We start from the raw sequence: 72,089 nt of genomic DNA, 5'->3' as shown, positions 1-72,089 counted from the left end.
GTTCGGTTCCAAACATATTCCTTCGTTTCTACTCCCATTCACTCCAGTGACGTTTGGCCATGTTCTGCGAATATTGCAAAAACAATATTTGCCGTCGATCATAATCATATTCGCTCAACTCTAATCATAAGTAGTGCATAAAAAAGAAAAAAGCGGATGGCACCGCTGTTACCGTGAGAAGATTAAATGTTGCGCGGTAGTCGGATTCCTGGCTTGCCTGCAGCCACGGGTGCACATCCTGGGAAATCACAGTAGTATACAAATCCATGAGGAAACAGATGGACCGCACTCATCGGGCTGGTGGGAAAACATTGCTACTTTATTGGCACATGCAATTCATGTTGGCCGGGGGAGTGGTAGCAGGAGTAAGCAGAAAGCTGACAACGGCCGTTTCGCCCTGTACCAGAGCTTCAACAGTTCTAATCATAAGTAGACTTTTGACTGATAAAACAGATCTCCCTTGGTCAGAGCCAATTGCTTTAACCCCTTAGCGACAGAGTCAGTTTGCAGCTTAATGACCATGCCAATTTTTACAATTCTGACCACTGTCCCTATGAGGTTATAACTCTGGAACGCTTTAATGGATCCCACTGATTCTGAGATTATTTTTTCGTGACCTATTGTACTTCATGTTAGTGGTAAAATTTCTTCGATAAGTCTTGTGTTTATTTATGAAAAAAATGGAAATATGGCAAAAATTTTGAAAATTTTGCAATTTTAAAACTTTAAATTTTTATGCCCTTAAATCAGAGAGATGTGTCACAAAAATTTCGTAATAAATAACATTTCCCACATGTCTACTTTACATCACCACAATTTTGGAGCAAAATTTTTTTTTGTTAGGAAGTTATAAGGGTTAAAAGTTGACAAGTGATTTCTCATTTTTACAACAAAATTAACAAAACCATTATTTTTAGGGACCACATCATATTTAAAGTCATTTTGAGGGGTGTACATGACAGAAAATACATAAAAGTGGCACCATTCTAAAAACTAGACCCCTCAAGGTGCTCAAAACCACATTCAAGAAGTTTATTAACCCTTTAAGTGCTTCACAGGAACTAAAGCAATGTGGAAAGAAAAAATTAACATTTAACTTTTTTTTGCAAAAAATTTACTTCAGATCCAATTTTTTTATATTCACAAGTGTTTAAAGAGAAAATCAACCACAAAGTTTGTTGTACAATTTCTCCTGAATACGCCGATACCCAATATGTGGGGGTAAACCACTTTTTCAGCACACGGCAGAGCTCGCAAGGGATGGAGCGCCGTTTGACTTTTTCAACGCAGAATTGGCTGGAATTGAGATCGGATGCCATGTTGCAGACGGAGACGTTTTATCCCGTCCATGGGACCCGGGCCCCTATGCCCATGGACGGGATAGTACGTCTGCCGCGATCAGCGGCGCCCACCTGGTGAGCGCCGCTGATGGCAGCCGGGTGTCAGCTGATTATCACAGCTGACACCCGGAACAATGTGTCAGGGGCGGTCACGGACCGCCCCCGACACGTTAACCCCTTGCACACCGCGATCAAACATGATCGCGGTGTACTGGGGGTTAAAGGGAAGCATCGGCAGGGAGGGGGCTCCCTCCGTGCTTCCCTGAGCCCCCCACGGCAGCGCAATGTGCAGCGCTGCTGCGGGGGGCTCCTTTCCTGCAGTCCCCCGAATCCAAGATGGCGACGGGGGCCTTCGGGGGCCTGCAGGAAGCTGGCTTCCTCAGTGCTTGCAAAGCGCAGGCAAGAGGAAGTCTTCAATGCCTGTGACAGATTGCTGATCTGTCACAGTGATCTGTGATGTGACAGATCAGCGATCTGTCACAGGACAGTGATGTCCCACCTGGGACTATTTAACAAAAGTTAAAAAAAATAAAAAAAAAGTGTTAAAATAATTAAAAAAAATCGCCAAATAAATTAGAAAAAAAAAAAAATATTCCCCCAAATAAATCCATTTTTTGGAAATAAAAAAAACCAAAAACAATAAAAGTACACATATTAGGTATCGCCGTGTCTGTAACGACCCGCCCTATAAAACTGTCCCATTAGTTAACCCCTTTAGCGAACCCCTTAAAAAATAAAAATAAAAAACGAAGCAAAAAATAATGATTTATTATCATACCGCCAAACAAAAAGTGTAATAACGCGCGATCAAAAAGACGCATATAAATATCCATGGTACCGCTGAAAACGTCATCTTGTCCCACAAAAAACAAGCTGCCACACAGCATCATCAGCGAAAAAATTAAAAATGTATAGCTCGCAGAATAAAGCGATGCAAAAATAATTATTTTTTATATAAAATAGTTTTCATTGCATAAAACCGACAAAACATAAAAAAACGACCTAAATGAGGTATCACTGTAACCGTACTGACCCGAAGAATAAAACCGCTTTATCAATTTTACGGCACGCGGAACGGTGTAAACGCACCCCCTCAAAAGAAATTCATGAAACGCTGGTTTTTGTTCATTCTGCGTCCCCAAAATCGGAATAAAAAGCGATCAAAAAATGTCACGTGCCCGAAAATGGTACCAATAAAAACGTCAACTCGTCCTGCAAAAAATAAGACCTCACATGACTCGGTGGGTCAAAATACGGAAAAATTATAGCTCTCAATATGTGGTGATGCAAAAACTATTTTTACAAAAAAAAGCGTCTTTTAGCGTGCGACAGCTGCCAAACATAAAAACCGCCATAAATCGTAAATCAAACCCCCCAATATCACCCCCTTAGTTAGGGAAAAATAATAAATAAAAAAAATGTATTTATTTCCATTTTTCCATTAGGGTTAGGGTTAGGGCTAGGGTTAGGGTTAGGGTTAGGGTAGGGTTAGGGTTAGGGCTTGGGTTAGAGTTAGGATTAGGGCTGAGATTAGGGTTAGGGGTGTGTTGGGGTTCGGGTTGGAGTTAGAATTGGGGGTTTCCACTGTTTGGGCACATCAGGGGCTCTCCAAATGCAACATTGCGTCTGATCTCAATTCCAGCCAATTCTGAGTTGAAAAAGTCAAATGGTGCTCCTTCCCTTCCAAGCTCTGCCATGCTCCCAAACAGTGTTTTACCCTCACATGTAGGGTATCAGCCTACTCAGGACAAATTGCAAAACAATTTTTGGGGTCCAATTTCTCCTGTTACCCTTAGGAAAATAAAAAATTGGGGGCAAAAATATCATTTTAGTGGAAAAAAATGATTTTTTTATTTTCACGTCCGAGCGTTATAAACTTCTGTGAAGCACTTGGGGGTTCAAAGTGCTCACCACACATCTAGATAAGTTCCGTAGGGGGTCTAGTGTCCAAAATGGGGTCACTTGGGGGGAGTTTCAATAGTTTAGGTACATCAGGGGCTCTCCAAACGCACATAACACCCGCAGACCATTCCATCAAAGTCTGCATTCCAAAACGTCACTGCTTCCCTTCCGAGCCCCGACGTGTGTCCATACAGTAGTTTTCTCCCACATATGGGGTGTCAGCGTACTCATGACAAATTGGACAACAACTTTTGGGGTCCAATTTCTCCTGTTACCTTTGGGAAAATGAAAAAATTGGGGACTAATTGATCATGTTTGTGGAAAAAATACGATTTTTTTATTTTCAAGCCCGGGCATTATAAACTTCTGTGAAGCCCTTGGGGGTTCAAAGTGCTCACCACACATCTAGATAAGTTCCTTAGGGGGTCTCATTTCCAAAATGGTGTCATTTGTGGGGGGTTTCCACTGTTTAGGTACATTAGGGGCTCTCCAAAGGCAACATGACACCCGCAGACCATTCCATCAAAGTCTGCATTCCAAAACGTCACTACTATCCCTTTAGAGCCCTGACGTGTGTCCATACAGTAGTTTTCTCCCACATATGGGGTGTCAGCGTACTCAGGACAAATTGGACAACAACTTTTGGGGTCCAATTTCTCCTGTTACCCTTGGGAAAATAAAAAAATTGGGGACTAATTGATCATGTTTGTGGAAAAAATACGATTTTTTTATTTTCATGCCCTGGCATTATAAACTTCTGTGAAGCCCTTGGGGGTTCAAAGTGCTCACCTCACATCTAGATAAGTTCCTTAGGGGGTCTAGTTTTCAAAATGGGGTCATCTGTGGGGGGTTTCCACTGTTTAGGTACATTAGGGGCTCTCCAAAGGCAACATGACACCCGCAGACCATTCCATCAATGTCTGCATTCCAAAACGTCACTACTTCCCTTCCGAGCCCCGACGTGCCCATACAGTAGTTTTCTCCCACATATGGGGTATCAGCATACTCAGGACAAATTGGACAACAACTTTTGGGGTCCAATTTCTCCTGTTACCCTTGGGAAAATAAAAAAATGGTGACTAAAAAATCATGTTTGTGGAAAAAATACGAATTTTTTATTTTCATGCCCGGGCGTTATAAACTTCTGTGAAGCACTGGGGGGTTCAAAGTGCTCACCACACATCTAGATAAGTTCCTTGGGGGGTCTAGTTCCCCCCAAAAAATCAGGTATCAGCGTACTCAGGACAAATTGCACAAAAGCTTTTGCAGTCCAATTTCTCCTGTTACCCTTGGTAAAATGAAAAAAATTGAACCTGAAGTATTTTTTTGGTGAAAAAAGTTAGTGGTAAAATTTCATTCAAATAACTTGCGTTTATTTGTGAGAAAAATGGAAATTTGGCGAAAATTTTGAAAATTTCGCAATTTTCCAACTTTGAATTTTTATGCCCTTAAATCACAGAGATACGGCACACAAAAAACTTGATAACTAACATTTCCCACATGTTTACTTTACATCAGCACAATTTTGGAACCAAAATTTTTTTTTGTTAGGAAGTTATAAGAGTTAAAAGTTGACCAGCGATTTCTCATTTTTACAACACCATTTTATTTTTAGGACCACATCACATTTGAAGCCACTTTGAGGGGTCTATATGATAGAAAATACCCAAAAGTGACACCATTCTAAAAACTGCACCCCTTAAGGTGCTCAAAACCACATTCAAGAAGTTTATTAACCCTTTAGGTGCGTCACAGGAATTTTTTTGAATATTTAAAAAAAATGAACATCTAACTTGTTTTCATAAAAAAAATAATTCAGGTTCAATTTTTTTTATTTTACCAAGGGTAACAGGAGAAATTGGACTGCAAAAGTTATTGTGCAATTTGTCCTGAGTACGCAGATACCTGATATGTGGGGGGAACGACTGTTTCGGTGCATGGCAGAGCTCAGAATGGAAGGAGCGCCGTTTGACTTTTTCAATGCAAAATTGGTTGGAATTCAGATTGGACGCCATGTCACGTTTGGAGAGTCCCTGATGTACCTAAACAGTGGAAACCCCCTACAAGTGACCCCATTTTGGAAACTAGACCCCCCAAGGAACTTATCTAGATATGTGGTGAGAACTTTGAACCCACAAGGGCTTTACAAAAGTTTATAACGTACAGCGGTACAATTAAAAAATCATATTTTTTCCACAAAAATGATCTTTTCACCCCAATTTTTATTTTCCCAAGGGTAACAGGACCCTAAAAGTTATTGTGCAATTTGTCCTGAATACGCTGATACCCCACATGTGGGGGTAAACCACTATTTGGGCGCATGGCAGAGCTCGGAAGGGAAGCAGCGCCATTTGACGTTTTTGGCTGGAATTGAGATCGGACACCATGTCGCGTTTGGAAAACCCCTGATGTACCAAAACAGTGGAAACCCCCCACAAATTACACCATTTTGGAAACTAGACCCCCTAAGGAACTTATCTAGATGTGTGGTGAGAACTTTGAACCCCCATGGGCTTCACAGAAGTTTATAACATAAAGCCATACAATTAAAAAAATCATATTTTTTCCACAAAAATGATCTTTTCACCCTCAATTCTTATTTTTCCAAGGGTAACAGGACCCTAAAAGTTATTGTGCAATTTGTCCTGAGTACGCTGATACCCCACATGTGGGGGTAAATCACTATTTGGGCGCATGGCAGAGCTCGGAAGGGAAGCAGCGCCATTTGACGTTTTTGGCTGGAATTGAGATCGGACACCATGTCGCGTTTCGAAAACCCCTGATGTACCAAAACAGTGGAAACCCCCCACAAATGACACCATTTTGGAAACTAGACCCCCTAAGGAACTTATCTAGATGTGTGGTGAGAACTTTGAACCCCCATGGGCTTCACAGAAGTTTATAACATAAAGCCATACAATTAAAAAATCATATTTTTTCCACAAAAATGATCTTTTCACCCTCAATTCTTATTTTTCCAAGGGTAACAGGACCCTAAAAGTTATTGTGCAATTTGTCCTGAGTACGCTGATACCCCACATGTGGGGGTAAACGACTATTTGGGCGCATGGCAGAGCTCGGAAGGGAAGCAGCGCCATTTGACGTTTTTGGCTGGAATTGAGATCGGACACCATGTCGCGTTTGGAAAACTCCTGATGTACCAAAACAATGGAAACCCCCACAAATGACACCATTTTGGAAACTAGACCCCCTAAGGAACTTATCTAGATGTGTGGTGAACACTTTGACCCCCCCAGTGCTTCACAGAAGTTTATAACGCCCGGGCGTGAAAATAAAAAATTCGTATTTTTTCCACAAACATGATCTTTTAGTCACCATTTTTTTATTTTCCCAAGGGTACCAGGAGAAATTGGACCCCAAAAGTTGTTGTCCAATTTGTCCTGAGTATGCTGATACCCCATATGTGGGAGAAAACTACTGTATGGGCACACGTCGGGGCTCGGAAGGGAGGTAGTGACGTTTTGGAATGCAGACTTTGATGGAATGGTCTGCGGGTGTCATGTTGCCTTTGGAGAGCCCCTAATGTACCTAAACAGTGGAAACCCCCCACAAATGACACCATTTTGTAAACTAGACCCCCCAAGGAACTTATCTAGATGTGTGGTGAGCACTTTGAACCCCCCAGTGCTTCACAGAAGTTTATAACGCCCGGGCGTGAAAATAAAAAATTCTTATTTTTTTCACAAACATGATCTTTTAGTCACCATTTTTTTATTTTCCCAAGGGTACCAGGAGAAATTGGACCTTAAAAGTTGTTGTCCAATTTGTCCTGAGTATGCTGATACCCCATATGTGGGAGAAAACTACTGTATGGGCACACGTCGGGGCTCGGAAGGGAAGTAGTGACGTTTTGGAATGCAGACTTTGATGGAATGGTCTGTGGGTGTCATGTTGCCTTTGGAGAGCCCCTAATGTACCTAAACAGTGGAGACCCCCCACAAATGACACCATTTTGTAAACTAGACCCCCCAAGGAACTTATCTAGATGTGTGGTGAGCACTTTGAACCCCCCAGTGCTTCACAGAAGTTTATAACGCCCGGGCGTGAAAATAAAAAATTTGTATTTTTTCCACAAACATGATCTTTTAGTCACCATTTTTTTTATTTTCCCAAGGGTACCAGGAGAAATTGGACCCCAAAAGTTGTTGTCCAATTTGTCCTGAGTATGCTGATACCCCATATGTGGGAGAAAACTACTGTATGGGCACACGTCGGGGCTCGGAAGGGAAGTAGTGACGTTTTGGAATGCAGACTTTGATGGAATGGTCTGCGGGTGTCATGTGCGTTTGGAGAGCCCCTGATGTACCTAAACTATTGAAACTCCCCATACGTGACCCCATTTTGGACACTAGACCCCCCACGGAACTTATCTAGATGTGTGGTGAGCACTTTGAACCCCCAAGTGCTTCACAGAAGTTTATAACACTCGGACGTGAAAATAAAAAAATCATTTTTTTCCACAAAAATGATATTTTTGCCCCCAATTTTTTATTTTCCTAAGGGTAACAGGAGAAATTGGACCCCAAAAATTGTTTTGCAATTTGTCCTGAGTAGGCTGATACCCTACATGTGGGGGTAAACCACTGTTTGGGCGCATGGCAGAGCTTGGAAGGGAAGGAGCACCATTTGACTTTTTCAACTCAGAATTGGCTGGAATTGAGATCAGACGCCATGTTGCATTTGGAGAGCCCCTGATGTGCCCAAACAGTGGAAACCCCCAATTCTAACTCCAACCCGAACCCCAACATGCCCCTAGCCCTAACCCTAGCCCTAACCCTAACCCTACCCTAACCCTTGCCCTAACCCTACCCCAACACACCCCTAGCCCTAACCCTAGCCCTAACCCTAATGGAAAAATGGAAATAAATACATTTTTTTTATTTTATTATTTTTCCCTAACTAAGGGGGTGATAATGGGGGGTTTGATTTACTATTTATGGCGGTTTTTATTTTTGGCAGCTGTCGCACGCTAAAAGATGCTTTTTATTGTAAAAATAGTTTTTGCATCACCACATATTGAGAGCTATAATTTTTCCGTATTTTGACTCACTGAGTCATGTGAGGTCTTATTTTTTGCGGGACCAGTTGACGTTTTTATTGGTACCATTTTCGGGCACGTGAAATTTTTTGATCGCTTTTTATTCCGATTTTTGGGACGCAGAATGAAGAAAAACCAGCGTTTCATGAATTTCTTTTGGGGGGGTGCGTTTACACCGTTCTGCGTGCGATAAAATTGATAAAGCGGTTTTATTCTTCGGGTCAGTACGGTTACAGCGATACCTCATTTAGGTTTTTTTTATGTTTTGTCGGTTTTTTGCAATGAAAACTATTTTATATAAAAAATAATTATTTTTGCATCGCTTTATTCTGCGAGCTATAACTTTTTTATTTTTTCGCTGATGATGCTGTGTGGCGGCTCGTTTTTTGCGGGACAAGATGACGTTTTCAGCGGTACCATGGATATTTATATGCGTTTTTTTGATCGCGCGTTGTTACACTTTTTGTTTGGCAGTATGATAATAAATCATTATTTTTTGCTTCGTTTTTTATTTTTATTTTTTAAGGGGTTCGCTAAAGGGGTTAACTGATGGGACAGTTTTATAGGGCGGGTCGTTACGGACGCGGCAATACCTAATATGTGTACTTTTATTGTTTTTTTTTTATTATTTCCAAAAAATGGATTTATTGGGGGAATATTTTTTTTTTTTCTAATTTATTTGGCGATTTTTTTAAAATTATTTTTACATTTTTTTTTTTTTTACTTTATTAAATAGTCCCAGGTGGGACATCACTGTCCTGTGACAGTTCGCTGATCTGTCACATCACAGATCACTGTGACAGATCAGCAATCTGTCACAGGCAGTGCACAAGGCTTCCTCATGCCTGCGCTTTGCAGGCACTGAGGAAGCCAGCTTCCTCAGGCCCCCGAAGGCCCCCGTCGCCATCTTGGATTCGGGGGCCTGGAGGAAAGGAGTCCCCCGCAGCAGCGCTGCACATTGCGCTGCCGTGGGGGGCTCAGGGAAGCACGGAGGGAGCCCCCTCCCTGCCGATGCTTCCCTTTAACTCCCGGTACACCGCGATCATGTTTGATCGCGGTGTGCAAGGGGTTAACGTGTCGGGGCGGTCAATGACCGCCCCTGACACATTGTGCCGGGTGTCAGCTGTGATAATCAGCTGACACCCGGCCGCGATCAGCGGCGCTCACCACGTGGGCGCCGCTGATCGCGCCCGACGTACTATCCCGTCCATGGGCATAGGGGCCCAGGTCCCATGGACGGGATATACCGTCGGATGTCAGGAAGGGGTTAAAGTTCATCACCTTTCATATCTATAACTGCAGAACATTAAAAAACTTGTGAATCGAGCTGGAGGTGTTTTGGCTTTCCAGCTTCGTCAGGAAACAGAAAACTGAATCACAACTGATCAATAAAACATGCCCCTATTACAAATACTTGTGAGGTCATTAACCCCTTTCCTACATTAGACGTACTATTCCGTCCATGTGACCTGGGACCTAAGTCCTAAGGATGGAATAGTACTTCTAGCACGATCAGCGTCACTCACTGATTATCACAGCTGACACCTGGCACTATGTGTCAGGGGTGGTCACGAACCACCCCCAACACATTAACCCCCGGCACACTGCGATCAAACACGATCGTCGTGTACCGGGCTTTAGGGAAGCATCGGCAGGGAGGGGGCTCCCTCCGTGCTTCCCTGAGACTGCTCTGGGGGCCTCCTTCCCTGCAGGTCCCCGGATCCAATATGGCGGAGGGGCCCTTCGGGGGCCTGCAGGGAGCCGGCTTCCTCATGCCTTCAAAGCGCCGGCATGAGGAAGCCTGCAGCACTGCCTGTGACAGATCGCTTATCTGTCACAGCAATCTGTCACATGACAGTAATAAAGTAAAAAAAAGGGTAAAAATCATTTATAAAAAAAAATCGCTAAATAAAAAAAAAAGTTCCCTAATAAATTCATTTTTTGAAAATAAAAAGAAACTAACTAAAAAAGTACACATATTCGCCGCGTCCGTAACGACCCGCCCTATAAAACTGTTCCACTAGTTAACCCCTTTATTGAACGCCTTAAAAAAATAAAAATAAAAAACGAAGCAAAAAATAATGCTTTATCATCATACCGCCGAACAAAAAGTGCAATAACGCGTGATCAAACAGACGCATATAAATATCCATGGTACCGCTGAAAACGTCATCTTGTCCCACAAAAAACAAGCCGCCATACAGCATCATCAGCAAAAAAATAAAAAAGTTATAGCTCACAGAATAAAGTGATGCAAAAATAATTATTTTTTATATAAAATTGTTTTCATTGCATAAAAGCGCCAAAACAAAAAAAATCATAAATGAGGTATCGCTGTAATCGTACTGACCCGAAGAATAAAACCGCTTTATAATTTTTACCGGACGCGGAACGGTGTAAACGCACCCTCCAACAGAAATTCATGAAACGCTGTTTTTTGTTCATTCTGCGTCCCAAAAATTGGAATAAAAAGCGATCAAAAAATGTCACATGCCCGAAAATGGTACCAATAAAAACGTCAACTCGTCCCGCAAAAAATAAGACCTCACATGACTCGGTGGGTTCAAAATACGGAAAAATTATAGCTCTCAATATGTGGTGATGCAAAAACTATTTTTACAATAAAAAGCGTCTTTTAGCGTGCGACAGCTGCCAAACATAAAAACCGCCATAAATAGTAAATCAAACCCCCCGTTATCACCCCCTTAGTTAGGGAAAAATAATAAAATAAAAAAATGTATTTATTTCAATTTTCCCATTAGGGTTTGGGTTAGGGCTGAGATTAGGGTTAGGGGTGTGTTGGGGTTAGGGTTGGAATTAGAATTGGGGGGTTTCCACTGTTTTGGCACATCAGGGGCTTTCCAAACACGACATGGCGTCTGATCTCAGTTCCAGCCGAAAAAGTCAAATGGCGCTGCTTCCCTTCCGAGCTCTGCCATGCGCCCAAATAGTCATTTACACCCACATGTGGGGTATCAGCGTACTCAGGACAAATTGCACAATAACTTTTAGGGTCCTGTTACTCTTGGGAAAATAAAAATTGGGGGTGAAAAGATCATTTTTGTGGAAAAAATATGATTTTTTAATTGTACGGCTGTACGTTATAAACTTCTGTGAAGCCCTTGGGGGTTCAAAGTGCTCACTACATAACTAGATAAGTTCCTTGGGGGGTCTAGTTTCCAAATTGGGGTCTCTTGTTGGGGGTTTCCACTGTTTAGGCACATCAGGGGCTCTCCAAACTTGACATGGCATCCCATCTGAATTCCAGCCAATTTTGCAGTTAAAAAGTCAAATGGCGCTCCTTCCCTTCCGAGCTCTGCCATGCGCCCAAACAGTGGTTTCCCCCACATATCAGGTATCAGCATACTCAGGAGCAATTGCACAATAACTTTTCCTGTCCAATTTCTCCTGTTTCCCTTGGTAAAATAAAAAAATTGAACCTGAAGTATTTTTTTTGTGAAAAAAAGTAAAATGTTCATTTTTTTTAAACATTCAAAAAATTCCTGTGAAGCACCTGAAAGGTTAATAAACTTCTTGAATCTGGTTTTGAGCACCTTAAGTGGTGCAGTTTTTAGAATGGTGTCACTTTTGGGTATTTTCAAATGTGATGTGGTCCCTAAAAATAAAATGGTGTTGTAAAAATGAGAAATCGCTGTTCAACTTTTAACCCTTATAACTTCCTAACAAAAAAAAATTTTGGTTCCCAAATTGTGCTGATGTAAAGTAAACATGTGGGAAATGTTATTTATTAAGTTTTTTGAGTGCCATATCTCTGTGATTTAAGAGCATAAAAATTCAAAGTTGGAAAATTGCAAAATTTTCAAAATTTTCACCAAATTTCCATTTTTTTCATAAATAAACGCAAGTTATATGAATGAAATTTTACCACTAACATGAAGTACAATATGTCACAAGAAAACAATGTCAGAATCACCGGGATCCATGGAAGCGTTCCAGAGTTATTACCTCTTAAAGGGACAGTGGTCAGAATTGTAAAAACTGGCCCGGGCATTAACATGCAAACCACCCTTGGGAGTAAAGGGGTTAATAAAAAAATATATAACATTTTTCTTAATAACTTCCTTCAACTTCCATTTTTTTTATTTTTGCACTTTCATCCCTTTTTCCAAGCCTCCTAACTTTTTTTTATTCTTCCACTGACATAGTCGTACGAGGGCTTGTTTGTTTTTCTTGTAGTTATGAATAATGCTATTCATTTTGCCATACTGTATAAAATATTAGTGCATTGTCCATGGTTGATTGATATCTACTTATACAGTGATATGTAAAGGTTTGGGCACCCCTGGTCAAAATTACTGTTATTGTGAAAAGTTAAGCAAGTTGAAGATGAAATGATCTCTAAAAGGCCTAAAGTTAAAGATAATATGAAAGTTGTAGGGGAACAAAATTCGTATAAGGCCGGGTGATCCCTTTTATGTGCAAAGGAAAGTAAAAGGAAGGTGCTTACCTGATTAGGTTGTGTGCAGGCACAACTCCCATGAGCACCTGATGATATCAGCTGCTGCTACAGACTCTAGGGTTGTGGTACATTGTTCTACTGTTTAGAGACACCTGCACAAATATGGCCTGCATGGAACAGTCATCAGAAGAAAACCTCTTCTGCATTCTAACCATAAAATTCAGTGTCAGAAGTATGCAAAAGTACATCTAAAGAAGCCTGATGCATTTTGGGAACAAGTCATGTGAATCCGATGAGGTTAAAATAGAATTCCTTATGTGGAGATAAAAGACAAAAAATTTCAGGAAAAGAACATCTCGCCAACCGTTAAGCATGGGGGTGGATCAATCATGCTTTGGGGTTGTGTTGCAGCCAATGGTACGGGGAACATTTCATGGGTAGAGGGAAGAATGGATTCAATGAAATTCCAACAGATTGTTAATGCAAACATAACATCTGTAAAAAAAAGCTGAAGATGAAAAGAGGATGACTTCTACAAATGGATAATGATCCTAAACAAATGTTAAAATCCACAATAGACGACCTCGAAAGGTGCCTGCTGAAGGTTTTACAATGACCCTCACAGTCCCCTGACCTCAGCATCATTGAAAATCTGCAGAAAATCTCAAAATAGCAGAGGATGGAAGATGCCCCAGAAATCTCACAGAACTAGGAGAATTTTCCAAGGAAGAATGGATGAAAATCCCTCAAACAATAATTGAAAGACTCTTGTCTGGCTACAGAAAGCGTTTACAAGCTATGATATTTTCAAAAGGGGGTGCTACTAGGTACTAAACATGCAGGGTGCCCAAACTTTTGCATCGGTCCATTTTCCTTTTCATAATTTTTAAAATGTAAAAGATGAAAAAAAATAAATATTTTTGCCTAAAATACAAAGGAAATGAAACATCTTTAACTTTATGCCTTTTAGAGATCATTTCATCTTCAACTTGCTTAACTGTTCACAATAACAGTAATTTTGACCAGGGGTGCCCAAACTTGTACATGCCCACTGTACCTATTGTTTTATTGATGAAGTACAGTCATTATGTGCTCTATTCTATATATAGTTTTTTACTGCGATTTGTAAATATTGACTTTCAACATGATTGTTTTCTTTGATGTCATGTTTTATGTGTTAATGACTGTACCTTTTGATTTTTATACCAATATTAGACTTTCACAATATTAATTATTTGTTGATGTCCAGGTGGACGGTTCTCCGTTTTTAAGTGTTGGTGCTTTTTCCTCAATATTTATATCTCCTTTCTGTGTTATACTGATTGCCCTATGTAGTTTGTTTTTTTAAAAGACCTTGATGAGGGCACGAAATGTGGAAAACTAAAAACTACGAAATTGTTATTCCACTTTGGAACTGCTTCCTTTATACAGCAGCGCAGTCTACTCTGAAAGATTAATCTCCTTTACTAAACAGTCATTTATGGAAATACATGTATGTACATCAGCTTATTGGCTGCGTAGATATTGCATTTCCCTAAGGCCTGTTTCACACTTCAGTTTTTTCTGTCAGTCTAAATCCGCCAAAATAGCGGAAAACGGATCCGCAGGCGGACTGACAGAAACGGGGGACAGCGGATCGGCGGATGCACGGATCCGCCGATGGTAGAAATTTAAAGGAACCGAGGCAGGAAAAAATAAAAAAAAAGATAAAAAAAAAATACCGGTCATCTCGCAGGATGGGGCTTGAGATCGCGCAATGAGAGATGCGGGGCTTGAGATCGCGCGATGTGGCTGGAGATCGCGCGATGAGATGTGGGGCTGGAGATCGCTCGATGATGAGGCTGGAGATCGCGTGATGAGATGTGGGGCTGGAGATCGCGCGATGAGAGATGTGGGGCTGGAGATCGCGCGATGATGATGCTGGAGATCGCGCAATGAGATGTGGGGCTGGAGATCGCGCGATGTGGCTGGAGATCGCGTGATGAGATGTGGGGCTGGAGATCGCGCGATGATGAGGCTGGAGATCGTGTGATGAGATGTGGGGCTGGAGATCGCGCGATGAGAGATGTGGGGCTGGAGATCGCGCAATGATGATGCTGGAGATCGCGCAATGAGATGTGGGGCTGGAGATCGCGCGATGTGGCTGGAGATCGCGTGATGAGATGTGGGGCTGGAGATCGCGCGATGATGAGGCTGGAGATCGTGTGATGAGATGTGGGGCTGGAGATCGCGTGATGAGATGTGGGGCTGGAGATCGCGCGATGATGAGGCTGGAGATCGTGTGATGAGATGTGGGGCTGGAGATCGCGTGATGAGATGTGGGGCTGGAGATCGCGCGCGAGGAATGGAGGTTGCGGGTAAGGAGAGAGAGAGAGAATTTTCAACCAGCAGCGACACTTGATTCAGGGTTAAAAGGCAAAAATGCGGATCCGGACTGCAAAAAAACAGTGCATGGTCCGTTCGGTGATCTCTGCGGATGCCAAAATTTTGGCGGATCCGCAGAAATACGGATGCAACGGACAGTCATCAGTCAAAATCTGCCGATAATGAAAGTCAATGGGGAAAAAAACGGATCTGCAAGGAAAATTGGCGGATCCGTTTTTTTCACAAAACGGCGGATCTTGACTGATTGTGAAAAGCTGATGTGTGAAACAGGCCTTAAGCATACATAGTAGTCGTGCATGGAGAAATCTCAGCTGGTTTCTCAGTGGATAAATATGATGTTGAAGTGAAAGGTACATTCAGCATCACATGAAAGTAAAATGCTCATTTTTGTTTCTCCATAAGGTTTATTCAGTCATCCATTCTTTTTACACTTGTTCTATCCGTGGTTTTCTTTGATAGATCATGTAGCTGTAAATTACTGTGTAGAACTGAAAGATAAAATGTCACTTTTATTTCTCCATTAAAAACGGTAATTCCTTGCATCCATAGAGTTTTAAAAAGGTAAGTTAATCTTATGATAGAATCACAGAATCCTAGAATCGTAGAGTTGGAAGGGACCTCCGAGGTCATCACGTCCAACCCCCTGCTCAATACAGGATTCACTAAACCATCTCAGACAGATGTCTGTCCAGCCTCTGTTTGAAGACTTCCATTGAAGGAGAACTCACCACCTCTTGTGGCAGCCTGTTCCACTCATTGATCACTCTGTCAAAAAGTTTTTACTAATATCTAATCTATATCTTCTCCCTTTCACTTTCATTCTATTGTTTCTCGTGTTTCCTTGTGCTAATGAGAATAATGATGATCCCTCTAGGCTGTGACACATCCCTTCAGATATTTGTAGACAGGTATTAAGTCTCCTCTTTATTGCAAGCTAGATACAGCATCCCCTTTGACAGGTTTCTTGATGTTAAGAGCACATAATCTTAGCTATTACGCGCTCTTAGCAGAACAAAAGCCGTCAGAGGCGATGCCATCATAGGATTAACCTACTTTTGTAAATTGTCTCTTCAGAGAGGAAGAGGATTAGAACTCTAGTGCCTCTTAGAGGAAGTAGCAATCCTTAACAGTAAATATTGACTCTCTAACAAGCCTTGCGACTTAGGATAAAAGCCAAAACCTAAGTCATGTAACAAGGCTTTTTTAGGGAGTTGATATTGACTGTAAACTTGTGCCAAAAAAATCGCAGCCATGGGTTCCTACTAAACAGCTGCCTAGCAATTTGAAAATGAAATGATGGAGGCCCTCATCACAGGAGAATGGCAGTTAACAGGAATAGTGAAGGTCAAGATAACGTCTGGAAGGCCAAGCAAAATTTTGGTGAGAGCTGCTCGCTATATGTAGCACAAGTGGTCAGACGATCACAGTTTCAAGTCTTCTAAGGAGACTTTTGAAACTGTAAAAATGAGAAAAAAATGTTTTTGAAAATATTAAAATATTAAAACAATTAAAGAAATACAAAAGTTTAACCCATTTGCGACCTCAGCCGTACTAGTACTGCGCAGGTCGCGTCCCTCCCTTTGAGATGGGCTCCGGCGGGGAGCCCACATTTTTCCCGGGATTTGTCAGCTGTTTTGAACTTCTGATATGTGCTCGGAACAGACACGGGTGGAATAGCGATCCACCCACGGCTATTAACTTGTTAAATGCCACTGTCAAACTCTGACAATGGCATTTAAAATGTGAGCGCGGGTCACCGGTGGGTTGGCATGACTACCAGAGGTCTTCTGGAGACCTCTATGGCTGTCAATGCAGGATTACATTACATTAAAATGCAATAACGGGCGATCAAAAGATCGTATCTGCACCATAATGGTATCAATAAAAACATAAGCTCAGCGCACAAAAACTAAGCCCTCAGCCAACCCGAGATCATGAAAAGTGGAGACACTACGAGTATCAGAAAATGGCGCAATTTTTTTTTTTAACAAACGTATTTTTTTCATCACTTAAATATAAAAGAACCTAGACATCTTTAGTGTATGTGAATTTGTAATGACCTGGAGAATCATTATGACAGGTCAGTTTTAGCATTTAGTGAAGATGGAGGTGGAATAAGATTCTGCAGGTGAACAACTGGCTACGTCGATGGTGCCGTCAGCAAGGATTGGGATTTCTTGATCACGGAGTGAATTACCTATACGATGGACTACTTGCTAGAGATGGGGTGCACCTTACGAAGACTGGAAAGCATGTATTTGGAAGTCGCCTTGCTACACTTGTAAGGAGAGCTTTAAACTAGAACAACATGGGAAGGGAAGCAAAAGACCAGAAAAAGCCATACACCTGACAAATGCTATTGAGAACTCTGCTATTAGAAGTGGAAAGGAAGAACAAAGACAAAATAATCTAATTAATAAAAATATTGGCGATACAGAAACCAATCACAAACTAAAATGTTTCTATACTAATGCACAAAGCATGGGCAACAAACAAGGAGAATTGGAACTACTAACACAGGAACAGAAATATGAATCACTGAAACTTGATGGGACGATAGACATGGTTGGAATACAAGGCTAGAAGGATACAACTTATATTCTAGAAACAGACTTGATAAACGAGGAGGGGGTGTCACATTGTATGTTAGAAACGCGTATGTCTGCACAGAGATTGAAGCTTCAGAGACTTGGAGTTCTGTGGAAACTGTCTGGGTAAGAATACAAGGACAGAAAAATGGAAAGGACACCATTGTAGGCATTTACTACAGGCCGCCTGTGCAAGCTGAAGATATGGATGAACTCTTTATGCATCAAATGGCCAAGTTCTCCAAAAAATATGACATAGTTGTCATGGGAGATTTCAACCATCCAGACATTTGTTGGGAATCTCTCTCAGGCAAAACTAACAGGTCAAGGAAATTCTTATCCTCTCTTGCTGACAACTTTATTGTTACGTGGGGCTTAGGTCAAAGAAGGCTGAAATACCCGGGGCCCCTGCGGAGTCCCTCCAACTAGGAAAAACCCTGTCTGACCCTCAATCCAGGGTTTTTGCTAATGGTGCAAATGCCTGAGCCTCCAACCTTTCCTTATCTCCTGCTCAGCCCTAAGCTGAACCCTCCACCCTCCACCCAGTGAGTCGTCAAACCACCAAAGCCCACACAGTAATGACAGACAGGGAGAACTTAAACAGCACCGCGCCGCATACACACAGGACAATACCGTAATGTGAACAGGGCAAAACAAAACACAAATATAGGAAGGCGAAAAGGTAACAACGGATCATATGCCACCAGCTACGAATTTCTCTCTCCAACACCTCCTCTCCAGACCAGAACCACTTGGCATAAAACACAAGCTATAATCGGCGACGCCCATAGGCCAGCACGACTATTTAAAGACCGTGGGCGTGACCAAACATCCCACCTGATTCCAGCTAGATTAACCCCAGATAACCTGAGTAAAATCAAGCCGGCGCCACTGAGGCTATAGTGGACGGAGATGGAACTACCGCTGCCTGCCGGACGCTGTGGTGTGAATAGCGTCCGACATGACAGTACCCCGTCTTCTACGAGGGACCCCAGGGCCCTCAAGACTCATAGGACCCGGCTTGTCCGGATGACGGCGGTGAAACGAACTGACCAGCCGATACGCATGTATGTCCGTGGCTGGTACCCAAGACCTCTCCTCAGGACCATACCCCCGCCAGTGTACCAAATACTGAAGAGTACGGCGCAGTACTCGAGAGTCCACCACCTTGGAGACTTCAAACTCTAAATCGCCATCCACCATGACTGGAGGTGGCATCAGAGTCGTGTCCACAGAGCCTACCACCTTTTTCAATAAAGCTCTGTGAAACACGTTGTGTATCTTGTATACCGCAGGAAGTTCCAACCGATAAGCAACCGGGTTAATGATGGCAGCAATCTTAAAAGGGCCAATAAACCTTGGACCCAATTTCAATGATGGAATTTTGAGTTTTATGTTTTTAGTAGCTAACCACACCCAATCACCCACACACAGGTCCGGACCTGGCACGCGTCTAGCGTCAGCCACTCGTTTGTACCTTGCACTCATGCTCAGCAATTGCTGTTTCACACTCCTCCAGACCAATGATAGTTAAACTCCTAGCTGGTCCTCCTCTGGGACGCCCCCAGAGCCACCCTGACGCAAGGTACAAAATTGAGGATGGTGCCCGTAAACACAAAAGAACGGAGACTCTCCCGATGATTCTTGGCGGTGATTATTTAACGCGAACTCGGCCAAGGGAAGGAATGTCGACCACTCCTCTTGGTTGTCAGACACAAAACATCGCAAATACTGCTCCAGATTTTGGTTCATGCGCTCAGTTTGACCATTTGACTGCGGATGAAACACCGACGAATGAGACAACTTGATCCCCAATTGTGAGCAAAAAGCTTTCCAAAACTTCGCCACAAACTGGGTACCCCTATCAGACACTATGTCCGACGGAACACCGTGTAGTCTGACCACCTCCTGCACAAAAACCTGAGCCAACGTCTTCGCATTGGGCAAGGAAGGCAACGACACAAAATGCGCCATCTTCGAAAATCGATCAACCACCACCAGGATGACCGTGTTCCCCGCCGAGGCAGGCAAGTCCGTGATAAAGTCCATGGAGATTTCTTTCCATGGCCTACTAGGTACCCCCAGAGGCTGTAGAGTGCCAGCAGGATGGGATCTGGGCGACTTGGCCCTGGCGCACGTGATGCAAGCTGCCACGTACGAGACCACGTCCTGCCGGATTTTTGGCCACCAGAAGCGGCGCGATACCAGTTCCAAGGTTCCCCTAACCCCTGGATGACCGGCCAGGACAGAGTCGTGGTGTTCCCCCAACACCTTAAGATGAAGATGAAGGGGTACGAATGACTTGTTAGCGGGAAGTCCTGGCGGTACCTCCTCCTGGGCCTCGGCAATCTCCGCCTCTACCTCAGTCGTGAGAGCCGAAACCACTAAACCTTCCTGGAGGATGGGTACCGGATCTTCCCGAGGTTCTCCCCCCAGAAAACACCTGGACAAGGCATTCGCCTGGGTGTTTTTAGCCCCAGGACGGTAAGTCACCAGAAAGTTAAATCGTGTAAAAAACAATGCCCAGCGAGCCTGCCTGGGAGACAGACGCTTGGCCGACTCCAGATAGAGCAGGTTTTTATGGTCGGTGATGACTGTGACCTGGTGGGCCGCCCCCTCCAAGAAGTGTCGCCATTCCTCAAAAGCCAATTTGATGGCCAACAACTCCCTGTTGCCGATATCGTAATTCCGTTCGGCAGGCGACAGCTTCTTGGAGAAGTAGGCGCATGGACGCATATTGCTCAAGGACGAGCCCTGTGACAGTACTGCCCCCACTCCCACCTCAGACGCATCGACCTCCACAGTAAAAGGTTTAGATACGTCCGGTTGCACCAGAATGGGGGCTGAAGCAAAACGGTTTTTCAGAAGCTCAAATGCACGCACCGCAACCTCAGACCAGATAGCGAGATTGGTACCTTTTCTCGTCATGTCCGTGAGCGGTTTGGCTATAGTAGAAAAATTCTTAATAAACTTCCTATAATAGTTGGCAAACCCAAGGAACCGCTGGAGCGCTTTTAGATTATCAGGCCGTTCCCATCGCAGCACCGCTTGCACCTTCGCGGCGTCCATTTTAAACCCTGCGGCGGACACAATATATCCCAAAAAAGGCAACTCCTGAACAAAAAATACGCATTTTTCAAGCTTAGCATAGAGCTTATTCTCACGGAGCAACTGTAACACCTGCCTGACATGCTCTAAATGAGTGTCCTGGTCGCTCGAATAAATGAGGATATCATCCAGGTACACAATCACAAATTTCCCCAGCACATGAGCGAATACATCATTTATGAAATGTTGGAAAACAGCAGGCGTGTTTGTCAACCCAAATGGCATAACTAGGCTTTCAAAATGACCCTCAGGGGTATTAAACGCCGTCTTCCACTCATCCCCCTGACGGACCCTTATGAGGTTGTACGCCCCCCTGAGGTCAAGTTTGGAAAACCACTTCGCACCAGCCACCTGGTTGAACAAATCAGGGATCAGAGGCATCGGGTAGGGATCACGGACCGTAATCTGGTTTAACTCCCGGAAATCCAGACACGGGCGTAACCCCCCATCTTTCTTCTTAATGAATAAAAACCCCACTGCTACAGGCGAGGATGAAGGCCGGATGTGCCCTTTACTTAGACTCTCCGCGATGTAGTCTTTAAGAGCTTGCCTCTCCGGACCAGAAATACTAAACATCCTAGCCTTTGGCAATTTGGCCCCGGGTTTTAACCTAATCACACAGTCATAGGTTCGATGTGGAGGTAGTTCTGAGCAACCCCTCTCAGAGAAGACGTCCGCAAAATCCAGCAATGCCTCCTGAAGGCTGGACTTCACGGCGGACACACATGTGGCCAAGCAATTTTCCTGGCAGAAACTACTCCACTGGACTATGTCCTGGGTTCTCCAGTCAATCACCGGGTTGTGCTTGGACAACCATGGGAAACCCAGGACCATTTGTGCTGGGAGATTATTGAGTACCCTACATGTAACCCACTCAGAATGTAGGACCCCAATGTGGAGTTTAACCTCAGCTACAAACTCAGTAATCTCCCCCTGTGGGAGGGGAGCGGCATTAATGGTAACCACGCGAATAGGATGAGGGAGTTTTTCAATCTTAAAACCGGCCGTGCGTGCAAACTCCTCATCCATGAGATTGGTGGTGGAACCGCTATCCACAAACACTGATATTTGTAGCTCTCTGCCCACAATAATAACCCTGGCAGGGAGCATATATTGAGATACCATCATGGAGTATATGCATACGCTCAGTTGGGCCTCCTCCATACCCTCTGAGCTTACCAGTTTTCCGCCGGTGCGACTTTCTTAGGTAGCACAGGACAAGCATTTACATAATGATCTCTTTTACCACAGTAAAAACATGCTCCATGCTTTCTGAACCCAGGAACGCGACGCTTAACAAGTGATACCCCAGTGATTTGCATAGGTTCCGTGGGCTCACCTGCAGCAACCACAATTGCACCCCTGCTTTCCCCCAGGGGCAGCGTCTTCTGCGCCCCCTGACGCAAACGGCGATCAATACGAATAACCAAACTTATGGCAGACTCTAACGATGCAGGAGTCTCATACATCAGGAGGGCCTGTTTAACTCTTCCTGAAACCCCATGAATAAACTGACTCCGCAGCGCTGGGTTGTTCCACTGTGTGTCTACTGCCCAACGGTGAAATTCTGAACAATAGTCTTCCGCCATACGTTCCCCCTGACGGAGGGCGCGGATTTTAGATTCCGCTAGAGCCAATCTGTCGGGATCATCATAAATGAGCCCGAGCGCTGAAAAAACATTCTCAACCGAATGAAACGTAGCAGAGTCAGCTGGTAAGGAAAACGCCCATGCTTGGGGGTCCCCACTCAGTAATGATAACACCAGACCCACCCGCTGAGCCTCATTACCTGAGGAGACAGGGCGCATGCGAAAGTATAACTTGCAGGCCTCCCGAAAGATGACAAATTTGCTGCGTTCCCCAGCAAGGCAGCGGAATCTTCGGCTCTGCACCTGCACCTGCAGAAGCCACTTGCACATTAGCTACAACCAGGCCCTGCTGCTGAACTGCCCCCTTCAACTCGGTGACCTGTAAGGACAGCGCCGCCAACTGGCGGTTTATGGAAGTCATGGAATCCATGGACTACCAAAATATTGTGGGCCGATTATAATGTTACGCGGGGCTTAGGTCAAAGAAGGCTGAAATACCCGGGGCCCCTGCGGAGTCCCTCCAACTAGGAAAAACCCTGTCTGACCCTCAACCCAGGGTTTTTGCTAATGGTGCAAATGCCTGAGCCTCCAACCTTTCCTTATCTCCTGCTCAGCCCTTAGCTGAACCCTCCACCCTCCACCCAGTGAGTCGTCAAACCACCAAAGCCCACACAGTAATGACAGACAGGGAGAACTTAAACCGCACCGCGCCGCATACACACAGGACAATACCGTAATGTGAACAGGGCAAAACAAAACACAAATATAGGAAGGCGAAAAGGTAACAACGGATCATACGCCACCAGCTACGAATTTCTCTCTCCAACACCTCCTCTCCAGACCGGAACCACTTGGCATAAAACGCAAGCTATAATCGGCGACGCCCATAGGCCAGCACGACTATTTAAAGACCGTGGGCGTGACCAAACATCCCACCTGATTCCAGCTAGATTAACCCCAGATAACCTGAGTAAAATCAAGCCGGCGCCACTGAGGCTATAGTGGACGGAGATGGAACTACCGCTGCCTGCCGGACGCTGTGGTGTGAATAGCGTCCGACATGGCATTTATCTTCCAAAAGGTAGGGGATAAAACAAGGGGGAACTGCTACCTTGGATCTAATCCTTATAAACAGGGAGGAAATGGTTGAGGAGGTAAAAGTGGCTGGGACCCTAGGAGGTAGCGACCATGCTATTTTAGAACTAGAGGAGGAAGACCTGTGAAGACTCAGACGTCAAGGTTAGATTTCAGAAAGGCAGATTTTAAGGGATTCAGAAAGAGAATTGGAGGGATCCAATGGCTGGATATCCTTAAGGACAAAAATGTCCAGGAAGGAAGGGAAATCTTGAAAAATGAAATTCTCTAAGCACAATCGTTAACAATTCCGAAAAGAGGGAAGAAAAGGAAGCGTTTAAGGAAACCAGGATGGATAAACACAGAACTGAAGCACATGCTAAAAAGGAAGAAAAAAATGTTTATAAAATGGAAAGAGGGAGGCATATCTAAAGGAGAATATAATGCTGTCTGCAGAAATTGCAGGGCACAAATCAGATTATTAAAGCTGACGATGAATTGAGGCTTGCAAGAGATGTCAAAAGCAATTGTGGTGCCCCTGAGGGTTCAGTCGCCACAGAGGTACTATACCTTGTCCTGAGGTGTGGTACCCCACTATCCAGGTAAGGTGAAGACACCTGACCACACTCCAACACCTGCATCCAACACAACATAGTAGTGTAGCAAAGCACCTTTGGTGGCTCCCTGCTTGGAGCACGAAGAGTGCTGGAAGGTGGGGGAGCTTAGACTGCACAAGAGAGCGGGAGAATATTAGGAAAAGGTCAGTCTGTGAGAGAAGATCCACTGAGAGGGATGGAGTGAAGGAAGTGCTGCAGCAGACTCCTGTGACCTGGAGCTGCTGGCACAGGAAAGAGACATAGAAAGCCTGATTCTTCAGAAGGAAGATAGTTTAGTACGGAATGAAAGGAGAAGAAGAGAACTAAGGACTAGGGTCAGAGCAGAGCCCTTCCTCAAGTTTGAAGCACATGGCCGGGGTCCGGTCCCCGAGGTTGTATGGATACTGATGTTCCTGCAGCAGAAACCGGAGGAATAGAAGTTGTGACCACTTTATTCCCATCTAAGACTTGGGGGCACAACAGCAACGTGGGTGAGCCGGGACATGATAGCAAGGAGTCCCCGAAGCAGGCTACAGCTGTCTGCCATACAAGTAGAATTCTAAGTAACATCAAGAAGGAGGTGTTAAGGGTTAATACTAAAATCAGAGTTGAAGTTTCGTTTTATCCATTCAATGTAAGGTTTCGTTTCTCCGTTTTTGTTGTTGTAAGATAAATTTTTATAATTGGCATGGCCTGTCATGAAACCAGACTGTTTCCATCAGGTGCAAAATAAAGGGGCTCGGGGGGGGGGGTAGTGTATTGCTCTGAATATGCCATTATACTACTTTCTATTTGGATACGGACATATATGTAGTTTCCGGTTTTCTTGCAATATTATTGGCTTATAAAGTGAAAAGATGCTATTGGTACTTGAGAACCTTGCATAATTAAGCAAAAGATTATAAAAGATGTGACTAAAATAAAGGGGCTTAGTGATCTGCCTCGATCCTCCCGTACAGAGACCCCGTCTCCGTGTGGTCATTTGAGTTGCTCGCAACACTGGAATAATTTGGAAATCACTGGCTCAACCGCGAAGGGTTAATTTAACTCTCTCCTTATCAGCTTGGCGCGCAACGTGGGGCCCCTGAATAGGGACGCCTCTGCCCCCCCCGGAGGACAACAAGACAAAGGACCCTCGGAGCGGACACAGGTGCTGGAAAATTGGGACTGATCACCCCCCCCACAATCACGGTAAGTTGGCAGTTATACTGTTCAGACTGACCGTTGGTGTGGTTTTCCTGTGCTTGCTGCTGCAAAGAGGATCTGAGGTTTGTCCCCTGGTGGGGTGATTCATGGGTGGAATCATATAGAGGTGTAGTCCCGTTGGGGGCCCAGTGCTCGAACCGTACCTCATAAGGGACGGACACCCCGGATTGACCAGTGATTGTGGCTCTCTTTATAGTCAAAATATCCTGAATTCCTGAATTCACTGTTAGTAATCAGGGTGGTCATGTGATCGAAGATGGGTAGGATACGTAACTCAGGTATATATAGATATATATATATAACCAGAGGTGTCCGGAGGGAGAGTCTGAGACGCCCTCCTCCTTTCACTGAGTACCACGAATTTTGGGCAATCCCAGAGGGGGATTATTGACCCGGTGGAACAAACTGAGACGGCCGCTCCAGTATTGTGCACAATTGAAGTAAGGGTATTTAGCTGTAAATGAGAGAATCTGTGGAAGGAAAAGAAGAATTTTGTGGCTTGGCACATGTATAATACAAAATAAAATTGTGGTACCGTGTTAGCCAGAAAAATAGATGTAATTATTCAAGGTGTGATACCTTTATTGGCTAACCAGAGAAATTATATTTGCAAGCAAGCTTTCAGGGCTCAGGCGGCCCCTTCATCAGGCTAGATTACAAGTGAATCACTGAGAAAAGATGGCAACATTTAAATAGGAATTACAACAGGACATGAGATGATGCTAGTTATAGACATGCCAAGGAAATCAAATTAAGGTTTTTGTTACACATGCAGATGAGGACCAAGTGTTCTATTAGAGATCTGAAGACCTTCTTGTGGAGGTGTGAACTGTGTCCATGTAATGAGTCATGAACCCAGGTGTCAAATTCAGTCCTATTGTTAGCGATTGGAACATATTTATAAATTTAAACTCCCAAATCTTCCTTTCTCTGTCACTATTAAAAAAAATGAAAAATGACCTTTCAATATTAGGACTTTTAGATCTGCCAAGCTGTGTCCAGGTCTAGAGAAGTGTATCCCTACAGGTGTGTCCAGCTCAGTCTTTATCGTATGTCTGTGCAGATTCATCCTTGTTTGTAGCTTTTGCTTAGTTTCCTCGATGTATGTCCCTGCATTGCACCTTGTACACTGTGTCATGTACACGACATTGAAGGATGGACATGAGAAAGAGTCCATGATCTTATAGTCCTGATTTGTGTTGGGTATGGGGACTTTATCTGTTGGTGATATGTGGGGGCAGGTCTTGCATTTCTTACTGTTACAGGGACTGTGCCTGTCTCTGAAGGTGATGTGAGGGTACTTCTGACAAGGATATTCCTTAGGTTGGGAGGCTGTTTGTAGGAGAGAAGTGGCAGTTCCGGGAATATTGCTTTCAGTCTGTGGTCTCTGTGGAATATGGGTTGGAGGTCTGCGATGTTTTTCTGAGTGATTATTATTATTATTATTATTATTATTTATTGTTATAGCGCCATTTATTCCATGGCGCTTTACATGTGAGGAGGGGTATACATAATAAAAACAAGTACAATAATGTTAACAATACTAGTCATAACTGGTACAGGAGGAGAGAGGACCCTGCCCGCGAAGGCTCACAATCTACAAGGGATGGGTGAGAATACAGTAGGCGAGCGTAGAGCTGGTCGTGCAGCGGTTTGGTCGGTCGGTGGTTACTGCAGGTTGTAGGCTTGTCAGAAGAGGTGGGTCTTCAGGCTCTTTTTGAAGGTTTCGATGGTAGGTGAGAGTCTGATTTGTTGTGGTAGAGAGTTCCAGAGTAGGGTGATGCGCGAGAGAAATCTTGTATGCGATTGTGGGAAGAGGAGATAAGAGGGGAGTAGAGAAGGAGATCTTGTGAGGATCGGAGGTTGCGTGCAGGAAAGTACCGGGAGACGAGGTGACAGATGTATGGAGGAGACAGGTTGTGGATGGCTTTGTATGTCATGGTTAGGGTTTTGAACTGGAGTCTTTGGGTAATGGGGAGCCAGTGAAGGGATTGACAGAGGGGAGAAGCTGGGGAATAGCAGGGGGACAGGTGGATTAGTCGGGCAGCAGAGTTTAGAATAGATTGGAGGGGTGCAAGAGTGTTTGAGGGGAGGACACAGAGCAGGAGTTTGCAGTAGTCAAGGCGAGAGATGATGAGGGCATGGACTAGGGTTTTTGCAGATTCTTGGTTGAGGAATGAACAGATTCGTGAAATATTTTTGAGTTGAAGTCGGCAGGAAGTGGAAAGGGCTTGGATATGTGGTTTGAAGGAGAGATCAGCGTCAAGGATTACTCCGAGGCAGCGAGCTTGTGGGACTGGGGAGAGTGGGCAGCCATTTACTGTAATGGATAGGTTCGTTGGGGGGGTCACGTGAGATGGGGAAAGATGATGAATTCTGTTTTGTCCATGTTAAGTTTCAGAAATCTAGCGGAGAAGAAGGATGTAATAGCAGTCAGACATTGAGGGATTCTGGTTAGTAGGGAGGTGATATCTGGTCCAAAGATGTAGATCTGTGTGTCATCAGCATAGAGGTGATACTGAAAGCCATGAGATTCTATGAGCTGTCCCAAGCCGAAGGTATAGATGGAGAAGAGCAGGGGTCCAAGGACTGAACCTTGCGGGACTCTGACGGATAGGGGGCGAGGTGAGGAGAGAGAACAGAGGTCTCTGAGGTGAGGAGGTGGTGTGTGAGTGGGAGACGCTGAATGTCCGGTCTGTTAGGTATGATGAGATCCAAGATAGGGCCAAGTCTGTGATGCCAAGAGATGAGAGGGTCTGTAGTAATAGGGAATGGTCCACTGTGTCAAAGGCAGCCGACAGGTCCAGGAGGAGGAGGACAGAGTAGTGTCGCTTGCTCTTGGCGGTTAAGAGGTCATTGGTGACTTTAGTTAGGGCAGTTTCAGTGGAGTGGTGTGACCGGAAGCCAGATTGTAAGCGGTCGAAGAGGGAGCAAGAAGAGAGATGGGAGGACAGTTCAAGGTAGACGTGTTGTTCCAGTAGCTTGGAGGCATAGGGGAGAAGTGATATAGGGCGATAGCTGGATACAGAGGATGGGTCAAGAGAGGGCTTTTTGAGGATAGGCGTGATAGTAGTTGTAGTTTTCTATCCTCATTGTCTGAACAGATCTGAATGTACCTTAGAGCTTGACTGTAGGTTCTAGAAAATGGATTTGGGATTTTGAAGAGTTGAGGGTGAGTTTGATGTTTGGGTGGAACTTGTTGCACATGAATTGTGTGACGAAGGTGTTAGGAAGAACAGAGGAAGTGAATTCTGATTGTTTTTATTGCTATGTGGAAAAAGGAAAATTGTCTAACACTGTGAAAAAGACAGAAAGTGTTGTGGTACAGGAGAGAATTAAGAATGTGATTAACGGAGACGACACCGAGATCGAGGTTAATGTGTCAGGGAAATAGTTAAAAGTGATGATTTGAAAAAAAAAAAGAGCAAGCTAACAGCTGCAGCTGCTTCAGTACCCCCTCCCATCTTAGCCCACACCATATCCCCCTTCGCCCCCACTGCAGCTGCGAGTGCACAGCCAATCTCTTATCACTGGAGCACACAGCAAACTCTGGCCCCCCCTCCCTCAGACTTCAGCTACTGGGAATCCTGCTCCTCAGCCCCTCCCTGCTAATTCTGGCGATGCGCCAGACTCGAGCACTATCAGAGATTGTCATTCCCCTGCTGTTTTGATCGGAGTAGATGGTAGACCCAATTAATATACTTTTATAAACCCTATTTCTGTGGGACCCTTCCCCGAAGTTACTGCCCAGTTTGTAATCTCTCCCACATGCCCTGTATATTTACTAGGGAGAGATTTATTATCGCAGTTCCGCTCCTGAATACAATTCCAAGATGATGGTCAGATGTTTTTTTTTTTTGTTATATAATCCCTATGTAGATGAAGACAGTGAGAAAATCTGTATTTTGCATGCCCTTCCTACAGTTATGATGGCCCTGATAGGCCCAGATCCACCCCCAATATTGCCTGAGGATCAATGACTCACCCCATACCTCTCAGAGATACTATCTAAACTCCTGTCAAAAGGGCCAAATGATATAGGGAAAATGCCTGTAGAACCAGTAAAAGTGTTTCTCAAACCTGGTGCCTAATCCTCATACTTTTTTTGTCCCAAATACCCCAGGATGCTGCTTGGTTTACAGTTATTGATCTTACCAATGCCTTCTTTAGCATTCCGTTACACCCAGACTGCCAGTTTCTATTTGTATTCACTTAACTGTCCATATTAACTGTCGTCCCTGCTATGTCACAAGGGGCCCAAAACAGTCCCAACCAGTTTGCAAAAAAAATATGAGCAGGTGTCTTTTGCCATTTCTGCCACTGTTAGCCTCCTTAAGTATCTGGCAGCACTGAACTGTCGGGTTTCGGCCTCGAGACTTCAGTTCTGCCTTGGAAGTGATATTCTTGGGTCACTGTCTCCTTCAGGGTGCCCGACACCTCGCAGAAGAAAGAAAAATAGCTGTCAGCTCCCTTCCTTTCCCAAAAGATGAAACTGAACTCCAGCGTTTTCTTGGACTATGCACTTATTGTTGTCAGTGGATACCGGATGCATCCCGCATAATGCAACCCCTTTACAACGCCTTGAAAGACGGTATAATGAACTATAAGGAAAGATGGCAGTGATGAGGATTACCTCCAATATGATTGTTCCCAACTTTTGACTGAAGAAACAGCTACTCCACCAAATGTCAGTGAGAACCCACTCCCAAATCCTGATCTGGTGTTATACACGGACGGTTCAAGATATGCTGACGAGTTTGGTAGATTCCACACGGGATATGCTGTTACCACAGAGGACACTGTAGTGCGCGCAGCTGCACTCCCGCCCTCACAGTCAGCACAAGAAGCAGAACTTCAGGCTCTGTCTAATGCATGTACTTTGGCCAAGAACAGACGGGCTAATATATACACGGACTCACGGTATGCATTTGGTATTGCTCACGATTTTGGGGCTCTATGGGCCAATCGAGCGTTTATTACTACTGCCGGAACCCCAGTGAAAAATGCTGAAGCTGTTAAAGCCCTCATGGACTCGATCAAATTACCTACTCAGGTGGCTATTATCAAAGTTAAGGCGCACGGTCCTAGGAACAGTCCACAGACTGTTGGCAACACATTTGCGGATATGCAAGCAAAAGCCGCCGCTCTCTTATCCGTTGAACCAACCATACAAACTATGGTGACCACGCGCTCTCAGCGTAAACAGTTACAAGAAGCATTGACCCTACAAGAACCTGATGATCTACAACAGACTGAAGTTTTCTGTCGGACCCCGCGAGACCGCTTAATGACGATGCAGAGAATGTCTCCAAAGGAAGAGGTGAAGCAATGGAAGACTGATGGGGCACAAATGGATAATGGTCTCTGGAAAAAGGACTAACTTGTGTGTCTCCCTAAGCGGCTGTACCCTGCTATTGCCATATGGGCACATGGACCTACATATCGAGGAAAGAATCAGGCCCTCGCACTGGTGCAAAAATTCTACTGGGCCCCGGTTCTCCAGTTGGCCGGAAGCATTCCCTGTTACCAACATGACAGTAAAGACCACAGTGAAGAAACTGGTGATGGAAGTCATATGCAGATATGGGGTTCCAGAAGTTGTTGAAAGTGACCAAGGCCCGGCCTTTTCTTCTCATGTGTACCAAGGAGTTCTGACAATGCTTGCATCCACTGTAGCCCTCCATACTCCGTACCACCCACAATCCAGTGGGAAAGTTGAGAGGTTGAATGGCACACTGAAGGGACAATTGACCAAAATGATGCAGGAGACTACGGCTCCATGGCCAGAGCGCCTACCCATTGTGCTATACCACATCCGTACTACCCCTATTACAAAATATGGCCTGTTCCCATATGAGATATTGTTTGGTACTAGGCCCCCAGTTGCAAATTTCCAGCCTCAGCAGTTATCAGAAGAGACTGACCGTGTTGTTCAATATGTTATTCTGCTTAGTAAAAATCTTGCTAACACCTATGTTCTAGTTTTCTTTTCCTTTCCAGATTCAGCAGAAACCGATACCTGTTATAACCTGAAGCCTGGCTATTTGGTAGTCGTGAAAAGGCATGTCAGGAAGCACGGACTAGAACCCTTGTATGACGGTCCCTATCAAGTTCTCCTCATCACCCAACAAGCCAATAGCAAATGAAGGGGCATAATGTTTTGGTTTTCCGCATTTTTCATATTATTATTGGTAGAAGTTAAAAGTTAAAGTTAGAAGATATTCAATGACTCAGAGATTAATACGATAAAGACAATGATCGTAATAAGGACAGTTGGTTGTTCAGACACCTTCTCCTTTTTCAATTCAGCCAATTGATTTAGGGGAATTGGGGGCTGAATAGCTGGGATCTTACAAAGCTTGTTACACATTGCTGCCTGTATCCTTGTTGTATATGTGATACTAAAACTTGTTTTTTGGTGTATTTCTGTATGTATTAGGAAATTCTACACTAAGCCAGCTAATGATGATACCAAAGGTGTCGTTGCCTCTGCTTTTCTCTACACCGATCTCAAAAGGCTACTTGATGAAGATGTTGAAGCCAAGCGCATGGCTACCTACAAAAGATCTCCACCACCATCATCAAAAATTGTTATTCGTGAACTGCAGTATACAGGGGGGACGGGTGCGCCGCGACAGCCATGACTGGTAACACGGCATCAGTCATGTGAAGACCAGTACCCCTCAAGCTGTTAGCTTGGGATAGCACCTCTGATGCTGCATATGTGTTACAAAAATTTATCTAGGGGGGAATGTTAAGGGTTAATACTAAAATCAGAGTTGAAGTTTCGTTTTATCCATTCAATGTAAGGTTTCGTTTCTCCGTTTTTGTTGTTGTAAGATAAATTTTTATAATTGGCATGGCCTGTCATGAAACCAGACTGTTTCCATCAGGTGCAAAATAAAGGGGCTCGGGGGGGGGGAGTGTATTGCTCTGAATATGCCATTATACTACTTTCTATTTGGATACGGACATATATGTAGTTTCCGGTTTTCTTGCAATATTATTGGCTTATAAAGTGAAAAGATGCTATTGGTACTTGAGAACCTTGCATAATTAAGCAAAAGATTATAAAAGATGTGACTAAAATAAAGGGGCTTAGTGATCTGCCTCGATCCTCCCGTACAGAGACCCCGTCTCCGTGTGGTCATTTGAGTTGCTAGCAACACTGGAATAATTTGGAAATCACTGGCTCAACCGTGAAGGGTTAATTTAACTCTCTCCTTATCAGAGGAACTTGAGTTTAATACGCAACTACAAGTACTTCAGATTAGGCACTAGTGTGGAGACATTCAGAGAAGGCACATGTTGGAGGAGTGCTGGAAAGGTGTACTTTACCTTGCCTGGGAGTTGGCTGAGCCCCTGACCTGGAGGACACGGCACCGAAGCGGGCATCTGTGTGCACCAGACTGTGAGTAAAGCCTTGGAACTACATGCCCTTGTGTCCTCCACTTATTCTTGTGCCTTACACCTGGCTCTGCTACATCTACTTCTATACACCATCTACCCACTTGCCAACCTCATCTACTCTGCCCTGGGACTACAGCTCCTCCTGTGGGGAGCTTCAACATCATTGCTGCACCACACCATCTGTCCCAGAGAAGCAACCCTGCAGCGCTGGTCAAACTGACCAGAAACCACAGGTGGCGTCACGAGTTATCTCAACAACTTTATCCCCATCACTCTACCCCTTTTACATTGACCGCCTGAGGCCACGGACCGGGTCACTGCCACTGTGACATCTCCAATTGTAATCAACGGGCCCAGCACCGAGTATCCCACGGCCTCTGGAGGCGAGTCACAATAATAAAGGATTTTGGGGATATGTCAAAAGTAAAAGAAAAGTCAAATATGCTATAGGATTTTTACAGGATGAAAATGATGAAATGGTAAGACAGGATGTTGAGAAGGCCGAACTTTTAAATTCCTATTTTGCATCTGTTTTCTCCCAGAAAGGAAATGTAACATCAACGGCTCTTCACTGTCCTATTAAGGGAATAGAAGAATCCAGGATATCTATAAACAGAAAGTTAGTGAGGAAACACTTAGCTAACCTAAATTAATTCAAGTCTCCAGGTCCAGATGAATTACACCCCAGAGTTCTGAAGGAGATAGCAGAAGAAATTTTTGAACCCCTCTCCATAACCTTTGAAAATTCATGGAGAACAGGAGAAGTCCCAGAAGAATGGAGAAGAGAAAATGTTGTTCCTGTCTTCAAAAAGGGGAAGAAGGTGGACCCAGGGAACTATAGGCCGGTGAGTTTGACTTCTATACCAGGAAAGATCTTTGAACAAATTATTAAACAACATGTATGTAAGTACCTAGATAAGAATGAAGTGATTAAACAGAGTCAGCATGGGTTTGTAACTAATAAGTCATGTCAGACTAACTTAATTTCCTTCTATGACAGAATCAATGATTGGGTGGATGAGGGAAATGCTGTAGATATAGTATATCTTGGCTTCAGCAAAGCATTTGACAAAGTATCTCACACAATCCTAATTGAAAAAATGGCTAAGTATGGAATGGACAAGGCAACTGTTAGGTGGATTCATAACTGGCTTAGTGATGGGACCCAAAGAGTGGTCGTAAATGAATGGACATCCCGTTGGAAGAATGTCTCAAGTGGGGTACCACAGGGCTCTGTCCTGGGCCCTGTATTTTTCAACATCTTTATCAATGATTTAGATGAAGGAATTGAGGGTAAACTGATTAAATGTGCTGATGACACAAAGCTAGGAGGGATAGCTAATACTAGAGAAGAGAGAGAGAGAGGATTCAAAAAGATATAAATAAACTGGAGAAGTGGGCAGCAACTAACAGAATGGTTTTTAACAGGGAAAAATGCAAAGTACTACATCTTGGCAATAAAAATGAAAAAAGCATATACAAAATGGGAGAAATAGGGTTAAGCAACAGCACATGTGAAAAAGACTTGGGTATACTAATTGATCACAGACTGAATATGAGTCAACAGTGGGATGCAGCAGCAAAAAAGGCAAATGCAATTCTAGGATGTATTAACAGAAGCATACAGTCTAGATCACGTGAAGTCATTATTGTCCTCTACTCCTCTTTGGTCAGACCTCATCTGGAATACTGTGTCCAGTTTTGGGCGACACATTTTAAAAAAGACATCAACAAACTGGAGCAAGTTCAGAAAAGAGCGACCAGAATGGTGACCGGTCTGCAAACCATGTCTTATGACGAAAGGTTTCAGGATTTGGGAATGTTTAGCTTGCAGAAGAGAAGACTGAGATGAGACTTATTAGCTGTCTACAAATATCTCAAGGGCTGTCACATTGTAGAAGGATCATCTTTATTCTCATTTGCACAAGGAAAGACTAGAAGCAATGGGATGAAACTGAATGGGAGGAGACACAGATTAGATATTAGAAAAAACTTTTTGACAGAGTGATCAATGAGTGGAACAGTCTGCCACGAGAATTGGTGAGTTCTCCTTCATTAGAAGTCTTCAAGCAAAGGCTGGACAGACATCTGTCTGGGATGATTTAGCGAATCCTGCATTGAGCAGGGGGTTGGACCAGATGGCCCAGGAGGTCCATTCCAGCTCTACGATTCTATGATTCTATGGTAAAAAAAACACAAAAAAATGTTATGGAATTGCACTTTTGTTTGCAATTTCACCGTACTTGGATTTTTTTTTCCATTTTTGGGTACACAGTATAGAAAAAAACAATGGTGTTCAACAGTACAACTCATCCCACAAAAAACAAGCCCTAACATGGCCATATTGATGGAAAATTAAAAAACTTATGGCTCTGGGTAGAAGGGGAGCGAAAACCAAAAACACAAAATCACCCCCTTTTGCCACATTCAAAAGAAAACAATAAAAAATGCAAATATTTGGTATTGCTCTTTCAGAAACACCCAATCTATCAATAAATAAAAAAGAATTAATTTGATTGGTAAATGGCATAACGAGAAAAAAAATCAAAATGCCAGAATTACGTTTTATTTGGTAGCTTCAACACTGCAATAATATGCAATAGCAAGCGATCAAAACATTGTATCTACCCCAAGATGGCATCAATGAAAGCGTCAGGTTGGTGACTTAAAAAAATAAGCTCTCACCCAGCCCCAGATCACGAAAAATGGAGACGGTACGGGTCTCGGAAAATGGCATTTTTTTTAAACTGGATTTTTGGATTTTTTTTTCACCACTTAAATAAAAAACCCTATACACGTTTGGTGTCTACAAACTCGTAATGACCTGGAGAATCATAATGGCAGGTCAGTTTTAGCATTTAGTGAACATAGTAAAAAAAAAAAAAAATTGTGGAATTGCACTTTTTTTTGCAATTTCACCGCACTTTGAATTTTTCACGCTTTCCATTACAAGATATGGCAAAACCAATGGTGTCGTTCAAAAGTACAACTCGTCCTGCAAAAAACAAGCCCTCACACGGCCATATTGACGGAAAAGTAAAAAAGTTATGACTCTGGGAAGATCGGGAGCAAAAAATGGAAACGTAAAAACAGAAAAATGGAAAATCCCAATGTCGTGAAGGGGTTAAGTGGTAAAAAAATAGGATATTTGTAAAAAAAAAAAATTTTTTTTTACTTGTGTCACCATGTTCTGAGACACAGAATGTCTTCAATTTTCTGGATATGGGGCTGTATTAGGGCTTGTTTTTTGGGTCCTGTGCAGACATTTTTAATTATACAATTTTAGGATATTTATTTATAATGCTTAGCTTATATGTAAAATGCTGGCCGAGTTGTAGTCACGTCAGCACAATCCATACTCACTGTGCTGTGAGCTGCTTCTTCCCTGCTGTGTTCCCCATTCTTCCTGGTGTTCAAAGGACAGGAGGCAGAGTCCAAAGCAACTTTAAACAAAACGGATTTATTTTCTTCAGGACACAGCACATCCATAACACTTCCAGCACACTTGTCACAGTACCAATAATGCATTATTCTTCGTCTTTCCCTAACTTCTTACACTTCACTGGAATAGGCCACAAAGATTTAGCGGGACGAGGAGCCCGGTGAAAACGCCACTTCAATATATCTTCCTGGAACCGACTTCAGATCAGACTCGGAAATATCATCTACTGGGTCGTCCACCCCCTTACGGTTATCCTGCCCGTGCACTCACTGGTGGCCCACTCTACTACTTCTGCACCCAAACTTCTCCTGTAACTTCTTCACTACGTTGCTGCGGAAACCATGCACTTAACGCTTTTCTTCTTCCTTAATACTTCCACTCCTTTCTATGGATGTCTGGGCTTCTACTTGTAAACATTGTGTGATAGCTAAGCAGCTCAGGCCCCAAGGCCATCTGAGCACACCAGGGGTCTGCCCCCATCTGACTATGTCCTGGAAATCTGTCTACCTTATTCCCCAGCTACAACTCCTACAATTAACCTCTAAGTGTCCTACAACTAAACCTTCCTATGCAGTGAACTCAGTGCCCCCATCTAGTGGCCTTTTCCCTAACTGCACTGTCCCTAGCTTACGTATAGCAATATCATGTATCTACAGCTTACATATAATACAAAGATACGTAAATACGTCACATACAAATATGGCAATTATGTACATATCAACAGTAGCATCAACATTTAAAGGAGCTAAGCCCTGACCCCTTTACATATATAGCACTATCTTATTCCGCAGCGCTTTACATACGTTATCATCTTTGTTCCCATTGGGGTTCACAATCTAAATTTCCTATCAGTATGTCTTTGGAGTGTGGGAGGAAACCGGAGTACCCAGAGGAAACCCACACAAACATGGAGGGAACAAACAAACTCCATGATCGCCTCTTATTGAATGTTATACTATGGGGTAGTGTAGATCTGCAACTTTTTTCTGATGCTGATTTGGCATGAGAAACCAATAGCAGAGAAATCCTGTGCAGTCCGATTACCTTGGCATGGAGAATGGAGAAGATGGAGAAATTAAGTTCTGCACCTCCGTCTTCTCACATGGTAGAGAAGCAGTTCACACTAAGGTGACACTCGAATCAAACTATGACAGAGTGACATTACCATAATCGGCCTAATTCTCTTGGCCATGTTAATGTAGCCTTAAATAGAGGTAGCTGCATATGAAAGCGCTTACATCAATTACCGTATATACTGGTGTATAAGCCGACCCGAGTATAAGCCGACCCCCCTAATTTTGCCACAAAAAACTGGGAAAACGTATTGACTCGCGTATAAGCCTAGGGTGGAAAATGCAGCAGTTACTGGTAAATTTCAAAAATAAAAATAGATACCAATAAAAGTAAAATTAATTGAGACATCAGTAGGTTAAATGTTTTTGAATATCCATATTGAATCAGGAGCCCCATATAATGCTCCATACAGTTCATGATGGCCCCATAAGATGCTTCATACAAAATACACACCATATAATGCTGCACAAAGGTTAATAATGGCCCCATAAGATGCTCCATAGAATAATATGCCCCATATGCTGCTCCATAAAGGTTATGGCCCTATAAGATGTTCCATAGATTATGCCCCCATAAGATGCTCCATAAGATGCTCCATAGATCATGCCCCCATAAGATGCTCCATAGATTATGCCTCCATAAGATGCTCCATAGATTATGCCCCCATAAGATGCTCCATAAAATGCTCCATAGATTATGCCCCATATGCTGCCCCATAAGATGCTCCATAGAATACCCCCATATGCTGCTCCCGCTGCTGCAAATAATAAAAAAAAGACATACTCACCTCTATGTCGCTGGGGGCCAGGTGCAGGTGTGCTGAGCAGGCGGGGACACCGATGCGCTATGGGGGACAGGTGCCAGTGTTGCCGCTGGCTCAGGGCCCGGGCACCTGCGATATTCACCCAGTCCATCACTGCGCCCGCTCTGTCTTCCGGGTCCTCTGTCATTGACGTTCAGGCAGCAGAGGGTGCGGTGGGCACTAACTACATCATCGCATCCTCTGCTGCCTGAATGTCACTAACAGAGGACATGGATTACAGAGTGGCGTGCAGCGATGGACCGGGGACAGGTGAATATCGCTTATTCTTACCCCCCTCCTGGCGCGGTCTCTGCAGCTCCTGCGTCTCCGGCAGCTCTTCCTTCCTTCAGTGGTCACGTGGTACCGCTCATTAAAGTCATGAATATGCGCATATTCATGACTTTAATGAGCGGTACCACATGACCGCTGAAGGAAGGCGTGGGAGAAGCAGGGGGCTGCAGAGATGTGCCAGGGGGGTAAGTATGATCTGACACCCCTGCTCTCCCCCGCCGACCCCCTGGCGTATATGACTTGCGTATAGCTGAGAGGCAGACTTTCAGCCCCCAAAAATGGGCTGAAAATCTCAGCTTATACGTGAGTATATACGGTAGGATGTGAATATCCCCAAATTAACCCTGACAGTCTGCACTTTAGGTCCATATTGATTCTATAACTGCATCGTAATTATGTTTGGGTAAACAGCTAAAATGCCAAAGCTTGAAAATAGAAAATCAATTAACCCACATGGTAAAAAGCGCAAAGGGAAAAAAAATTTGTCACGCCCCCCAAAAAATAGAATTAAAATTGATCCCGATATAAAATTTATCTTAAAATGGCACTAATAAAAATGAGAGCTTAATATAGAAAAAACAAGCCTCACATAGGTCCAGACACAGAAAAACAAAAAACATACCAGTCGGATAAAATGGCAACACATAACAAATTATTTATAAAACTATGATTTTTTTTGCACAACTAATTATACAGTCATGGTCAAAAAGTGTTGGCGCCCTTGAAATTGTTCCAGAAAATGAAGTATTTCTCCCAGAAAAATATTGCAATTGCACATGTTTTGTTATACACATGTTTATTTCCTTCGTGTGTACTAGAATAACGGAAAAAAAAACAGCGAAAAAAGGCAAATAGGACACAATTTCACATAAAACCCCCCAAATGGGCCAGACAAAATTGTGGGTAAACAACTTGTTGACATATGCAACAGATCAGGACTTGTTGGAAGTGAAGGGAGGACTTTACACCAGCCTGACAGCAGATGGCGATAGTGTGAAAGTATATGTTTGCTGTATTGTGGGGAGGGAAGTTCTCTATTGTTGTTGCTTTCTTTTACTTTTGCTTTGAGTGTGTTATGGCAGCAGCAAGGAATGTGTGCTACTGAATTCTTATCTCATGTTTACCCATATGAAGTAAATACTGTTTACTCAAGATAACTTGCTCAGTGAAGTTCTTTTATGTACTGATGGTGATTCACAGAAGATGCACTCTGCTACACAACTTTGTTTCTCACACCTCTTACTTGCCAGAGGTGTGGGCAATATGAAAATCACACCTGAAAGCAGATATAAAGGGGAGAGGTTGACTTAATATTTGCACTGTGTGTCTATGTGTGCTACACTAAGGCCGGGGTCACACACGACATGCGAGTCTCTCGAAATAACACCCGGCATTGCCACCGGCACTCGGACCTGAGCATGCGGCTGCATAGAAATACATACAGCCGCACGCTCCGGTCCGAGTGCCGGTGGCAGTGCTGGGTATAGATGCGAGAGGCTCGCAGGAGAATCGAGCGAGTTTCTCACATGTGTGACCCCGGCCTAAGCATGAAAAACAGAAACACTGCTGAGACAGAGACATAAAAAAACTAGATTGCAGATTGCCAAAATGTATGTTGGTAAGTCAAAATCATTCTGGGAAAGTTTCTTATGAACAGATGAGACCAAGATTTATTTATTTTTTTTACTCACTTAGGCTGGTTTCACATTCGCGCTTTTTAAGCGCACGCACGGCCGGGGGTAGCTCCGCCCCCGAGCCGGCTCTCTGCCCGGCGTGCCCGCCCCTTCCTTGTAGCGCCGCCTCCTAGCGCACAGCGGCGCCTGCGACCGGCGCACCCTATCTTTAGCATAGGGTGCGCAGATCGTGCGCAGGCCGTGCGCTAGTTGCGCTTTGACCTGCGCTGCGCACTTTTGACGGTGCGCCGTGCGCGCCAAAATCCGAAAAGTTTGATTTTGGCGCGCACGGCGCACTGTCAAAAGTGCGCAGCGCAGGTCAAAGCGCAACTAGCGCACGGCCTGCGCACGATCTGCGCACCCTATGCTAAAGATAGGGTGCGCCGATCGCAGGCGCCGCTGTGCGCTAGGAGGTGGCGCTACAAGGAAGGGGCGGGCACGCCGGGCAGAGAGCCGGCTCGGGGATGGAGCTACCCCCGGCCGTGCGTGCGCTTAAAAAGCGCGAATGTGAAACCAGCCTTATATAGCATTATTATTTCCACGGCGCTTTACAGACATTATTGGCACTGTCCCCAATGGGCCTCACAATCTAAGCTCCCTATCAGTATGTCTTTGGAATGTGGGAGGAAACCGGAGTACCCCCACGCAGACACAGGGAGAACATACAATCTCCTTGCAGATGGTGGGATTTGAACCCAGAACCCCAGCACTATAAGGCTGCAGTGCAAACCGCTGAGCCACTGTGCCATGCAAACAAGCTTTTTGGTAAAGCACATTATTCTGTTTACAGAAAATGGAATGTGACCTATAAAAGATCACAGTACCTACAGTCAAATATAGTGGAGGATCGTAGATGTTTTCGGGTTGTTTTGCTGTCTCTGGCACTGGGTGCCTTGACTGTGTGTAATATAATGTAGATAACATGACACTTAGATAGTAAAGACAGTAAACAGTTTTTATTTAGTGCAGAAAATGCAAATCAATAAATGTTTCTGTCGTATTGAACTTTATCAGTAACAATGCACAAATTGAAAAAACAAAGAACAAAAAATACACCACATTTTTGCTTTCCAATGGCTCTGGGTTTGTCACTTTTTTTATATTTCTGAATGCTATTGGGTCGCCCTCCCAGGGCCGTGGGGTACTCAGTACCGGGCTGGTGTCAGTGGGATGTGTCACAGCAACGGTGACCCGGTCCGTGGCCCTGGGCGCCCAAGTAGTGGTGGTTGGTGATATAGTTTATTTGATAGTTCGTGACGCCACCTGTGGTGTTTGGCAAGATGTTAAGCCAACGCTGCGTGCAGATCCTCTGGGGCTGATGGTGTGTTGCAGCATAGATGGTATAGCTCCCCACAGGTGAAGCTGTAACCCCAGGGCAGTGTATAGGCGCAGGCGGTATGAGGAGTGCTGGTACCCAGATGTAGCGGTGCTGACGGTGTTAGTGCACAAATGAATGGAGGACACCAGGGCTTGTAGTTCCAAAGCTTTACTCACAGTCCGTGGTACACACTGGTGCCTGCCTCCGTGCCGTGTCCTCCGGGGCAGAGACTCAATCAACCTCCCGGGCAAGTCAGAATTCTCCTCTCCAACACTCCGCCAACATGTACCTGTTCTGAACGACTCCTCTATTGCGCCTTAAGGTGTGAAGAGCTCCAGTACCGTGGTACTCTGAAGTTCCTCCTGTCAGATGTTCCTAACAACTCTACTCGTATGGCAGACAGCTGTAGCCTCTCTTGGGGACTCCCTTCTCCGGAGTCCTGGCTCTCTATTCAGTTGCTGTTGTGCCCCGAGTCTTGGATGGAAGTAATGCATTTACAGCCAACTACTCCACCGGTGTCTGCTGCAGAACCATAAGTGTCCATACAACCTCGGGGACCGGGCCCCGGCCTTGCGCTGAGAACCTATAGGCAGGGTTCCTCTTCCAACCCACAACTCCTCTCTGTTCTCCTACTCCTTCGTTCCACACTATTCCTTCTCTCTCTCTTATGGAAGCTTAGGTTGCAGTTCTATGTCTTTCTCCTTCTGTTCCTTTCCCGTGCCAGCTGGCTCAGATCACTGAGGCAGCTGCAGCACTCCTTCTCCTCGGACCTGTCCTCAGACTCTCCTGACTGATTGGTTGAGGTCGAGGCAAGGATGAAGCCCCCTGATGGTGACAGCAGCACCCTCCCTAATCCCCCTCTGGGGGCATTAGGTTGAGACCCCTCAGGTAGGGCCTGTACAAGGCAGCATTCTGCGGCTCCAAAGCCAGGGACCTCCAGCCCATCTGCGGGCTCCTGTAGGGGCCGGGGGGAGAGTGCACGCAGGCATAGCACACACAGACAGACACAGGGCTCCTGTGCCCCTGTCTCTGCGGCAGCACCAGCTCCATAGCACTTCAGGGGGACCCTCACAGGGCCCCGCTCCTGTTACTAGCCCCACCGCTATCCTGCCTTTAGATCCGGGGGGTCTTGTTCAGATCCGACCTCCTCCCGGACATCCGCGCCGGCCTGGAGCCCTTCTGGACATCAGACTTCAAATGTAGACCGTGGCATTGGCCTAGCTGAAGCCACCTCCTCCTCCGCGCCCCCCGCCCCGCCCCCTGGATGACAAATATGACACCTTACAGTGTCATAGAAGGGGCAGATCGAGACAGGAAGGGCGCGTTTTTACACAGCTCTGCGTGCCCTTTTCAGCTCTCCGCCCCCCTTCCTCTTCCTCCTTGTCCTCTCAGCGGCCATTTCTGGGTCAGAATTGCTGCTGCCGGAGAAGGCATTGTGACATCTGCACGGGGTGGCACGGTGGCTCAGTGGTTCGAATCCCACCAAGGACAACATCTGCAGGTAGTTTGTATGTTCTCCCCGTGTTTGTGTGGGTTTCCTCTGGGTACTCCGGTTTCCTCCCACCTTCTAAAGACATACTAATATGGAATTTAGATTGTGAACCCCATTGGGGACAGCGATGATAATGTGTGCAAACTGTAAAGCGCTGCGGAATATGTTAGCGCTATATAAAAATAAAGATTATTATTAATAAAGATTATTATTATGCTGCATTCATCTTTGCAAACGCCTGAAATTTCTAGAAATTCTCAGACCTGCTGCTTAACCCATCATTTATTGTAAGCATCACAAACTTATTAGAGTCTGTTCACGTTACATTGCAATGTTCTGGGGATTCTATAACTTGCATCTGCTGCTTCTGTGACCTGTTGGTTAACTCAGAGTCATCATTTGCTGTAAGCATCACAAACTGTTATAGGAATTGGTTCACCTTATGCTACTACATACTGTGGATTTGGATAGCTACATCTGTGTGTGCTGCTTTAGACTTTCCATTTTCATGTTAATCTGCCCTGTTGCTTCTGTGGCTTTCAGTATATCCTGTCTTCCTTGTTTGTCTGCAGTCCTGCATACCCTGCTGTCAAAGTTCTTATTGTTCCATATGCCTTCCAAATTGTGTTGCCAGCGTGCTGGGTCCATGTATACACCCTGACCTGCGGTTTTCTGAATCAACCTCAGCAACTCAGCTGTTACATACATTCTGTGTGATCTGTCCTCCTTCACAGGGTGAATGCTATTTTCACTCTTTACTCTCAATTTTTATATCTTCAGCCTTCTCCTTCTGCTATCTCAAACACTGAGCAAAGAACGAGTGAGAACAGAGAGAGCTCACATGACCTTTTGCTGCCAAATCTATATATTGAGCATCAGAATAGCCTGATATGTGAAGCAGTTACACAGTGTCTGCAGCACTAAAAAGGTAAATAATTATTTAATACATTTTTTTTGGATGTTGCTTAGCTTTACATTTAGATAATTAAAATATCAATAAATAAATCATTGCAAAAGTGTCCACAGCTTTTAGATAAATAAAAATATACAGTGTATAAAGTTTTATATAAATCTTGTAGAACAAATACACACATATTTGATGTTTTTTTCATGTTTACTCAAAAGAGTCTCTTCACCATGCACAGTTCTCCACAAATATGACTTTTCTTCCAGTTTATTTTTATCTTCTATTTTATTAGCACTTCTGAGATCTCTTAGCCCAAAAGTCTGTCCATATGTTCCGGAGCTCTTCTCCACCATAATGGTGCACTGTGACAACTTTCCTAAATTTGCAGTGGTCATAATGTAACTTGTTGATGTTAAATGTACCTCTAGGGGATTTTCTAGGTGGAATGCGGAGCGCAAACAAACAAATTCCCATAAAAGCATCTTCCATGGAGATGACCCTAAGTACTTGGGCCACATCGTAGATTTTTCTTGCCATGTCAGCTGAAAATACATATCCAGTACCAGAGCAATAGGGTGGGTAGGTATTAATTGGATAGATTTCCTTAGGTACATACCACTTAGAAGATGTTATCCTATAAGGTCCAGAGTTCTTAAATACTGCTCCAGTGAAGTAATTTGTTTGAATGGGTAAATCTGGATAAAGAATGTTATGAATCAGGTAGTCTACATTAAGAAACATGTCACTGTCTATCTTCATGACATAACTGGCAGAAGGACAGAATTTGGTCACCCACTCCATACCCATTAAGGATTTTAATGTCAAATTGTAATAGGTGTCTATGAAGTCTTGTTGTATGATGTCCCCAAAGGTCACACTTTCTTCTTTTAACAAATACTGGTTTTTATCAACAGCAACCTGAGGTAGACCCACCAGAAAAATCCTGACCACCTCAACATCATAAATACTTACATTACCCCATGTTTCTCGGATTATATGTCTAGACTCAAAGTCCAGGCACCGTACAAGCACCATTATAACAAGGAAAGGCTTCCGGTTCCTGCACTTGTCCGGCTGGTTAATGAGGAACTTGTACGGAAACGGGTACAGAGGAGCCAAGGGGTGCTGGAACGCTGGGTAAGTGAAATTATTCACAGAGTTTTTGCTCTCCTGTAATTTTATTGAATCTTCAATCCATTCTTTAATCATTTTTTTGCTTTTGTAGTCGAATAAGTACCCGAACATGAACATAAGAATCATTAATAATAAGGTAAGACATTTCAGGGAGCGGATTTGGCCATTCATTTTGTCCTCCGAAGATCAAAATGTCATGAAGATTTCTGTAAAAATGGGAGAAAATGTTAAAAAAAAAAAAAAAAAGAAATGATCAAAATAACGTTGACAGTAAATTTCTCCAGTCTACATTATTTACCACTCTAACATGTACAAAATGATGATGCAGTGTTCAGGGGCATAATATGAGGTTCCTGTACCTGAACGCAAAATTTGTAAAGTTTCTCCCAACCATTATTATGTATGCCAGGCCCAAAGACAGAAGAGTGACTTGAAGCTGCAGAAGCCCAATGATTATATATATACTTTATATACTGTATGTAGTTGAAATCTCTTAATAATAGTTATAAGACATAGTCATACATTTAAGCAAATACAAATATTTTCAGCAATATTCTGTTAATGATCGGTTCACAATATTGCATGGTGTCTAAATATAATCATCATCCTCCAACTAAATAAAACTCACTTTATCATGACTAATATACCGATAATATCACAAACATGGCACAAATACTACCCAAAAAAACCATGACCACATATTACCACCATATACAAAGATAATCAAATAATACCACCATACTGATCACTAAGAAAAACTAACATTAACACATGAGACAGACACAAGAGACACGGTTTGGGGATTGGGTCCAGTGACCTGTTGCTTTGTGGTTAGTTCTTTTGAGCTATTACTTTTGTCCTCCCCTGTCAAATTGCTGATTGTTCATTTTGTCTGTATTCTCCCTTCCTGGCTTGCTCCTTTCCAGGTGTTTTCCATTTTTCCATTTTGGTTTGCCCTATCATTTTTTGGGTGGGGTTTTATACATTATATAGCCCCCGGAAGAAGCCAGCGGTGAAACGCGCGTTGGGGTGGGGAGCCGCCACTCATCTGATCTCCAGGTAGTTATCCATTTATGAGATTTATTTCTTGGCTGCATTAAATATTTTCCCTCTTACTGATAAGCGCATTATGCACTGTAGCAATAGGAGATTTCTTTATGCCAGGTATTTTTACTCTCTTGATATACTTTATATTTTTTGCCTATAGGCAGATATAACTGGTTTAAGATTATGTAACATGTTTCTTTGATTTGTAGTTGCGTCTCCTTTTGTGAGACATTTTCTGCTTTTTTTATTGTTCCTTTTGATGGTTTTTTAATGGAATATTAATAAATATATGGTTTTTAATATTACTGGATCTCTTCTGATTTCTATTGACTACAGTCATTAGAAGGTGGTTTCTATTGTTGTTTTGAAGTGCCAGCCTCATATGTGCTCTGGACATTGTTGTGCTAATCTATTATATAGCATAAGCAAAGAAGTAATAGTGATCACCGATGACATAATACGCATGAGCTGTGTAGATAGTATATAGTATATTATGTCAGTTTAAAGGCAATACTTTGCTCAGAGGGGACATTATGCATGAGAGCTCTGTAGAATAAGTGTTCTGGTTATACAGTGATCACCAGGGAAAATTATACACAATAGCTCTGTAGATAGTACATTGTATATAGCATAAGTGAAGAGGTAATAAGTCAATCACTGGTGACATTATACACAGGATCTCTGCAGAATAAATTATACACAGTAGCTCTGTAGATAGTATAGTGCATAATGTACGTTTACAGGCAATGCATTGCTCACTGATGACATTATACACAACCGCTCTGCTGACATCAGAAAGGTGAAAGGTGAAATTTTCCCATTTCATACGAGCTGATGTAAGAAAGGAGAATTGAGTTCATTGGTCATAAACTTCTATTCCCTGTCTGACGGCACCATGAGCAGGAGAACTTTCTCATGCTCACGGTGCCCTCAGACAGGGAATAGAAGTTCACAGAGAGACGCTGGGCACACGGTGATCAGTTTCTTTGCTGAATAACAGGCTGCATGGTTGCATCAAGCAGCCTGCCATCTAAATGTAGCAGAGCTAGACCCGTCGTGGGACAAATGGATTATAAGCATCTCTGTGGAAAGATGATGAATACTGTTTTTTTTACCTCTTTTGCAGATGACGAGGGCATTGGGGAAATAGGCGAGGTCGTAAGTATGGTTTATTAAGAATATTAAAGGAGTCTGTGTCTTTGTTTCAATTAAAGTACTTATTTATGGGTGTCTGTGTTTTGTTACAATGTGACTATGGGGTTAGTAATGGGGGCGTCTTATTGACGCCTCTCCATTATGAAACTTGGGGCTTGATGTCACTTGATGGTGACATAAACTCCCTCCAAACTATCACCCCACTTGCCACCGCTACAGGGCAAGTGGGAAGAGTGAGGATAAGTGCCAGAATTGGCGCATCTTAAAGATGCGCCTTTTCTCGGGCGGCTGAGAGCTGATGATTTTAGCCTGGGGGGGGTCCAGCATCCATGGCCCCTTCTAGGCTATTAACATCAGCCCGCAGCTGTCTGCTTAGCCTTTTGTGGTTATTAATTATAAGGGGATCCACGTCATTTTTTTTGGGGGGTCCCCCATTTTAATAGCCAGTATAGGCTAATTATACAGCTGTGAGCTGATATAAATAGCCTGGGAAGCTCTATGGGTATTACCCCCTTGCCAGGCTATAAACATCAGCCCCCAGCCATCGGCATTCCCTCTGCTGGTTACGAAAATTGCGCGGGAGCCCACGCCATTTTTCTCTGAAAAATAATCTTTTATTAATTAAATACATGTACAGAAAGCTGCACACACTGTACTAACTGTATTTGTCACAGACATCTATATATCTATCTATTCTATATGTATTTTCTGTATGTAATCCATCTCTTCTACCCTGTCGGCTCCTGCAGTGATTTTACAGTACACGGCACTTGAATTGCCGGCTTTTTTTCTATCTATCAATGTAATGACATTTTTAGACCTATATATTCTATGTAAGACACAGAAAAAACACACAGTATGACAAACGTGCATGAATACACTGTTGTAAAATATATGTAACAGTAAGCAGCAAGTGCTAGTAAAAGATGTCAACAAAACCAGGGTATTTAGTTGATACTTTTTTTGCAAAAATTGTACGCTAAGCCACTCCACCACATCACGGTATACCCTTCTCAGAGCAGTCTTATCTAATATATTTAAAATCTGATCATGTGAACAATACCTTCATGAGCAGGGTTCAGGAAGGTGCTGCCCGGTATGGGCTCGCTGGGCAAAATGGCTTTTTATGTGCATATCCCAAAAGAGAGAGGCGGGGATCTCCCAAAGCTTGCATAAGCAAGAAATCAATAGATTCAGAACACATGACACATGCACAAAAAATGACCAGGTCAGTAAGACCCTGTTCACACCACCCAAGAACTAAGACACAGAAAAAACACACAGTATGACAAACGTGCATAAATACTCTGTTGTAAAATATATGTAACAGTAAGCAGCAAGTGCTAGTAAAAGATGTCAACAAAACCAGGGTATTTAGTTTTGTTGACATCTCGGCCGAGTCTCGGTGACAATCGCAGCATGCTGTGATTTTATACGCACGCTGAATACGCCCGAGAAAATAAATGGTGATGTGAGCTGCCCCATAGTTAAACACTGGTCCAAGTGCTATGCAATGTTTTCTCACATAGCAGTCGTCTGTATTCTATGGTATTGTGACCCCGGCCTTACATAGCATATATAGCAAAGTAACACTCCCCCACATATAGCATACAGTATATAGCCAAGTCCCCCTCTCCCATACATAGCACATATAGCTAAGTAACAATAATAATAATAAAATAATAATAATAAATTTTATTTACCGTATGGGTTTTTTTTTTCTTCCTCTGGATCAACATGTTAGGGCAAGTTAGGATAGGATATGGGTTGAACTAGATGGACTTAAAGTCTTCCTTCAACCTTAATACATAGAATGAACAAAACCAGCATTTCATGAATTTCTTTTGGGGGGGCGTTTACACCGTTCCACGAGTGGTAAAATTGATAAAGCGGTTTTATTCTTCGGGTCAGTACGATTGCATCGATATCTCATTTATGTCATTTTTTTATGTTTTGGCGCTTTTATGCAATGAAAACTATTTTATGTAGAAAATAATTATTTTTGCATCGCTTTATTCTGTGAGCTATAACTTTTTTATTTTTCCGCTGATGATGCTGTGTGGTGGCTCGTTTGCTTGCAGGACAAAATGATGTTTTCAGTGGTACCATGGTTATTTATATCTGTCTTTTTGATCGCGCGTTATTGCACTTTTTGTTCGCCGGTATGATAATAAAGCATTATTTTTTGCTTTGTTTTTTATTTTTATTTTTTAAGAGGTTCGCTAAAGGGGTTAACTAATGGGACAGCTTTATAGGGCGGGTCGTTACGGACATGGCGACACTAAATATGTGTACTTTTATTGTTTTTTTTTATTTTCAAAAAATGAATTTATTAGGGAATTTTTTTTTAAATTTATATAGCAATTTTTTATAAATTATTTTTACACTTTTTTTTAAACTTTATTACATTGTCCCAGGGGGGACATAACTGTCATGTGACAGATCGATGATCTGTCACATCACAGATCGCTGTGACAGATAAGCGATCTGACACAGGCAGTGCAGCAGGCTTCCTCATGCCTGCGCTCTGCAGGCATGAGGAAGCCGCCTTCCTGCAGGCCCCAAAGGCCCCCGTGGCCATATTGGATCCGGGGACCTGCAGGGAAGGAGGCCCCCAGAGCAGGGCAGCACATAGCGCTGCTGTGGGGGTCTCAGGGAAGCACGGAGGGAGCCCCCTCCCTGCCAATGCTTCCCTAATCCTCCGGTACACTGCAATCGTGTTTGATCGCAGTGTACTTGGGTTAACGTGCCGGAGGCGGTCCATGACGCCCCTGACACATAGTGCCGGGTGTCAGCTGTGATAATCAGCTGACACCCGGCCGCGATTAGCGGCGCTCCTCCATGAGCGCAGCTGATCGCGATGATGTACTATCCCGTCCCCGGTCATAGGGGCCCGGGTCCCGTAGACGGGATAGTACATCAGATGTCAGGAAGGGGTTAATGATGTAAAGTGCTTTGGTAAACGGCGTGACAAGAAAAAAATTCAACATTGCAATAAAATGCAATAAACATTGTATCTATCCAAAAATGGTATAGATAATAATGTCAGCTCGGCGCGCCCAAAAAAAGCCCTTACTCAGCCCCAGATCTCTAAAAATGAAGATACTACGGGTCTCGGAAAATGGGGCCATGTTCTTTAACAAAATTTTGATTTTTTTTTTCACCACTAATGTAAAACAGAACCTAGGCATGTTTGGCATCTGCGAACGCGTAATGACCTGGAGAATCATAAAGGCAGGTCAGTTTTAGCATTTGGTGAACATGGTAAAAAAAAAATAAAATTGCGAAATTGCACTTTTTTTTGCAATTTGGATTTTTTTTTTCCTGTTTTCGATATGTTATATGGTAAAATAAGCAGTGTTCTTTAAAAGTACAACTCGTCTCGCAAAAAACAAGCCCTCACATGGCCATATTGATGGAATGATAAAAAATTTATGGCTCTGGGAAGAAGGTGAGCAAAAAAATTGAAACGCTAAAAAACGGAAAATGGACTGGGGGTGAAGAGGTTAATACAACGGATCCTCCCAGGTTAGAAGCACTTAACCCCTTCTTGCAAAAGCCTGTTTTTATCTTCCTCACAGAGCCCCATTTTTCAATTAGGACATGTGACACTTTATGTGGTAATGACCATTGAGCTTCTACATCTCCCGGTGATTCTGAAATTGTTTTCTCGTGACATATTGTACTTTATGTTAGTGGTAATATTTGGATCAATATGTTTTCAATTCATTTATAAAATTACTAAAGTATAAGACATTTCACAAAAATATTGAAAATTTGTTTATTTTTTTTTTATCTTTGAACTTCTATGCCCTTTTAAAACATCATCCTACTGCCCAAAATAGTTTATAAGTAACATTTACTGTATGTCTGTATTATGTCATCATCATTTTCCATTGATTTATTTGTTGTTTTTTTTTGCTAGGATGTTAGAAGGTCAAAGTTTAGCAGCATATTTTTCTACAAAATTTACAAGCCATATTTTTATGGGTTATGAACTTAGGATGACTTTTCCGGGCTTTTGTGTTAGAAAATCCCCACCTAAGACCTTGTTTTGTTTTCAAACATTTTTATTGGATTTTAGTACATAACAAGGGTTGGGAAAAGGGGAGGGAAAGAAAGGGAATTAACAAAGGGAAAAGGGTGGGAAAGAGCATTAAGGGAATAAAAAGTAGAGGACTCAAGTCTTTTTAACAATGCCTTACAAGTACATGAATATACATAAGTATTGTATCAAAACCCATACAATGTACATATATATGAAGCCAAGTTAGCGAATTCAAACCACACCAGTATAATTCCATTTGTTGGAATATCTGATTAATCCATCATTAACGGTTGCAAATCTCTTTTCTATGGAACTATGCTGATGAAGGCTGTCCAAAATTTCACAAAATAATGGTGGGTCAAATTTTTTCCACCAGTAAGCAATTGTATTCTTTACTACTAGAAAGATATGTATGATAACAAATTTAACTGACGGGTCAACAAGTTCCAAGTCTAGAGACAGCAAAGCTCTTTGGGGAGTGATTTTGAAATTTTGGAAAAAGGAATTGATATGCAGTGACACTCTGTTCCAAAGATCTTTAATCTTCGGGCAGCCCCAGAACAGGTGAAAAAGGTTTCCTTGTTGACCACAGTTCCTCCAACAAAGGGGAGAATGCTCCTGGTTTATATGCGACAACCTAATAGGAGGTGAAATACCACCTGGTTAGAATCTTGAAATATGATTTGTGAAGAAGAGTCATTGAAATATTAGACTGGTAGGTGTATTTGATGGCGCTATCCCATTGCTTGTCTTCTATGGCCACATTCAATTCAGACTCCCACCTCCTCATGTATGCATTTTTGGAGCTAACCACATCACCATTGAAGTACTGTAGTTATATGAATTTTTTAAACTCCAAATATTTTTGTTATTATCGTTGCACAGGAATGATACCAATATCTCCAGGTTAATGTTTTTGATTTTTTAAGTTTCTGAATGTACTCCTTTAGGATTAAAAAGGGCACTAATTCAGAAGATGGCAAGTTATATTTAGATTTAACATTACTAAAGGTGAGAAATTCGTCTCCCTCGTAGAAGCTTCCAACTCTTTTAATATCTGAACTAAGCCAAGAATCCGACAGAGGAATGTTGTATACAGAGACAAGTAGTTGTAAAGGGAATTTCCCGAATTGGACCCGAAGACAGAAACCTATGGTCGAAACCGAATTTTTCAAGGGTGGCTTTGAGATATGACCAATTCAGCCTGTCAAATGCTTTTTCGGCGTCCAGTGTCAAAAAAACCGCTTGAGAGCCAGATAACTCAATTTTAATTATCAGATTTATCTCTCTCCTTGTCCCGTCCAAAGCCTGACGCCCCTTTATGAAGCCGATCTGATCATCTGAAAGTAGAGATGGTAAGATATTCTTTAAACAGTCTGCTAAAAGTAAATTTTGACATCGCTATTGATCAATGATATTGACCTATAACTCCGAATCCTCTCAGGATCCCCCCCCCTTGGGAATCAGGGTAATTGTCGCTTCCAACATTTCTTTGGGGAACGAGCCCCGAGAGGATGCAGCTTCAAAGACCGACACCAAATGGGGAGCGAGAAGACCTGAAAATGACCTAAAATATTCATTAGAAAAACCATCTGGTCCTGGAGCTTTCTGGGTCCTGAGTCTGTTAATTGTGTCAATCTCTTCTTTTTCAATAAAAGAGCCATTAACAAAGTCAAGATCTGCCGAAGATATCTTGGGCAAATTAATGCTAGAAAGAAAAAGCATTAATAGATCCTGTGTCCACACTGGGAGTACTAGGGCTAAGACCTTGTTTTAAAACTGCACCCTTCAAGGTATTCATAACGTTTGTTAACCCTTCAGATGCTTCACAGAAATGAACACCATTTTTTGGAATGAAAAAATGAAAAATTAAGGTTTTTTTTTTCTTTGACAATGTCACATTAGCTCCAAATTTTCCTTTAACAGAGGAGTAAAAGGAGAAAATGGACACCACAACTTGTTGACCAGTTCTCCTTAGAATGCTGAAATGTGGTCAGAATCTCCTCTTTATGAGGCAGGGTTCAGAAGGGAAGGGATACTTTTTGACTTTTGGAGTGCAATTTTTGCTGGAATACATTGCAGATACAGTATAATGCTCAGTCCATGAGGTGCTAAAACAGGAGCAAACCCCTACAAGTCACCCCAATAAATAAGCTACACATCTCAAGGAGTACATTTAGGGGTGTAGTGACCATTTTGGTACTAAAAGTATATCACAAAAGTTTAGAACATTGGAATGTGAAAAATGAATATTTTAATTTTTCCATTTTCTTTCCTTGAAAAAATATATCCCGGAATTATAAATAAGCAAAAGGGATAACTTTTAATCTTGAAAATTATACATATAAAGGTGTAAAATAACATTGATTCGAGTCCCATCCAGCGACTGTTTATTTCTTCTATCATTCCTATTCTGATGTCAGAGTAATCTAACTCCCATTGGCACCAAATGTTGGGCAGATAGGCTTCATGAGCGCCTAAGAAAGTTTACCTGGACTCAACGAAGGCAAAAGACCCAATAGAGAACGTACAAAAGTAAGTAGTAAATGAACTACCTCCAAAAAATGAATGAAGCTACAGAATACGACAAAGAATTTGACAATTTTACAATTCCTAGCTACATATTCAATGGCATTTCCACTTGTTTGGCTCTTGGGAGGCTGCACATGTTCTTATCGGAGTATGTTTCGGGAAACATGCGTTGCCATATGGTGCATCTATTTTCCCCTAAAAGTAATGCTTCTTCACAGGTAGAGCTTTAAAAAACAATAAATAAAATTCCATACACAAATAAAAAACTTCAGCGCTTCCTCACTTTAACTCCTCTTTTTCTTTGATCCATTTTTTTCTCACATTACAACTAAGACAGGCTGCCACGAGAGGTGGTGAAAGTCTTCAAACAGAGGCTGGATAGACATCTGTCTGAGATGGTTTAGTGAATCCTGCATTGAGCAGGGGGTTGGACACGATGACCCTGAAGGTCCCTTCCAACTCATTCTATCATTCTATGATTCTAAGACCAAGAAATATATGAAATCAATTTTTTTTTTAGCTCAAACATGCACCTCTCCTATTCACTGTCCCTTGGCTTTAAGACAACTAGCTGCAGCAGGTGCCTCCCTCACTGCACTGCGTGCAATGGGAAAAAGATTGTTGAGTAGAGATAAGTGAATATTTCAATGTTCGGTTCGGATTATCATTGCCGAATTTGCAGTATTCGCCGATTAATTCTTCAAATATTCACCAAACATAACCGAACGCCATTCAGGTCAATGAGAAGCAAAAACAAACGCATGCACAACACCTAATAACATCTCCAAATGCTGCCAAAACACATCAAATGAGGGTCAGACACCAGGAAAGTGGCCTCATTTCACCCACATTACTAACTGTAGCATGGCACTGCAGCAATCAGCCAGTCATGAGGTATCGGGGTGTGGGCAGCATTTACAGCTATCAATTGAACATCACAGTAAGACGAGCTGGGTGAGGGATCGGTGTAGGCCCCTTTGCTGGGAGCCCTGATACCACATGCAACAGCTCAACCTGCTTTCATGCTGAGACACAATCAGGTAGCATAAATAGCAGTTTTGTAGACTACCATTGTCAGAAAAATTTAAGAATAGTAACACGGGTAGTTAAGTCCAAGGAAGTGGAGGCCTGACGGTCTTGGAGTGCAGATAGTATAATAGGGACCCACCGTTCTTCCACAACACCCAAACCAGCAGATAGACACCCAACCAGTAGTGTTCACATTTAACCCCTTTACTCCCAAGGGTGGTTTGCATGTTAATTCCTGGGCCAATTTTTACAATTCTGACCACTGTCCCTTTATGAGGTAATAACTCTGGAACGAGTAAATGGATCCCGGTGATTCTGACATTGTTTTCTCGTGACATATTGTACTTCATGTTAGTGGTAAAATTTAATTCATATAACTTGCGTTTATTTGTGAAAAAAATGGAAATTTGGCAAAAATTTTGAAAATGTTGCAATTTTCCAACTTTTAATTTTTATGCTCTTAAATCACAGAGATACGGCACACAAAAAACTTAATAAGTAACATTTCACATGGGGGTCTAGTTTCCAAAATAGTGTCATTTGTGGGTGGTTTCTACTGTTTTGGCACATCAGGGGCTTTCCAAACGCGACATGGTGTCCGATCTCAATTCCAGCCAATTTTGCATTGAAAAAGTCAAACGGTGCTCCTTCCCTTCTGAGCTCTGCCATGCGCCCAAACAGTGGTTCCCCCCCACATGTCAGGTATCAGCGTACTCAGGAGAAATTGCACAATAACTTTTCCAGTCCAATTTCTCCTGTTACCCTTGGTAAAATAAAAAAAATTGGACCTGAAATAATTTTTTTTGTGAAAAAAGTTAAATGTTCATTTTTTTTTTTAGACATTCAAAAAATTCCTGTGAAGCACCTGAAGGGTTAATAAACTTCTTGAATGTGGTTTTGAGGAACTTGAGGGGTGCAGTTTTTAGAATGGTGTCACTTTTGGGTATTTTCTATCATATAGACCCCTCAAAGTGACTTCAAATGTGATGTGGTCTGCAAAAATAAAATGGAGTTGTAAAAATGAGAAATAGCTGGTCAACTTTTAACCCTTATAACTTCCTAACAAAAAAAATTTTGATTCCAAAATTGTGCTGATGTAAAGTAAACATATGTAAAATGTTACTTATTAAGTCTTTTGTGTGCTGTATCTCTGTGATTTAAGGGCATAAAAATTCAAAGTTGGAAAATTGTGAAATTTTCAAAATTTTCACCAAATTTCCATTTTTTTCACAAATAAACGCAAGTTATTTGAATGATATTTTACCACTAACATGAAGTACAATATGTCACGAGAAAACAATGTCAGAATTACCAGGATCCATAGAAGTGTTCCAGAGTTATTACCTCATAAAGGGACAGTGGTCAGAATTGTAAAAATTGGCCCGGTCATGAACGTGCAAACCACCCTTGGGGGTAAAGGGGTTAAAAACATCTCCAGAATCCGACCTTTTCTCACCTTTGAAACTGCTAAGATTCTTACTGTCGCTCTTATTCATTCTCGTCTACTGCAACTCTCTTCTGATCGGTCTCCCTCTTACCAAACTTTCTCCTCTCCAGTCCATCTTGAATGCGGCAGCCAGGGTCGTATTTCTGTCCAGCCGCTTCACCGATGCCTCCATCTTGTGCCAGTCATTACACTGGCTACCTATTCGCTACAGGGTCCAGTATAAACTCATCTCTCTCATCCACAAAGCTCTCCACAGTTCTGCACCGCCTTATATCTCCTCTCTCATCTCTGTCTGTCACCCTACACATGCCCTCCATTCTACAAATGACCTAAGACTAACATCCCCCGTAGTCCGAACCTCGCACCTTCGTCTCCAAGACTTCTCTCGTGCTGCGCCAGCTCTCTGGAATGCACTTCCCAAGACGATCAGACTGATACCTAGCCCCGACCTATTCAAGCGCGCTTTGAAATCGCATCTCTTCAAACAAGCCTACCACATCAACTACTCAGCAAGCTAACTTTGCACTGTTCCCTCCTTCCAAATATTATTCTGAATCTGCACCCTACTATTCATCTGTCTCCACACCCTCCATGCACACGATAACTTCACTTGATACTTGACTATTGCACTTAAACACACGGGCTGATGACCGGATCATGCAGCTTTATATGAAAATCCCTATTTATTATAATTGCCAGACCTGAAATAACAAGCATTTCTCACCTACTGTGTCCCCCCATTTCCTTGTAGATTGTAAGCTTGCGAGCAGGGACCTCACTCCTAATGTCACTGTTTAAATTGTCTATAACTTGTATTGAATTTATTGTCTGTACATGTCCCCGCTTAATTGTAAAGTGCTGCGGAATATGTTGGCGCTATATAAATAAAAATTATTATTATTATTAAAAAAAGAGGGCCTGACACTACCGAAGTGGAATAACTGTTACGAGAATAGAAATAGTATAATTGGGATTGACACGTCTTCCACTACAGCTAACCCAGCAGGTGCAGACAACCATGACTGTTCACATTTCCACAAATTTGTGTCAACATCAGTGGCAGCAGCCACAGCAGGCACAGAAGCCATACTAAATATATCACAGAGTGCCGTTACGTGACATTAATGCATCACACTAAAAAATGCAATATCACCCAGTCTGTACAGTCTGCAATTGGGGTGCAAAAGTCCTTGGAGATAACTTCAGGGGACAGCTGGCTGCACTTATCTGTCAGGACACCACCAGCAGAGCTGAAGACACATTCTGATTGAACGTTGGCTGCCGGGCATGATAAAAACTCCAAGGCGTGAGGCGAGCTCAGGTCACTGATCCATTTTGGAAGACCAAAATACAAAAGAGTCCAAACCCTCCCTGATGGTATGATATTCAGTTCTAGATACTCCTGCACCATACTCTCCATTTGTTCACCACGTGTAAGACTTGGACTCTTTTGTGCTGCTGCACTATCTGGTCTAAAAAAAAGTGTCAAAGGACTCACAGAAATTGCTTCTTCCACTTACACTGCTGCTGCTAATGTTTTGGTGTTGATGAATTGACGTGCTGGAGATTGGAAGTCTAGAGCTGCGATGCGAACTCTGTGCTGCTGTCTTGGGGAAAAGCTCTCTTAAGGTTGTGTAAAAACGTGTTTCAATACTCCAGCATTCACGTGTCACTTTCCAGGGTAAGAATCATCTGGCAAAATTTGGTTTTATAACATGGATCTAACAGAGTGGCAACCCAGTAGTCAGCAATATTCCTAATCATAACTATACGGGGATCATGTTGCAGATAGTGCAGCAAGAAGGCACTCATATGTCGGGCTTTACCATGAAGATCAAGCCCATGCTGTGTTGGTGGCTGGGTAACAATGAGGCTTGTTTCCTCTGTCTCCTCCCGCAAACAACGAACAACAGAGAGAGGAGGATTATCCTCTTCATCACCTCTTCCTCCTCCATTTGTTCCTCAGATCTTCTTGCACCTTCGATAACAGTTTGTCTGTTATCACCAGCCCCCCTTGTTCGCAGTAATCCACCATCCCCTGGCACCTGCCTGTGTGACCACAGTCTGGAACTTAGAGACAATGTTATCCATTCCGCATCCTCCTCTTCTTCCTCCTCTTCTTCTAGGACCATCATATCTTCCCGCAAGCTATTCAAAGTCTGCTCCAGCATATAGATGGCCAGAATAGTGATGCTGGTGATGGCGTCGTCAGCGCTAGCCATCTTAGTAGCCATTTTGAAACTGTGCAGAAGGGTGCAGAGGTCCTTAATCTGTGCCCACTCTGTAAACGTGATATGTGCCACATCAGTGCTTCGTTGGCCCAGGCTATCTGACATGACATACTGCGTCAGGGCTCGTTGCTGCTGCCACAGTCACTGTAACGTGGAATTCCACCATGTTGGCACATTGCATATCAACCTGTCAACTGGAATGGGCAAAGACCTCTGTATTGATGCAAGTCAATGACCTGAGGGGTGCGAACGGCAGAAATGAGCGCACAACTTGCATGCTTTCTGGAGCAGCTCACCCAGGCCTGATTGCAGTGAGCTCTGGTTGCACAGTACGGAGATGATGGGAATTCGCTCTGCACTGTTGGAACGTGTGTCTCATTAAGGCAGAGGTTGAGGGTGCAGGTGGAGGCCCTAGAGGAGGTAGAGGAGGAGACAGAAACAGTGGAGGAAGTGTTAAATGTAGAGGTTTGTCCTTCAAGCCTTGAGGATTCCAAGACTTGTTAAGCAGCGCCTGCCCTCACAGCCACCAGAGTCACCCAGTGCCCAGTCAGCGAGATGTAACACCCTTGGCCTTGCTTAATCGTCCAAGTGCCTGTGGTGAAATGCACCCTGGCAGACAGAGATTTAGTCAAGGAACGGGTGATGTTGTCTGGGAGATGCTGGTGTAGGGCAGGCACAGCTTTCTTAGAAAAGTAATGGCGACTGGGCAATTGGTATTGGGGGACTGCGACGACCAGCAGCTTTTGGAAACCATATATATCTACCAGGCAGAAAGGCAGCATTTCTGTGACCAACAGATTGGAGATGGTGGAGTTCAACCTCATAGCTTTGTCATGCATAGGAGGAAACAATCTTTTACGTGACCACAACTATGGAACCGTGGGCTGGCTGCAGTGCTGAGAGGGCGGAGTATGGTGAACCGGACAAACTGCTGGACCGTGAAAGAGGTGCAGGCGGAGATGTTACGGTGGATTGAAAAAGTTGTGGTGTGCTCGTTCTCTGAGATTGGTCAAAAACAGCAGGCATGTCCGCTTCCGTTACAGCTGATGGTGAGCTCTCAGTCAGCGCGACTGGAGCAGGTAAAGAACCTGAGCTTCTGTGGTCAAAGACCTGCATCTTAATAGTTGGCACGGTAACAGAGGAGGAGGAAGAAGCAGCAGATGCGATTGATGGGGCGGATGATGGTTGTTGAGGTCCGCTGGTCCGCATTTTAGTGAAGTGGGATTCCCAGAGTAATGCATGTTGATTGCGCATGTGAAGGTTCATACATGTTGTAGTCAATTTATTGCACTTTTTACCTCTACTCTGTTTTTTTTTCCAAAGTTGGCAGATTACGTGAGTTGACTCATCCTTTGCAGTGTCAAAAAAGGCCCAGGCTAGGCAACCCTTGCCAACCCTGCGAGCTGCAAACCCGTGGACGCTGATGGTCACAGCCACAATTGTGGCGGATGCATTGCTTGTCGTGGCTGCATCAATACATGTCTGTGATGTACAGCACAACGTAACCTCTTGGTCTTCCTCATCAGATGACCTACTCAGCTGTGTGCCTCTATGTTCATGCCAGCTGGGATCTAACAACTCATCATCATCCTCTGTATTATCACATTCCTTGCCCTTGGAGACACCCTCCTCCTCTTCCTGACATGACAGCACAGTACAGTCTGTGTGAGCCTCAGATATCTGAGTCTCATCAGGATCACCTCCCCCCAGGGGTTAACTTAACATCTGATGACGAGGGTTAGGATGATGTTTGGACCCTACTTCGTCCTGCCCTGGATACAAGCTAAAAAAAATTGTGGGCATCGGTGCAGATTTCCTCATCTTGACTCTGTGAAGCTTTTGAGTACACTTCTGATGAGAATTTAATAGCATGTGTGAACAGCTCTTCAAAATCACCCATCTGTGAGTCCGTTGCTGGCATATGCAACAGATGTGGACTTCTTCGTTTATGTAAAGGAGGACTTTATGCTGATCTGACAATAGATGGTGATGTTGTGTAAAGTTTCCTTGCTTAATGTTTAGTAAGAGAAAAGGTCTCTTTTGTTAGTTTCAGTTTTGATGATGGCTGAAGTTTGAATGTGTCGACTTTTGAGTACTCTAAGAGATAAAGCAATGGCTCAATGATATAGCAATATTTCATGAAATGTAGAAAAATAAAAAATGGTACTCCAGAGAGGATAGATGACGTGCCTGAGTAGGGTTCTAATCCATAACAGTAGTAATAATAAGAAAATAATCCCAAAAGCACATATTCATCACAGGGTAAGGGAGTAGAGTCTAGTGTTCCCCCATAAGATAATTATACAGCAACATCAAGTGGTGTAGTACTCCGAATAAAAAACACATAGCAAAGAAAAAACTGGACAAACTACAGTATAAACATATAGTGAAATTAAAACAAGAATATTTATTAGAAAAAAATCATTCAAAATAATTATCAAACAGTGTAACAAAATGTCAAAATAAGGAGGATTAACAGACCAGAACAGATTCACAAGACCAATCCAAAATATCAAGCAGTATAACATATAGTGTATATTAAGCCTATACACCCAGTCACCATATATAGTAAAGACCCAATTTACATAGGATGAAACAAGAGCCTGGTTTTTAGGTTGTGTAATGTTTACCCAAAGTGAAGGGGAGAGAGAGGAGACTTGGTGGGTCTCTACCAGCAGTATCCCGACACGCGTTTCGCCTGAAGCTGGCTTTTACTTAGTAGTAGTAGTAATTAAACTTGGCACTCAAAAGGATATGTTGCAAAATAATAATAATAATAATAGTAAATTTTATTTCTATAGCGCCGACATATTCCGCAGCACTTTACATTTCAGAGGGGACTTGTACAGACAATATACATTACAGCATAACAATAATCACATAGAGTATAACAGATACCAAGAGGAATGAGGGCCCTGCACGCAAGCTTACAGTCTATGAGGAAAAAAGGGGAGACACGAAAGGTGGGTGGTAACAGTTGCACTGATTGTATGGACCAGCCATAATGTTAAGTGTGTAACAGTACAGACACAGAGGGCTAATGGAGGCATAAAGCATGTGGGAACATGATGTGGGGAACCTGGTTATGGTAAAACTTTTGGCTGTGCCACATAGGGATAGATTAGGTTAATGTGTTGAGGCGGTAGGCCAGTCTGAATAAATGAGTTTTCAGGGCACGCTTAAAATTGCGGGGATTGGGGACTAATCGTATTGACCTGGGAAGTGCATTCCAAAGAATTGGCGCAGCACGTGTATAGTCTTGAAGACGGGAGTGGGAGGTTCTGATTATTGAGGATGCTAACCTCAGGTCATCAGCAGAACGGAGGGCGCGGGTAGGATGGTATACTGAAACAAGGGAGGAGATGTAGGGTGGTGCTGAGCCATGAAGAGCTTTGTGGGTGAGGGTAATAAGTTTGTACTGGATTCTGGAGTGGATGGGTATCCAGTGTAATGACTGGCACAAGGTAGAGGCATTGGTGTAACGATTGGTGAGGAATATGATCCTGGCAGCAGCATTCAAGACAGATTGGAGTGGGGAGAGTTTGCTAAGAGGGAGACCGATTAGAAGGGAGTTACAATAGTCCAGGCGAGAATGAATAAGAGAAACAGTCAGAGTTTTTGCAGAGTCAAAAGTAAGAAAAGGTCAAATTCTAGAAATGTTTTTGAGGTGCAGATAACAAGAGCGAGCCAGTGATCGGATGTGGGGGACAAAGGAAAGCTCAGAGTCAAGTATGGCCCCAAGACAGCGGGCATGTTGCTGGGGAGTAATAGTAGAACCACACACGGAAATAGCAATGTCGGGTATAGGTACATTAGTAGACGGAGGAAACACAAGGAGTTCAGTCTTTGACAGGTTCAGTTTCAGATATAGTGAAGACATGATGTTAGACACAGCGTTTAGACAATCGCCGGTGTTTTCTAGAAAGGCTGGCGTGATGTCAGGAGAAGAAGCGTATAATTGGGTGTCGTCAGCATAGAGATGGTACTGGAAACCAAATCTACTTATTGTTTGACCAATAGGGGCAGTGTACAAAGAGAAGAGGAGGGGGCCTAGGACTGATCCTTAAGGAACCCCAACAGTAAGGGGAAGATGAGAGGAGGAGGAGCCAAAACAAGGTGAATTTATTTACAGTCCATGGATCAACAGGGAGTGGATATCGTTTCAGTCCGCATGGACCTTCATCAGATAAATGCTGTGTTGTTGATTTGGAAGATGAGTAGACAATCATGGAAGGGCTTTCTGCCACCCTATCGAAGCACAGACATACTTCCGACCACCTTCAGTCCATTTAAACTGTCATCCCCTATGAGTATTGACTACTCACCATCCACTCCAACAACACAGCATTAATCTGATGAAGGTCCATACAGACCGAAACGTTGTCCACTAGCTGATGATCCACGGGCTGTAAATAAATTCATCTTGTTTTGCAACATATCCCTTTTGAGTGCCACGTTTCATTACTACTAATATTATGAAATGTATCAGTACAAAATCTTGGACCTAAACACAACATCTTATTAAAAGGTGGAAATTCACTTTAACCCATTAAGGCACCATGACATACAAAATGTCTTAAATTAAAATGGGTTTCCAGTTTCAGAAAACCCTGTCTCTTGGCACGGTTTGTTTCTAAATAAAAAAAAAAAGAGCTTTACTTACCCTCCCCAGTTCGGAGTCTCCGCTTTTGCTCCCATTTTCTGTTAATGTCTGCAGCACTGCAGCCGATGATTGAGCTCAGCTGGTCTGCCCAAGTTGATTTCATGAGCAGATCAGAGCTGCTGAGCTCACTTTTTGTAACAATGTTCGCACTGGAGACAATAACAGGCACTAGAAGAAATGGCGGAGACTTAGCGCCGGGATCAGGAAGGTTGCGCAAAGGTGAGTTTTTTTCTTTTAAAACTGTACCCTGCGAGAGCGGTTTTAAAGATTTGGAAAATACCTCTAAGATACTGGAAATTTACTATGAAAACACTCTTGCACCTGTTTTGCCAGTGCCTTGTTGGATGCCTTGAAAAATGTACTGGTGCAATCTTACCAACAGTTCCAATTTTGCTAGGACAATCCAATAATCCTTTCTTGGTGTTCCTTGGGGTGTGACTTAAATATTGTCCTGCCTGTGCAGTGCTGTCAGTATACTGTACATTTATATTTGATTACTGGTTTACTTTTTTTTTATTAATTAATTTACTTTTTTTTAATAAAGAATTTTTTCAAAAATCTTTTTAGCAATAATCTCTAAATATGAACATGTTGGGTATGAGAATTCGGGGGTTTACAATCCACTAGAAGCTGTGTGCTGTCAGTCATTAACCAATCTAGTCCAGCTCAACAATTACTCTACTCCCAAGCTGCTTTTACCTAGAACAATAAAATCTTCTTATATTATGAGCAAACAATGTTAGATTTATATTGCAGTGCTCTGGGACTTCTAGTGCTTTTAAGAAGGAGATCAAGTATATTACAAAACGTGGCAAAAAAAGAGAAGCTGGCTTTCTCCACACATGTATAAATCAACCTACAGCATTAAAATCGCAAATAATGTGTACGAATATATATTGCACCCCAAAAATGAATGCAGAGCCCAGATTATAAACCATTAAACTAATATAAAACTTAGTCCCTCCCCAAATAAAGACATAAAATTACAGACACAAACCCCCTAAATAAATGCAGACCCCTGACCAGACAATGCTTTAATACAGACTTTGGACAAGACTCCCTCAGTCCACTGTTAAAGTTAAATAATAACATTCTAGTTGCCTGTTCCCACCACTAGGGGGAGATCACTGTATACAAATGTTTACAGTCCCCATTGAACTCAATGATACTTTCTTCTTTTGAAACGTATGAAATTTTGTTGCTTGTCTGCTTATTATTTTACTAAACTTAACCAAAAAGTTACCATATCCTGTTCTTTGCTGCTCAAAATTCAAAGACCTTCTCATTTTATAGAGTGCATATTCTTATATTTACAGAGTTCATTCATTTTTGTTGTCTGGACTAGTTTCATGATGCCCTGTATGACACTGTGATTGTTGCACTATATAGCACTATAGTATATGCGCACTGTGATGCAGCAGTTTCCGCACTGTGCAGTGATGAGCAAAAAGTTCAAAGCAAAATGTCTCTTTAATGTTCAACTAAAAAAAAACAGCACATATATCCTCCAAATTGCAGCTGGGCACATATCCTCTGGATTACAGTCACTAAACACGCCAGCACACTCTGACCGGTTGCTGTGGGCAAATGCACCGCTGTATTAAGGTTCAACTCCTCTAGATTACAGTCACTAAACATGCCATTCCACCTTCAGGACCTGTTGCCGTAGGTGACTGCATCACTATGTTAATGGTTTACTCGCAGCACTACACAGCACACGATATCCTCCCGTTCACAGCCAGGAACCATATCCTCCTGTTCACAGTCACTAACCACACCAGTCCTCCTTCCGGCACAGGACAGTCCACCTCCGGTTCACAGCTGGGCACAAGACAGTCCACCTCCGAGACCAGTTATCGTGGGTGACGGCACTGCTGTGCACGCCCTGGGTGGCAGGCGTCTCAACTCCCCTGGTTGCTTGGCTGCACTTGTCTGTGTTGACAAACACAGGAATTCTACAGAGCCAACTGCTCTGCCCTCTAGCAACTGACACTGACTCTGACGCTGACACGCCCAAACCCTATACTGCAGGGTTTTTAACTTGAATCTGTGGCCTTCAGCCACATGGAAAACCCGGCCCGGAATGAAACAGACTGCATGACTACCATCCTGCAGTCTGTTTCAAAACACAAAAGCCCAGAGGCAGGTTTTCCCTAAACCTGCCTTGGACAACCAGCATGTCCAAGACCTATACTCACTTTTGTCTGCATTGCAACCACAGCTATGCCTGTGACCGCAATGCACTCTCATGGCCTCAATACGCCTCTGTCACATACAGTGACCCTCACATGTAACACCAGTCACTGCCTCACAGCACTCTATGGCAAGTAACAGCAATGTGTTAAAATGTATTTGTTAGTAGGATGAGCCCTCCTAAGCCTCCTAAGCCATATACAGTTCTGGCAAAAATTAAGAGACGACTTTCAAATGTTCAGTTTGTCTGACTCTTCTTTTACAGCCATATTTTTGCGTAAAATGAAAATTGTTCTTTTAGTCTTTAAAATTCTGACATGTCTCCGAATTTCCAAGCAATAAATTTTGTATTTTTTTCTGACAAAGAAAAATGGTCAAAATTAAAAAAAATCCCAGTGCTTTCAGACCTCAAATAATGCTAAGAAAACAAGTTCATAATCATTTAGAAACAACAATACTTGTTCTGCCTTCTTCCACGTATGACGCTGTGTGGATTCCAGCATACGGCTTAACCTTTCATCCACTCCCAGAAACAAGACTGTGTGGGTGCTTAAGTCTATTATTTATTGGAATGATATGGACAATGATGGGAGATGAGAACAGATGGTATAGTAGAACATAGTTATGGATAATTCAGTAGATTGTTGTACAAAATGTGGATGATTCAGGTAAAAACTACAAGAGACGGATATAATGCAGCATGTCAGTACTGAAAGATAGTATACAATACAAATACTGGCAGGTAATAGCAATGCAGGGTATTATCACAACAGTAGCAATGATACAGGATGCTGTTATCATGCATTATATAAGGGCCCCATCACACAGAGCCACTCACCAGTGATCCCGACAACGATATGACCTTGTCAGGATCGCTGGTGTGTCGCAACATGATCGCTGGTGAGCTGACAAACAGGCAGCTTCACCAGTGATCAGGACAGCGACACGCGGGTAAAAAGCGACACATGTCGCTTAGTAACCCGCAGTGTACATTAGATACCAGCACGCTGGTGCAGGGAGCTGGTAATCAAGGTACACATCGGGTTTCTAAGCGCCGCGCGGCACTTAGAAACCTGATGTGTACCTTGGTTACCAGCTCCAGCTCGCTGATCGCTGGTCTCCCGCCTGCCACACGCAGTGATGCGTGCTGGCCAGCGTGAGACCAGCGATCAAAAAAATGTCCAGGCCATTCGAGGACGATCAGCGATACCCAGCAGGGGGGCCTGGTCGCTGATAAGTGTCACAAAACTTGTGACTCAGCAGTGATCTTGCTAGCAAGATCGCTGTGTGTGACGAGGGCTTAATGGGAATCTGTCACCCCTTTTTTGAGATATCATATAATGATATCATTCAATTGTGTGTCACATAAGGATTCTCTTAGTACTTTTGCTTCCCCCTGACCCTGCACCTTTCATGCATAAATAGCTTTTTTATATCGGTTCACATGTATGTAAACTGCCACGGTCCGGTCCGATGGGCGGGGCTTATTCAACTGCTCCCCCCTTGCGTAGAGCAAGACAGGGAGGGGGGAGCTGGTAAATAAGCCCTGCCCAGCAGACCGGACAGTGGCAGTTTACATACATCTGAACCGATATAAAAAAGGTATTTATGCATGAAAGGTGCGGGGTCAGGGGGAAGCAAAAGTACTAAGAGAATCCTTATGTGACACACAATTGAATGATATCATTATATGATATCTCAAAAAAGGGGTGACAGATTCACTTTACGAGCTGGGCAATATAACATACACAGCAGCAAAGGAGAAAGATAACTAACACACTAATGACTGCCAGCTTTACACTCACTGAACAGAGGATGCATAACTAGAGGATGCTTAAGTGTAAGTAACACAGAAAATTCCAAACACATGAATAAAGGAGAAGGGCAACTTATGACATCTAATGGCCATTGCTGCAACAGCACTTAAAAATATCTAGCTGCACAGAATGGGCAGAACAATACTAATGTTTTAACTCAGGAAGAGTTCTGAAATCAATATTTTGTGGAATAACCATTATTTTTAAAAACAGCTTTCATGCGTCTTGGCATGCTTTCCACCAGTCTTTCACACTGCTTCTGGTGAAAAAAATTAAGCAGTTCTTTGTTTGATGGCTTGTGACTATCCATCATCCTCTTGATTACATTCCAAAGGTTTTCAATGGGGTTCAGGTCTGGAGAATGGGTTATCCATGGCAGGGTTTTGATGTGGTGGTCTCTTAATTTTTTGCCAGAGCTGTATATGGGCATGTGGGTCATAGAAAATTGAATAAAATCATTCCTTGATGTCTGCGATCCGATGTCTTATTCCTGAGAAATCCACATTTTCTAAATAGGTAAATGAGCTTTTAAGATCTATAGGCCGGACATAGATCTCCATTAGAATCTGCCTCTAGAACTTATTTTAAATGAATGCGAGTGTTACCAGTATGAGACATGTAGATCAGGAGAGCTGACTGTCAGTCATTACATGACTCATGCAACTTTCATTTAAAATAAGCTTTGGAGACAGATGCTCAGGGAGATCTATGTCCCACCCATAGATCTTAGCAGCTCATTTACTTATTGAGGAAAAAAAGTGGATTTCTCTGGAATAAGACATCGGATGGTAAATATCAAGGAATCATTTTATAACCTGCGTGTCCATATAGACAGTTTAGGAGGGCTGAGCCTATTGACAGATTCCATTTAAAATAGCTTTGCTCAGAAGAATCAAAATCACACATGACAGGCTTAGGTACAACAGCACACGGGGGCATGAATGAAGGTGTTAAAATATTAACAGCTCCCCTTGCACCCTTTACAACTGTATCCACAAAACAAAACTTGAGACAGTCATCACTATAGTGGAGCCGTCAGCCCTCTGTCAATCCATTCATTCTCGTAGCTCATAGGTACTTCAAGCATGTGGCTCATAAGGAGCAAACAATTCTGTGAAGACCACCAGGATACAGTGACTTAATCTAATGCACTTACATAGTGCCTCTGGCAGGAGGTCTGGAGTGTGAGGAGAGAATGGGGCTATATGAGCATTTTTTTTCTTTCAGGGCACTGTTACAGTATGGAAATATTAAAATTAATTGTGCCAAAGGCATTATCACTATGTAGGGGCAGTGGGGGAGCCCTGTGATTGTGATGTAGGAATTAAAGGGGTACATACATATGCGGGAGCATTAGGGTGCACTATTACAGTATTGATGGGTGTTATTATTGTTTTTATTTTTATTATATATTTTTTTATGTATTTTATTATTGAATTTGTATTATTTATTTTATATTATTGTTTTATTTTGCATTTATTATTGCACTTTGGGGGTAATAATCATAATGGCACTTGGGACAGTAGCAATATTGAGAGAAATGGCAAAACAGTACTGTTAAAAAAGGTAGCAAGATGAAAATTGTGTACTTACCTTGGTGAATAAATGGGGGAGAGAGTGCTGAAAAAGTTGGTAAGCGAAGATATCTAGAGAGTAAATTCTACAGAGACAAACTGCGGCTGGTTCAAGCTGTCATGATGGTCTGTGTTTACGGAAGAAGAAGAGAGAATACAAAGGTCTCCAATTATAAAGGGTGTCGGCTATGAGACACTGGTTAGACCTGTACTCTATTCAAGTCATTGATTTGCGCAGCGCCTTTGTATTACTTGCACAGTGCCTACCTCTATATGGTGGTAATGTTAATCTTTGTGTATTGTTTTTTACATTTTAAAAAAGTATGGAGGAATTATTCAGTCGCTATATGGTGGTAATATGTGATCCTGTTATTAGGGTATTATTCAAGAACACGGTAGTATTATTTAGTCATTATAGAGTGAAACCATGTAAAGCTGGTGTGGAGGTATAATTTACAGAGTCTAGCGAAAGTATTTCCCCCTCCTCCCCCCCTGGCATTTTTCATGTTTTGATAGCTCACACAACCTCAAATTTCACTGTTTTGTCAGGGTTTCATGTAAAGAACATGCCTTCAAATGTGAACATTTGGTTTTCTTTTTATTGTGAAGCAAACAACAAATAGGACAAAATAACTGAAAACTTCAGTGTGCATAACTGTTCACCCCCCTAAAGTTAGTACTGTGTAGAGCCTCCTTTTGTTGCAGTTACAGATGCAAGTCCCTTTGGATAAAGCTGGAGTCACACATAGCGACTTACCAGCGATCCCGACAACGATATCAACGTTTCAGGATCGCTGGTAAGTCGCTATGTGATCGCTGGTGAGCTGTCAAACAGACAGCTTCACCAGCGATCAGCACAGCGATGCCGAGCGCGCGGCATTGCTGTGTTTGTTAGCGCTGATGCCATATCCTTGTAAAAAAATAGAATTAAAATAAAAAATATTGTTATTCTCACCTTCCGACGTCCCGCGCAGCCATCCTGCCTCTCTCCACGCTCCCGGTCCCAGTGATCCTTTGCACGAATGACCGCGAGACTTCACGCTCCCGCGAGACCGTGACATTCTCGCGGTCATTCTCGCAAAGGATCACTGGGACCGGAGCATGGAGAGAGGTTGGATGGCTGCGTGGGACGTCGGAAGGTGAGAATAGCAATATTTTTTATTTTTTTTATTATTTTTTACAGCTGATCGCTGGTCTCCCGCCTGTGACACGCAGCAATGCGTGCTGGCCAGCGGGAGACCAGCGACGAAAAAAAAGTCCAGAGGTTTCTTGCAGCGATCAGCGATACCGGCAGGGGGGCCAGTCACTGATCGCTGTCACACACAGCGATCTCGCTGGTGAGATCGCTGTTACGTCACAAAAGTTGTGACTCAGCAGCGATCTCGCTAGCGAGATTGCTATGTGTGACTCCAGCTTAAGTCTCTACGAGCTTTACACATCTTATCACTGGGATTAGGAGGTAGCGACCATGCTATTTTAGAATTTTGGAATATCTAGAGGAGGAAGACCTGTGAAGACTCAGACGTCAAGGTTAGATTTCAGAAAGGCAGATTTTAAGGGACTCAGAAAGAGAATTGGAGGGATCCAATGGCTGGATATCCTTAAAGACAAAAATGTCCAAGAAGGATGGGAAATCTTGAAAAATTAAATTCTCAAAGCAAAATTATTAACAATTCCAAAAAGAGGGAAGAATAGGAAGCATTTAAGGAAACCAGGATGGATGAACACAGAACTTAAGCACATGCTAAAAAGGAAGAAATAAATGTTTATAAAATGGAAAGAGGGAGGCATATCTAAAGAAGAATATAATGCTGTCTGCAGAACCTGCAGGGCACAAATCAGATTACTAAAGCTGACAATGAATTGAGGCTTGCAAGAGATGTCAAAAGCAATAATAAAGGATTTTGGGGATATGTCAAAAGTAAAAGAAAAGTCAAATATGCTATAGGATTTTTACAGAATGAAAATGATGAAATGGTAAGACAGGATGTTGAGAAGGCCGAACTTTTAAATTCCTATTTTGCATCTGTTTTCTCTCAGAAAGGAAATGTAACATCAACTGTTCTTCACTGTCCTATTAAGGGAATAGAAGAATCCAGGTTATCTATAAACAGAAAGATAGTGAGGAAACACTTAGCTAACCTAAATTCAAGTCTCCAGGTCCAGATGAATTACACCCCAGAGTACTGAAGGAGATAGCAGAAGAAATTTTTGATCTCCTGTCCATAATCTTTGAAAACTCTTGGAGAACAGGAGAAATCCCAGAAGACTGGAGAAGAGCAAATGTTGTTCCTATCTTCAAAAAGGGGAAGAAGGTGGACCCAGGCAACTATAGGCCGGTGAGTCTGACCTCTATACCAGGAAAGATCTTTGAACAAATTATTAAACAACATGTATGTAAGTACCTAGATAAGAATGAAGTGATTAAACAGAGTCAGCAAGGGTAACTAATAAGTCATGTCAGACTAACTTAATTTCCTTCTATGACAGAATCACTGATTGGGTGGATCAGGGAAATGCTGTAGATATAGTATATCTTGACTTCAGCAAAGCATTTGACAAAGTATCTCACACAATCCTTATTGAAAAAATGACTAAGTATGGAATGGACAAGGCAACTGTTAGGTGGATTCATAACTGGCTTAGTGTTCAGACCCAAAGAGTGGTCGTAAATGGCTGCACATCCAGTTGGAAGAATGTCTCAAGTGGGGTACCACAGGGCTCTGTCCTGGGCCCTGTATTGTTCAAAATCTTTATCAATGATTTAGATGAAGGAATTGAGGGTAAACTGATTAAATTTGCTGATGACACAAAGCTAGGAGGGATAGCTAATACTAGAGAAGAGACAGAGAGGATTCAAAAAGATATAAATAAACTGGAGCAGTGGGTAGCAACCAACAGAATGGTTTTTAAGAGGGAAAAATGCAAAGTACTACATCTGGGCAATAAAAATGAAAAAAGCATATACAGAATGGGAGAAATAGGGTTAAGCAACAGCACATGTGAAAAAGACTTGGGTATACTAATAGATCACAGACTGAATATGAGTCAACAGTGGATGCAGCAGCAAAAAAGGCAAATGCAATTCTAGGATGTATTAACAGAAGCATACAGTCTAGATCACGTGAAGTCATTATTTCCCTCTACTCCTCTTTGGTCAGACCTCATCTGGAATATTGTGTCCAGTTTTGGGCGCCACATTTTAAAAAAGACATCAACAAACTGGAGCAAGTTCAGAAAAGCGCGACCAGAATGGTGACCGGTCTGCAAACCCTGTCTTATGAGGAAAGGTTGCAGGATTTGGGAATGTTTAGCTTGCAAAAGAGAAGACTGAGAGGAGACTTAATAGCTGTCTACAAATATCTGAAGGGCTGTCACATTGTAGAAGGATCATCTTTATTCTCATTTGCACAAGGAAAGACTAGAAGCAATGGGATGAAACTGAATGGGAGGATACACAGATTAGATATTAGGAAAAACTTTTTGACAGTTAGAGTGATCAATGAGTGGAACAGACTGCCACGAGAGGTGGTGAGTTCTCCT

The 72,089-nt window shown here is 43.0% G+C and overlaps 1 protein-coding gene across 1 annotated transcript; it reads right to left on the bottom strand.

Moving 5' to 3' along the window:
• Positions 1–43,692: 43,692 nt before the first annotated feature.
• On the bottom strand, positions 43,693–68,678 carry LOC141099313 (beta-1,3-galactosyltransferase 1-like). Its single transcript, XM_073587550.1, has 2 exons — positions 68,566–68,678; positions 43,693–45,016 (listed from the first exon to the last, which is right to left on the bottom strand). The coding sequence occupies exon 2, from the start codon at positions 44,979–44,981 to the stop codon at positions 43,965–43,967; it is 1,017 nt and encodes a 338-aa protein (XP_073443651.1). The 5' UTR covers positions 44,982–45,016; positions 68,566–68,678; the 3' UTR covers positions 43,693–43,964.
• Between the last annotated feature and the right edge of the window lie 3,411 nt (positions 68,679–72,089).

The sequence above is a fragment of the Dendrobates tinctorius genome, unplaced genomic scaffold (assembly GCF_039654945.1).
Source record: "Dendrobates tinctorius isolate UK_male_01 unplaced genomic scaffold, ASM3965494v1 ptg000099l, whole genome shotgun sequence".
Taxonomy (NCBI): domain Eukaryota; kingdom Metazoa; phylum Chordata; class Amphibia; order Anura; family Dendrobatidae; genus Dendrobates; species Dendrobates tinctorius.
The sequence above is the reverse complement of the archived record's forward strand: the minus strand, read 5'-3'. Positions and strand labels throughout refer to the sequence as shown.

Bases quoted from the DNA above. Each gene is read 5' to 3' on its own strand.
- LOC141099313 (XM_073587550.1), bottom strand. From the start codon at position 44,981: ATGAATGGCCAAATCCGCTCCCTGAAATGTCTTACCTTATTATTAATG.